At 35.2% G+C, this 54,896-nt stretch overlaps 3 protein-coding genes across 9 annotated transcripts; 2 read left to right on the forward strand and 1 right to left on the reverse strand.

Moving 5' to 3' along the window:
- Positions 1-895: 895 nt before the first annotated feature.
- LOC128242168 (rotatin-like) lies at positions 896-45,143 on the reverse strand. 5 transcript variants are annotated; one of them, XM_052959237.1, is made up of 24 exons: positions 45,054-45,143; positions 43,964-44,144; positions 43,250-43,462; positions 38,876-39,063; positions 38,166-38,355; positions 37,284-37,508; positions 36,812-36,896; positions 36,087-36,201; positions 35,619-35,763; positions 35,022-35,178; positions 34,191-34,353; positions 33,460-33,567; positions 32,589-32,777; positions 31,822-32,034; positions 31,193-31,305; positions 24,277-24,403; positions 23,762-23,887; positions 23,234-23,350; positions 22,708-22,847; positions 21,841-22,009; positions 13,868-13,967; positions 12,134-12,203; positions 3,424-3,593; positions 896-1,497 (listed from the first exon to the last, which is right to left on the reverse strand). In XM_052959237.1, exons 3-24 carry the CDS (start codon positions 43,302-43,304, stop codon positions 1,400-1,402), a joined length of 3,063 nt encoding a protein of 1,020 aa, XP_052815197.1. In that variant the 5' UTR covers positions 43,305-43,462; positions 43,964-44,144; positions 45,054-45,143; the 3' UTR covers positions 896-1,399. The 5 variants fall into 5 exon arrangements, 3 of the variants coding, with proteins under 3 accessions (XP_052815197.1, XP_052815196.1, XP_052815198.1); XM_052959236.1 differs by lacking the exon at positions 43,250-43,462 and having other exon boundaries at positions 43,964-44,104; positions 45,054-45,128; XR_008262549.1 differs by lacking the exons at positions 12,134-12,203; positions 43,250-43,462 and having other exon boundaries at positions 896-1,470; positions 43,936-44,144.
- On the forward strand, positions 17,647-21,137 carry LOC128242176 (uncharacterized). Its single transcript, XM_052959248.1, has 2 exons — positions 17,647-18,117; positions 18,414-21,137. The coding sequence occupies exons 1-2, from the start codon at positions 17,816-17,818 to the stop codon at positions 19,825-19,827; spliced, it is 1,716 nt and encodes a 571-aa protein (XP_052815208.1). The 5' UTR covers positions 17,647-17,815; the 3' UTR covers positions 19,828-21,137.
- LOC128242179 (uncharacterized) lies at positions 45,088-51,602 on the forward strand. Of its 3 annotated transcripts, none has more exons than XM_052959252.1 (6): positions 45,088-45,141; positions 47,300-47,385; positions 47,726-47,794; positions 48,199-48,310; positions 48,543-48,661; positions 49,130-51,598. In XM_052959252.1, exons 1-6 carry the CDS (start codon positions 45,108-45,110, stop codon positions 49,556-49,558), a joined length of 849 nt encoding a protein of 282 aa, XP_052815212.1. In that variant the 5' UTR covers positions 45,088-45,107; the 3' UTR covers positions 49,559-51,598. The 3 variants fall into 3 exon arrangements, with proteins under 3 accessions (XP_052815212.1, XP_052815210.1, XP_052815211.1); XM_052959250.1 differs by lacking the exon at positions 45,088-45,141 and adding an exon at positions 45,335-45,603 and having other exon boundaries at positions 49,130-51,602; XM_052959251.1 differs by lacking the exon at positions 45,088-45,141 and adding an exon at positions 46,194-46,868 and having other exon boundaries at positions 49,130-51,602.
- Positions 51,603-54,896: the final 3,294 nt, after the last annotated feature.

A 54,896-nucleotide genomic window follows, 5' to 3' on the forward strand; every position in this document is an offset into this window, starting at 1 on the left:
GAAATTCACGGCAACTGTCACACGATGTTCAGTTGATTTCTGCTGTTTGAAACCTAGCCCACAAACATCATTGGCTAAGGGTGAATACGCTAAACACGCCCCAATCCCATAAGTGGTTCTCAATACTGTTTCTGCTTTTTTTTTTACTTTTTCATTTTGTTATACAACTTGTGGAACATGTGTAATTTGTAAAAGTGTATATTTGGTATATACCTGTTACAGTTTAGTTAGAAACATGTTGTTTGCCAATAATAGGTATAATCAAGGTTTGGCAAGATTGGATAACCAAGAAAATGGATTGGATAAGCCAGTGAAAAATGCAGGTTTTTTTTAAAATAAAGAGGCCTCTCAAGTTTAACAAAGCGATCAGGATTGTAATTCATTTTTATGGGGATATTATGGCAATTAACAGTACCAAGATTCATAAGGTATACAGGGTTTCCACCAGGATTTGCCGAACGCTTGTCGGGAGTGACTAATGGGGTGGGTTTGGTAGGGGTGTGTCCTCCCTACGTCGTGATTTGTTTATAACTGTAGTGCAAATGGTGCATGTTTTCCTGCATTTTACGCTGAACAAACCTGCTACATGTATATAGTTCACCTATAAAATTTCTGTTTTTCATGTTTTTCTACTCCTTTTTTACTTAATTTTATATTAAAACCGTTGACGTACCCAGTGAAATGTGTAAAATGCGGACTTAAGTCTGCTGTGCTTGTACATAAAGAGCGGAAATCACGGGAGTTATGGGATCGTACCCAAATAATTATAAAATACAATAAAGGAATATAGCGAACGCTCATTCATTCAGATAGGAGACTATTACGCTGGCTGACGTAATCCGCACGTGCATGTATTTATAGCTGCAAACGACAAGGAAAACATATAAGTTGGCGCTAGTTTCTTCACGTTTTAATCACCTTCATTATTCAATACTTAAAAAATGTACGATATGAATATATACGAAATAAAATAATGGCAAAAACTAAGAATAGAAAGAGGGAATGTTACAGCATTAATGACGATGAACTGACTGTTGACGACGCGACTACACACAGAATGTCAGACAACATGTAAAACTTTCAAACTAGACAAGGAACCTGTGCTTGTCCTTGCCCCACTCTGTCACAATTTGCTCGAGCCAATTCTCCATGAAGTTGGCAACGGTGGGGCCCTCCATAGACACCCGTCAGATTGCATTCAACGCTTCATTCTGTAGTCGGTTTCTTTGCGCCGTTTTAAAACGACATTTGTTACGTTGTGCCGTTTTAACACGTTTCATGGTCGAGAACCCTCGCTCGACGACGGAACAAGCAGGCCTACAGTAGCAAATAAAATTAGGTTATATATGGCACCCCGCAACGGTCCGGCCACCTTCTACATCAGAACTGCTGTAGTTGCCTAGCGATGTGTCGTGTCCTGCGTGATGGTGTTTTTCAGTACTCGATACTCAGAGGCGGCTTCGCTGGCATCTGGAAGAAACATCGGTCTACCATTATCTGTAAATAACAATGACAGATATGATTCAAAACAGAAATTTATAAAAGAGAATGGTTTTACATATGTTGAATATTAGTAAAAAAAATATATTGGCATTTCCGAAACACATGTATTGTTGAAACTATGCAAAACACAAACTGCAAAAGTGATGCAGCCAGTGGCATGTGGGAACGTTGTATATATATTCGAAAATCAACCATGTACACGAGCAATAGTTTTATATGCACGCCAATTTGGGCATATCTGATTTTTTAATTGAGTTGACTTAAAACTCAAAATAATCTTTCTTTTGTTCAGTTGAAGTCAATATCTCAAAAACATGTAAAGTTATGGAGGGAAAATATGGCACCAAAATTATTGTTCTTGTGCACTGCACTTCTCCTAGTGAGTTCAATCTGTATATGAAGTATGAAGTATACACCTTTAATACTTTTCATAATAAGGCTGGATAATAAATAAGTATGACAATCATCAAAGGGAAATAGCTAAAAAATCATCTGCACCCAGAGTTATGGTCCATTACTCACAAAATGTAATAATTTTATGTATATGATACTGTGTTTTTGATACTAAAAATCAGTACGTTATACCGGATTTTAAACTTAAAGTGGAAATCGAAATTATTAGAGAATCGCCTTATTTGTGGGTTGGTCACTTAGATATTCATTCAGCAGAAAATAAAGTACCATATATTTCATATGTTTATCCGTTGTTGTACAATCATCATTTCCAAGTGACTGTCCCCATTTCTACCACCAGCTTAGAAAATCCCCACTAGGTAGTCATAGACTGCATCTGATACTTTTAAAAAATGAAGAAAACAACACAATCATGAACCCAAACAAATGAAAATAATATTGGGCATGCGTTTTACATTCAAAAGTCTTCGTCTCAGTTTCTGATGTTGCTTCATTCAACAAAAACAATTACCAATTCTTACCTATTATTACTAGAGCAATCTATGAACTCTACCAGAAGTTTAATTTCTCACGAACAAGTGAACATAAAAATTACAATCCAAATATTAAAACCAGAACTGTGTCAAGTTGACACCAGGTCTTGTGTTGCTTGCTAAATTGCATATGGGAATGAATATAGATAACAAAACCACAGGGATGTCTCATATTATGATAAAGCTTGGTGAACATTAGTAACCCGTACAATCTCCCTATCTGGGCTGCATGTCTTTCAGACTAGGCAGCATCATTTGAAAATATGGGCCATGTATATCATCTGGGTTTTATCTATAATGGACCATATTGTCCACTATCCCATGTAAGCAAATGAGTTATGGAAATAATTATCATATAAACATTTGTATATTTGTGTCTTCTTCAGTATTATATAATCAAATATCTACATTATTTTTTAATAATAATTAGGTTTATAAGTTACTTTACAGTACACATACATTCATATGTAGATAAATGTATTTACATTGTTTCAGTTACATATAAAGAACTAACTTAACTAATCATTGGCATGCTGCTTATCATCATGTACCAATTTCAAAACATTTAGCATCTTATAAATTTAAAGTCCAAACATCTACAAAAAAGGAACTTAAACAATAAACTAAAAAAACATGGTTTAAAGAACACCCATCTTGTAACAATCTTAATATTACCATAGACTTGATGATCACACTGTCGGAACACTAACATGGCGCTATATCCAACTGAGCTACATGTAATTGGGTGACTGGTTACAATAATCTTTTTACTAGTTTTAGGCCGACAGAGGCACTCCTTCCATTTATCTTTGCCACCAATTAAGAAATCCTGGAATGAAAAGTTCGCCCAATGTGGGGCTCAAACCCACAACCGCAGGAACTCTAGCACAATACTCTAACTAATTGAGCTAACCGGGCGACTGGTTCTTACCCACACGATTCACATGTATCTACTTGTATATAAAACACTTACTCCAGATCCGAATCCTAAGCATTGGCCATGGTTCCCGACAAGTATATATTCCCTCATGCCATGCTACATTCCATGTGACTCCCATCAGTTTAAGGTTCAGCGGCCGGCAGCATTTTAAGTGGACTTTTCTAATAGTGGATAGTGGGCCGGGCCGGAATGGTAGGTTGTATCTGTAAGATAATTATAGGTTATTGTACTATACCTCATTGATATGTCCAATCTTAAACTCTCATTTTCAACAAGTGACGGTACAATATGTTTCCGTAACACCAGATGTGGACGCACACACTTACAAACAAAACGTCAAAATGAAATCAACGTTTATTATAGAGTCCAGGGAAAATAGAAAAAAGAAAACAAAACCACATTCTTACAAGTAAACATACATAAACAAAACCTTTAGTTGAAAGGTGTTATTCATATTTCATATACCAAGCTTATTTGCTAAATACTGAGGCCAAGTATTTCTGTGGAAACTGCTCAAAGAAATACTGTGAAAAATGCCTGGCACTTCAATCCTCTAACAGCATACTGTGTTGGGCAGTAAGGATGTGGACAAGTGGGTGGGGCAGGGCAACACCCTTAATCATGTGACTTTCACCCACAAGAGGTCATACAACTTCTATGTGATGACCATTCTGAGATGTGCTGCCACCTCTGCCTGTCCTTGAATCACAGGTTAGAGCGTAAATTACTTATTTATTAAATGCAGCTGTTAATGTGACCTTCACCCACAAAAGGTAATTGAACATTAGTATTGGGCGAACTTGTATGAACTTACACATAAAACTGTTTCTGAATCTAAATACTAAAATAATCCAGTCACTTATCCATTATTCATAATTTCTTAAAATCAGAATGTGCAGAAGCATCAGCTTGATCTCAGACCTGGTTAAGGGCATATACAAGATGACCAATTTCACACAGCTTCCATCTAAGGCTGCTTAGGTAACAAGTCTCAACCAGGTAAGAGAAGTCAGAAAGTAGAACCAAGGCTCCTTGAATACCTCTGGCAAGTTCATGCTGACAAAATTCAAGGACTTGAAAAAGAAACTGAATCTGGATGAGCTTGAGAAGAGGACAGTAGAACAGATGGACAGTGTCAGGCTTCTGGAAGCGCGAAGAGAAGATGGCAGAAGCCAACAGCCTGCTCTAGGAGATGTTGACTAAACCTGACCTGACTGGCACTTTCCAGCCTGATACCAGGCTTACACAACTGCTGTCTGATATTCAATCAGAATTTCCATCAGGAGAGATTATTCTGGTAGATAACAGCAATAACAGGGTGAAGATATTGAACAGGGAATATAAGGTAATAGCCATGTGTGATGTTTCTCCCCCTGCCCTGTGACTGAAAATCAGGTGACTGTAGCAGTAAACTGTGCTAATCCTGTCAGGCATGAGGTCCACTTTCTCACTGTGTCAGTTGGCACTATCAAGATGACCAGGAAGTTCTCAGTTGACCATGAATGCAAGTCCATCAGACACCATGGGGACCAGTTGTATGTGGGGTCTGGCACAGCCCTGTACCTCTACACTACAGACGGCAAGCAAGTCAAGAACATATGTAGACAAATCAGGAGGTTGGAACATTTCGCTTTGAACCAAGCTGGCAAATGTGAGTGAGTATGAGCATGTGTTTGTGTGTTCATGGGCCTGCAACACAGTGGTGCAGGTTGAACCGGAATGCGGTTAGAAGCTGGCCACAATGGTGGTGAGTAGAGAGGGCATCAACTGTCCTAGGGTAGTTTGGTACAGCTGCAACACTGGCAGACTGATTTTTGGTGGAGCTCAAAATGACACACTGCTGATGGAACTCTAGTAGAGAGACAGTCCAAAAGTCAACAAAAGCTGGGAATAGTTGATGAAGTTATAGAAGGGAAACAATGAGAGGGACAGAAATCAGATGCAAAACAGTAATATTATATATTATAACTGTAACTGCTTGAGTGTGTAAATCATATTTTAAATATAATTTAATTTAATTCAAATCAATTCATTGTAATCAGCATGCTAATTAGATTTTACTTATATAACCAGTGTGCGAAATTAACCTTTTTTAACTTGGAAGCAAATGGGGCTAAGACTTTGAGATTTCTGCAGCACGAGCCAAATTTCAGTAGCCAACAATTTAAAAGAAAACATGGGGTACTTTACATATTTGAAAATAAGGAATGGTATTAAAACTGTACACTATCTTTTTTATTTAGTGTCAGATGCAAATATGGTGATTGAGTGGTCCTGTGTTGCCAGGGGGTTGGGAGGTAGTTGTTGGTTCGATGGAGGGGGTGCTGGCTCTGTCAACCTGTGTTTCACGGGGGTGGGATAGTTGGTGTAGGGGGTATGAAGGTCCTGTCAACATTAGTCCATACAAATAGCCGCTTCAGAGTCTTTGACAGTTTTTTGTTTTGGCAAAGGCTAAAAGAGTTCCCTAAACGCACATTATTGTGGCTATTTCAATATATGCTGTTTGTAGTGCTAGTGACAGGATTACTAACATCTATTTAATATTTTCTGGTAACTCTATAATCAAAGTTTGTTTGAAAGGCAACAACAATAATAGCATCCAATCTTCAGTATTGACAGTCTGAAATAAGATTTTTGTCAAAATAAGTTGGTAACCGGTGTCGAGGTTAACATTGACCCGTCATTTTTTCAAATAACAAGCCTGTGAATTGTATGTTTAATGTGTAACTTTAAATATTTCATTATTAATATTTATAATTGAAAAAACTTTTTTAAATTTACTTCTGCATCATATTATATCTCATGAGATGTATATATCAAGAAATACCAGATGGCGTTCAAGATGACCGCCATAGATATCTTCTTTTTTATCTCTAAATATTGCACACATTTATATATATAAGCTTGTTTATTTTAATGTATATTGTTCTTGTTCCCAGTGTACCTAAAATGTACATGCAGCATTGTTGACCTCAAGTTCAAGTCAAGATCCTTTCACGTTCAATGAATTAAATGGCCACAAAATTTGATACTAATTCAATTTGTGTGTATCTGGGATAACATATTAAATGTTATTTGATTTTTTTTTCAGTTACATCAGCTATCTTTTTATAGAGTCGTTAACATAATTTAGTAATCTACTAGTGTTATGGAAAGGTAAAGGACCCTCTCAGATTATATCCAATATGTTCACCAAATCCAATATGCCCACCACTGGCATTGATTACTTGTCTCAACTATAGAGCTGAACATAAGTTTGGTTGGCTTTGAATGCGCTTTATGGTTGCCAAAATGTGAAGTTATTTGGCACTGAAAAGGCCTAATATGAAAAACACATGGCTCTAAATGAGCTAAATTTCTGACAACATGGTTGTGGTCTAATAGGGACTGACAATGCGAAATGAAAGCTGCACCTTTTTGTTTGTTTGGTTTTGAAGGGCTTTATGACTGCCAAAATCTGCACTGAATAGGCTAAGGAGAGCTACACATAGGTTTGTTTTGCACTGAATGGGGCCCAAATGATGCAATCTTTAGGTTTTAATTAGATTTGCATACATGTTCTATGGATCTTAAAAGCATTATAGTTGCCAAAATAGGTCTCTTTGGCACTGAATATGCTTAATTAGAGATGCCCATCTGTTTGGTTTGTTCTAAATGGTCTTAATGGTCAGTGACAAGAGTTGGTCTATTTGGCATTCGTTTGATTTAATAAGAACTGCATATTGGTTTGGCCGATATTGTTGCCAAACTTTAATATTTGGCACTGATCATGCTCAATAAAAGTTTAATTTCTGTCAAATTGTGGCGCGTTTGGAACTGAGTAGGCTTTATTACATTTAATCACTTCACTGCAGACAACTAGGTATTATTAATCTGCTGTAAGATTTGCTTCCCTTGACTTGAAACAGTATGTAACAAGTTGAGTATACATATTTGTTGTTGTCTGTAATGCAGCAATTGATACAATGGCAGTTGGTTATGAATTCGTTGATTTTTAGACAAAATTTGAAATACTTAAGCAAAACGATGAAAATAATGATGTAAACAACAACTTGAAAACGCAAGAGAAAAAACATCTAACTGAAAATAAATAACAACAGAAACAAAATATAATAGAGCAAGTAAGGTATAAAACCGTAGACGTGGACAAAATTATATCTGAAAACATTTACAATTTACATTCATTTAAAAGAACAAACAGCGATATAAAAGTTAATGATTTTACTCTTAAAATGAGATTCAAGAAATATTCAATTCATTCCTTCGACTGAGCTTAATGAATTCTTGTGTCATATTTATATTTCTAATAGAAATCAAAATTGTGACAAGAATGTGCCAACAAGCCTTTAAAGCTTTGAGCTATGTCGAGAGACATCTTAGATACGTTAACACAAAGATATCCGTCATTCATGATGTTGAATTTACTAAAGTGAGACACGTCTTGAAAAGCAAACAGAAACAACTGATGATGATGGCAACAAGCCATGAGCAGCCAAGACTCTTACTGACACACATCTAGAGCAGATGTTTCAGGCCCACACTCATGGTGATACCAGTGCACGAGCCCTCATCCATACCATTTGGTACACATGCGCTACATTTTTTGGTATGGGTACTGGAGCTGAAAAACGTACCACGTTCACCTGGGGTTGGACACTGGAACTGGGCTTGAGTTCATTAACCTCAAAACTGAGCGACAAACAAAAACAAAGACTGGTGAAAACACTCAAAATGTTAAGTAAGAAGAGTTTTTATTACAATAAAACTGCGATCAATAACTGAGGACGCTGGGGACAATTATCGGTAAGTCGTAAACGGTGAAAATTATGACCTCGAGGTATCATAATGTTTTGTGCATGATCTGTGTATTTGGAAGTGACAATGGTGCTCGATTCAGTTTGCTTGAATGTAATATAAAAAGATGAAATGTAATAAAAATGTTAAGTGATTTCATTAATGCCGTGACTTTTTATATAAAATGAAGGAATACGTAAAAGCAAATTCAAATGAACTTGATTTTGAAATGCTTAAGTGCATCATAAAATAGTTATATCATATATACACAAAGATTCATGTTTTATTGCGACGTGGACAAATTTGCACCTGGGGTATTATTTAGACACGTTGATATGGTAATTCAGAACATTTAATTTATTCAATAAAATGCAAATAGTTTGTGTTGAAAAGAACTTTGACAATGATGAAGCTAATATTACCAAGGTAAAATATCAATTTCTGCATAAAGTAAAATTCTTATTCACAGAGTGACGTTATGTTGCAGTAATTAAAGATGGGAAAAAACGATATCTGTCTACCAAAAATGCAAATGTCATATTGTCGGAAAATATTTAACTGCATGAAGTCACGTTAATTTTATTAAAAAAGAAAATGAAAAAAGAGTGTTAAGTCAATAACATATTAAGAATAAGTTGAAATAGGAGTGTGATAGCATTTATAAATAAATGTATTTAACAGTTGAGCATATCATTTTGATAGCATATGATTCTCCAAGGGAGACCAAATAGCTTAACTAAAAAAATAATTTCTAAATAAACAAGAGCTGTCATAGAGACTCGACTATTCCGCCGCTTTTCACTGTAAGGATTGAAAAGTTTTGGCAAAACATGCATGGATCACTATTAGATTAGATTTCAATGCAATACATGATGTGCTGAGATATTAAAATAAATGTGGTAACATGCAAAATTTTAACCAGAATTGTTAAGTCTAATAATAAAGGGCCATTATTTGCAACATACAGTTATCTAACTTGGTTATTCAATTAGGTTGGGTGGTTGAATACCATTGTATAAAGTCTCAATGCAATACATCAATGGACTTTGAAAATTTGAGGTGATACGTAAACTTTAACATACATTTTAAGTCGAAAAAGGGCCATAATTTTGTCAAAATGCTTGATAGAGTTACTTCATCCTGTGTACAGGTTGGGGGCATGATGGTGAACAATCTTGCAATGTTTCAAAGCCAGATGTAAATGGACTTTGAAAATATTTGAGGTAGTACGCAAACTTTAACGTAATTTTAAGTAGAAAAGGGGGCATAATTGTGTTAAAATGCTTAATAGAGTTACCTCCTCCTGTGTACAGGTTGGGGGCTTGATTGTGAACAAGTGTGCAAAGTCTCCAAGGAAGACCAAATAGCTAAACTAAAAAACAAACCCCAATAAAAAATAGACATGATCTTTCAGTCCTTTGTAGACTTAGTCTTCTAAGAAATTAAAAAAAGGTTTACTTAGTAAACAAAATTGTATTATTATAAATTTTCTTTCTTTACTATTACACGGTTAAGCCATTCAAAATTAACAAATACTAAAATATAGATTGTTGCGTTATCTGATATGAAATACCACTGGTCAATTTCACACTAAATCAATATTTATATGAAAAACTACAGAAACCTGAAGACCTTGGGGCAAGTTTGTACCTATGTGTAAATTTACCCCATGGGTATTTACATTCATATGCACCTATTTTTACCTGGGGTTCATTGGCCCACAGGGGTGTATTTGCCCCTGAGGGTAATTTTACAAGTTTTTACAAGTTTATTGATACACTTAGCACATACATACATGTGATAAAAGGTTATACAACAGTATATTAATAACTACAATAACCAGGCTGTGGGTTGTTACTATCAGAAGGAGGAAATAATGCGGAAAAGTGGCTACACATTTATAAAAATAATATTGTTATATAATCCAATTAATATAAATACTGTAAAATATTTAAATCTCTTGGAAACAACACTACTCATCTTTTATTGAGACAACCCTCAAGAAACCCAAGTGTGTATTGCCACTGGTAATGTTTGTAGAAAGTTTCATGTCAATATCAATGTGTTCTAGTTATTGCCAAGTTGTTGTAGAGTTGATGATTAGCCGCAGTAGATGACAACTGAATGACTATCATACTACTGTGACTTTTTATTCTTTACGAAAAACAGACAAGAGAAAAAATAGAATATCATGGAAATAAGAATCTCACCCTACCCTAAAGCCATGTTGTCTAATTTATTGTGTTCGACATGGCTTTGGCATATAACGACAAAAAGTCAAGTAAAGAGTGCCTTATCAGACCTTCATGGCTCAGACTATATGATTGTATATTACTTAGCAATTTTTTTTAACTTTGAGAAGGTTACAGACAACAGAATAATTTTCCTATAAATTCTATAGTCAATTGACCAATTTGAATACATGATAACACTGATTGCTATCGCTCCACGACCCCGAACACCATTTATTGGGGAAAAGCTCCACTTGTGTACTAAACATTAAACAACATTGGAAAAAGGTTACATTTTCCCTCAGAAAAAAATGTATTGGTTGAACGTAACCACTGTGTATTCGGTAAAATGACAATATCTGGTGTACGAGGACAAACAATGCGGTGAAAATTTTAACAAGAGGGCCAAGATGGCCCTATATCTCTCACCTCAGTAAAACTATGGGCTAAAGACAAATTGATAATTAAAGGGCAATAACAGGGATTTGGCTTCTCTGCTGTATTATGCCCATTCACATTATCACCAAATTTGTTATAATAGGACAAATGCTTAAAAAGTTATTGATAGGACAGGATAAATTTTAGGTAATTTTTTTGATAGGAGCACAATAACTCTCGGGTAATTACAGCAATTTTGCTAATTATCAAACACGTTCATACACATTCAGACCAAATTTAGTCATAATTGGACAAAGGGTTAAAAAGTAATCGATCGGACTACATACTGGAGGGTTCCTGTCTGCCCTTCCATACACCATAGGTGGAACTATTATACGTCCGGTTTTCAAACACATGACAAATATGTATTTGTTTTAAAAGATACAAAGGGCAACAACTCATACAATATTTTGGTTGAATGTTATGTAACTCGTCAATAAAACTCCCAATATACTGTGAATAAGCTGATGAAGTTGGAACCGTCAATGATTTTAAAACAATAAATAACAATAAAAAAAACCAGATGACCCATATTCAAACTTGTCTGAACAAGGTTTTTCTGTATTTGGGCTCTGTGACCTAGTTTTTGGCCCCAAATGACCCATATTCGAACTTCAGCAAGAAATCATCAAAACAGCCTTACAAATTTTCGGGATATTTGGGCTGAAAATGTTACCTCTAGGGTGCAACGTTTTTCCGTGTTTGGGCTTTGTGACTTAGTTTTTGACTCCAGATGACCCATATTCGATTATGAGCTAGAAATAATCAAAACAACATTCTGACATATCTCCAGGATATTTGGGCTGAAAAGGTTACCCCTAAAGTGTTAACAAGGTCTTTCCATATTTGGTCTCTGTGACCTAGTGTTTGGCCCCAGATGACCCATATTTGAACTTGAGCTAAAAATCAACGAATCAACCTTTCTGAGAAATTTCCAGGATATTTGGACTGAAAATGTTACCTCGAGAGTGTTTATAAGGTATTTTCACATTTGGGATCTGTGACCTAGTTTTTGACACCATGACTCATATTCGAACTTGAGCTAGAAATCATTGAAACAACCTTTCTGACAAATTTCCAGGTTATTTGGGCTGAAAATGTTTCATCTAAAGTGTTAACAAGGTGTTTCCATATTTGAGCTCTGTGACCTAGTTTTTGAACGCAGATGACCCATATTCGAACTTGAGCTAGAAATCATTAAAACAACCTTTCTGACAAATTTCCAGAATATTAGTTTTTTACCCCAGATGACCCATATTCGAAATCGTCCAAGTAATTACTGGGACTGGATGTGTTCTAATATCTTTTCCACCCAACAATCTTTTTTGAAGGCTGCATGCAAGGAAGGATCTGAAACATATCAAGATTGTCGGAAAACAGCTCATTGAGCTAATGTTTCTTGTTAGCATATTCCTGACTAAAATAAAGATTCTTTATTTTATCTTGTATCTTGAGGTTAAATGAGTTTCACAAAATTATACAAGTGTAATAAATTAAAAGGCCCATCATATCTTGTCCTTTTTTCTTTTAAAAACTGCCATAAACTTTAAGGCAGCTTCATATAAATGAAAATCAATAAAAAAATACTAAAGTGACCACAAATTATTTGAAAACATATGTTCATATTTTCAAAACTGCAATAAAATTATGAAAAAAAGAACAGTAGTGAAAAAATAGTTGTGAATTAAACAACAATTAAATGATAACATGAGTTGTATAATCTTTAATATGACATTAAATATCCTTCCAGGCACTTAAGCTCATTTCCTAACAAGGGGCAAACTTGTAAACAAGGGTTTAATTCCCACTTTTTATATTTGCCTTCATCTACAAGGGTCAATCTTGTTATATAAGCGTAACTGTTGCTATTATCAACAAGGGCCAATCTTGTCATATTATATGACTATTGCCCTTACCTACAAGGGTCAATCTTGTTGTACAATGTTACTATTGCTATTATCTACAAGGGTCAATCTTGTCATATAATGTGACTATTGCTATTATCTACCAGGGTCTATCTCTTCATATAATGTTCCTATTGCTATTATCTACAAAGGTCAATCTCATCATACAATGTTCCTATTGCTATTATCTACAAGGGTCAATCTTGTCGTACAATGTTCCTATTGCTATTATCTACAAGGGTCAATCTTGTCATATAATGTGACTATTGCTTTTATCTACCAGGGTCTATCTCTTCATATAATGTTCCTATTGCTATTATCTACAAAGGTCAATCTCATCATACAATGTTCCTATTGCTATTATCTACAAAGGTCAATCTCATCATATAATGTTCCTATTGCTATTATCTACAAGGGTCAATCTCGTCATACAATGTGACTATTGCTATTATCTACAAGGGTCAATCTTGTCATTTAATGTGACTATTGCTATTACCTACAAGGGTCAATCTCGTCATGCAATGTTCCTATTGCTATTATCTGCAAGGGTCAATCTCAGCATATAATTTGACTATTGCTATTATCTACAAGGGTCAATCTTGTCATATATTTTGACTATTGCTATTATCTACAAGGGTCAATCTCATCACATAATGTGACTATTGCTATTATAAACAAGGGTCAATCTCGTCATATAATGTAACTATTGCTAGTATCTACAAGGGTCAATCTTGGCACATAATGTGACCATTACTATTATCTACAAGGGTCAATCTTGGCATATAATGTTCCTATTGCTATTATCTACAAGGGTCAATCTTGGCATATAATGATACTATTACTATTATCTACAAGGGTCAATCTTGGCACATAATGTGACCATTACTATTATCTACAAGGGTCAATCTTGGCATATAATGTTCCTATTGCTATAATCTACAAGGGTCAATCTCGTCATATAATGATACTATTACTATTATCTACAAGGGTCAATCTTGGCATATAATGTTCCTATTGCTATTATCTACAAGGGTCAATCTCGTCATATAATGATACTATTGCTATTATCTACAAGGGTAGAGCATGACTACTGCTATGTTCAATACCAACCTTGGTATATAATGGCCAGTTGGTCCACGGCAGATTTTTTCATCCCAGGATCAACTGAGAGAGATGTAAATATCGCATACACCTTCCACAACCCATCCACCTGTAAAACATAACAAGACACTTAAAAGGATATTGATGATGAATGTAAAACATTAAACAACCCCTTTTTTAGAGACTAATGTGACAGTCAACCTAAGGAGTCTGTGTGAAAAACTTTGCTGTAACTCATTGTTAATATTGTAACCACATAACCCTGATAAGGTGTTGACCTGAAAACTTTTGATGCTGATCTTTGAAAATTTTCGATGTAACCGCGTAACTCGATATTTCAGATAGAAAAAAACAACACTTTTTCAAACTTTCCAAAAACTTTGGTGTATCTCATTGTAACTAATTTAACGACAAAACTCTGATCAGATGTCGACCTAAAAACTCGACGTTTACGGTTAAACTTTGATTTTGTTTTCATTGTATATAATATGCGTCAGGAAATAGATGCTTTAAAGCTGCACTCTCACAGATATACTATTTTTACAACTTTTTCATTTTTTGTCTTTGAAAGAGCAGATATTTTAATAAACTGCAAACCAATGGTTTAAAATTGCTGACGAAAAAATCACATCATAGGTTTTCATATTTCCGTTTGAAAATTAATATTTTATGGCTTAAACCATTACCATTACTAACGGTTTAAGAAAAAATGCATCATAGTTTGAACTTAAGTATAAAAATCTGCCATCTAATATTTTATCAGAAGTCTTGGATAACTGGTGACCATGGATTTTCGCAAAAATTGGCTCGTTCCAAGACAAAAAATAAAAAAAAAGTTGTCAAAACGTTCAATCTGTGAGAGTGCAGCTTTAAAGGCACTCGCTCATGTTTTGGCACCATTTCTTCCAGGAAAGTATCTGAGAATTTTAATATTATAACTAATTTATTCATTGATACCGAAATTGAAAAAAAACATACACTTAAAATTTTACTTTAACATTTAACATATTCTTGTCAGTTTCATTATTCTTGGAAGGGTGATTTTCTACCTTTATAATGTTACTTCAATCAAGAAATGAAATTATCCACAAAAATCCTGATCACAGGTGGCATGACGCTTGAGCATTTGTTTTAAAGTTCATGATTCTATTATATTTGAAGAAAAACTTGAAAATACTTGTTCAACAATGTAATTCAGACATTTTTGACTTGAATAAAATTAAATTGAAAACATTAATAATTTTCATCAAACATGTTTTAGAGGAGAAGAGCTGTAAGCATTCGTTGTATAAATTTTGGTCACTACCGTACCTAATACTTAAATCTGAAATGTATTCCTACAATTAAAATTTGTTTAAAGAATATCAATTTACAAAGTGTACTAGCCGAATGAAGTAATAGACTTTGATACAGGTAAAAGAATGCTTCTTTATAAGCACAAGTTGAGACACCTTATAATGACAATAAGTACATTTTGAACGTTTTCTTTTTCTCCTTAAGTTATGCATTGAAATATCATTTGCACAAACAGAATCACATGTGTCCTTTGGTTTATATAAGACAGATTTCGTATCATTCTGCCTTTTTACTAAAATTATGCTCGCTATGATTTTTTTCAGAACAGACTTTACTTTTACAAAATAATGGAACCGTTACATTAACAATATCTTCGGTAAATTTACTTGAATTTGAATTGAAAGCATCTTTACTATTTAACACATTATCATGGATCATAGAGTGTAATACAAGACACAGGAACAGAGATGTAGGCAAAAGGTTTATTATTATATTAATTAATTAATTCAATAACAAACAAAAAAATATTCGAATACAGATTTTGACATTCTAATACCAAATGTTTGATCGAATATTCAAATGTATATTCAAATGTTCATTTGCATCCCTATTTAAGATCCATGATTCTATTACATTTAGAGATGTCCTTAAAAATACTTCTTTAACTATTGCATTCAGACAACTTGACTCAAATAAAATTAAAATAAAAACATGAATTATTTTTATCAAACATGCATTAATTAATGAACAAGAGCTGTAAGCATTCTTTACATTGTTCATTTAAATCTCGGTCACTACCTAAGACTCTGTATTTGTATATGGATATCAATTTACAAGGTATAAAAAGCTGAATGAAGTTATTGACTGTGCTACAGATAAAATACTGCTTCTTTTGCCCAGGATCATTCAACTTATAATGACAATACATACAAATTTAAGTTTTTCTTCATTAGATTTGCATTGAAATATCAAGTGTACAAGCAAAATCACATGTGTCCTTTAAATAAGGCCAAAAAAAAAAATACCTGTGTTTCCGGTAACATGGCTAAAAAAAGGGGTTGGTAGGTCAGGATTTTTTTTTTTTTTTTTTTTATTTGTTTACACTTTCCATATCATGCAATTTTCTGTTGCATCAGATCAATTATGTTATATCTACGCATTTCCTTATTTACAAAAAGTCTGATAAAACAGCATTGTTTACTGTCTGAAATCATTTCCTTACCTTCGACTACCGTATTTTCCCGCAAATTTTGCCCATGAAATCTGGTGTTTTTTGGTATACAATACTCGTTTGTAAGTCGTGATCGGTTTAATGGGAAAAATCCAGCACTTCAATTTCAACAAATCTGCGATAATGTCCTAGTCAAACAGTCAATTATCAACTAAGTTTTTAATTTGCTTGAAGAAAATCCACGAATTTCTTGTCAACTGTGAGCTCCTTAAACTAGGCCTTCAAGTGGAGGTAGGTTAATAAAAAAACAAGTAAAGGCGGATATGGATTTATTTTACTATCATATTTTCGTACATTACTACAATCAAAGTTTCATTCATATTTATAGTGAATTCAAACATTTCGGTCATTGTTTTAAGATTCCCAGATGACGATTATTGATTATTGTTTTTTCGATCGTATGGTATTTTCGCACCAGCCTAGGCGAAATCCTGGCAATCAAATGGGATCATACGGTATCCGACTGACCGAAAAAGATACAAACCATACCCACAATCCTTTGATCTTATCACCGCTCATGCTCTGACGTCACAAATTGTACTGTTTGATCTGCAGCCGACACATTCCAATAAATGTGTTGTTAACTTTCGCAGGTTTTTGTTTGGATTTCAGTTGATGGGACTTAAATAAGGCGAATAAATAACCATTGATAATTGCGGATAAATAATATAACAATTAATGAAATGTGTATTTGAACCTGGCAGTTAGCCTGCATGAATTCGCAAAGCCTAATAAGAAGCCTGCATGATATACGCAAAGCCTAATCGTAAAAAAAAGTAAGTTTTATTTTGGACATGGGTATGGATAAATAACACCGCGCACTATAATTCAAAATATTTTCATTAAAAAGACAGCAAAATATGTCTCCGGTGATCAACCACGTGTTTGGACCGTAAACATGCGTTTGCCAATTTTAAGATATTGGACAGGGTTCGCCGCCCTCCGCCATTTTGTTTTCCCGCCTTGGTATTACATAATGAATGAAAGTATATTCTCCGGGGACATTGAAAGACAAACAACAAAAATAATAACGATATATTTAAAAAAAAATATTTTTTTACGATAAAGTTTATTTTTTTTTATTTTTTTTACTTTTATGTCTAACAAAAGATTAGGGTCGGCGAGGAAAAAAAGGGTCGGTCGGGTCACCGGAAACACAGGTATTTTTTTTGGGGGCCTAAGACAGGTTTCGTATTATGCTAAGTTTCTTTTTCCAGTACTGTATCATTAAACTTCCTGGTTGAGAATTGATCATGCAAAGCACTATGGGATATGTTTACAGAAGTCTAGGGGATAACATGGCTTGAGATATTGACATGAAAATTTAAATCTTGTTGGAAATTGTGACATTTAACATACATTTTGCATGGAATACTTAAACTTACTGATTAAAAATAGCTTCAAAGCACACAAAGTCCTTCAAAGACTCAATGTCAATGGCATCTGATTTGATCCATGACTTTGTCTGCTCTCCGTGTCATGAGGACAAGCTTAATAGTGAGGCCAAACATTTCTGTAGGGACTGCTCCAAATACTACTGTGACAAATGCCTGACTTTTCACTCCAAAATCCACAAACAGCACACTGTGTTGGGCCAAAAGGATGTGGACAAGTGGGTGGGGCAGGGCGACAGCCTCATTTCATGTGACCTTCACCCACAAGAGGTCATTAAACTTCTGTGTGAGGACCATGCTGAGATGTGCTGCCACCTCTGTGTGTCCTTGAATCACAGGTAAGTGATTATTATCTCTTCTTTAAAAAGCGGCTATTTTATTAACATCAATATATCTAAGGATGAGTAAGTTAATCACTCACTGCTGATTTTTCTTATGATTTGAGTGCAAACTAGAGCTCCTGCTTATATGAATGATTTAAATTCATACATATTACAGGATGTAGGTCATATTTCTAAGCTCTTATCTCAAGTTGTCTTGTCCCAAATATCTTGGTGAAATATGATATGCTATAATAAATAACAAAAGAACAGTGGAGAAAACCTGATTTAAGTCTGAAAGCTCCTTTTAACAGGATGTGCAGAAGCATTAGCTTGATCTCAGACCTAGCTAAGGGTGTATACAAGATTGCCAATTTCAAGCAGCTTCCATGCAAGGTTGCTAAGGTAACAACAAGTCTAAACCAGGTCAGAGAGGTCAAAAAGAAGAACCAAGGCTCCTTGAAGACCTCTGGCAAATCCATGCTGACAAAGATCAAGGACTTAAGGAAGTCACTGAACCAGCTGCTGGATGAGCTGGAGAAGAGGACAGTCAAACAGATGGACAGCGTCCTGGCTGACCTGGATGTCACACTTCAGAAGGACATTGACTCCTGCACACTCATACATGACCAGCTCAAGGCCTTGATGGACACCATCCAATCCCAGGGCAAGGACGATGAGTCAAGCTCCTACATTGGCTTCAGGAAGTGTGAAGAGAAGATGGCAGAAGCCAACAGCCTGCTCCAGGAGATGTCCACAAAACCTGAATTGACCGCCACTTTCAAGCCTGATACCAGAGTTACACAACTGCTGTCTGATATGCATTCATTAGGCAAGCTCCAGTGTAATCAGGAAACACTGACAGGCCATCAAATGTCTGACATGAAGTCTTCTGAACAGGTCAGGCCATTGCATGATATATCAAGGGTTTACACAGTTAAAAACAAATCAACCTTCAATGTGAACATCAAGCAAGATACAGCTACATGTTATATTGTGGGAATTACAGAACTTCCATCAGGTGAGATTATTCTTGTAGATAACAGAAATAACAGAGTGAAAATATTGAACAGGGAGTATAAGGTAATAGCCCAATATGATGTCCTTCAAAAGCCCCAGGACATCTGTCATGTGACTGGTAATCAGGTGGCTGTAGCAGTAGACTGTGTTAATCCTGTCAGGCATGAGGTCCACTTTCTCACTGTGACAGCTGACACCATCAAGATGACCAGGAAGTTCTCAGTTGATCATCACTGCATGTCCATCAGGCACCATGGGGACCAGCTGTATGTGGGCTCCTATACAGCCCTGTACCTAGACACCACAGACGGCAAGCAAGTCAAGAAAATGTATAAAGACACATCAGGAGGGTGGGCAGTGGCTCAATTTGCTTTAAACCAAGATGGCAAGAGGATATACATCTGTGACAGGGCCAAGAGCAAAATCATTACAATTGACAACACTGGCAGCATTCTAGCCACACTGAAGGATCCAGACATTGTAATGCCACATGGTGTACATGTGAGTGAGGGTGGACATGTGTTTGTGTGTTCATGGGGCTCCAACACAGTGGTGCAGGTTGACCAGGAAGGCAGGAAAAAGCTGACCACACTGGTCAGGTGGGGAGAGGGCATCAAATATCCATGGGCAGTTTGGTACAGCACCCACACTGGCAGACTGATTGTGGGTGGAGAGGAAAATGACATTCTGGTAATGGAACTCCAGTAGAGAGACAGTTAGAAAGTCAACAATAGTTGGAAATAGTTGATGAAGTGATGGAAGGAAAACATTGAGAGAGACAGAACATCAGATGCAAACCAGTAATATTACATATTGTAACTGTAACTACTTGAATGTGTTAATCATATTTTAACTATGTGTAATTTAATTCATAATACTCTGTATGCTATTCTAGATTTTACTTATTAGACTTTCAAAATACATTGATAAACCAGAAAAAAATAATCTGCACAAGGGCAAATCCTTTTCAAAAATTAGATCGGATAAGATATTTTTTAAGTATTGTTGGGAAATAAAGGGCCCTAACTCCTAAATGATTAAAGCGATTTCCATGGCTATCGAACTTGATCAAGGTATTATGGTCACAAACATGTGTTAAAAGTTTGGTGAGGATTGGACAAACAGTTTTCAAGAATTATATCGGAAACAATCTTCGGGACGTATTTTTCAAGTCTTTTTTTGCAAATAAAGGGCCGTAACTCCTAAATGACAAAAGCGATTTCCATGGCTATCGAACTTGATCAAGATATTATGGTCACAATCATGTATGTAAAGTTTGGTGAGGATTGGACACATACTTTTCAAGAATTAGATTGGAAACATATATTTTTGAAGTATTTTTGGCAAAAAAGGGCCGTAACTCCTAAATGACTAAAGCGATCTTGATCAAGATATTATGGTCACAAACATGTGTTTAAAGTTTGGTGAGGATTGGACAAACGGTTTTCAAGAATTAGATCGGAAACAATCTTCGGGACGTACGTACGTACAGACAGACAGACGTACGTACGGACAAGGGCAACCCTATATGCCGCCACTTTGTGGGGGCATAAAAACAGAAATAGTGTAAATTTAACAAGTATGTGTGTTTGTTTATATTTGATAATTGATATCTGTAATTGTTAAAACCTTTTTAAATTTACATTTGTATCATGCAATACCTCATGAAATGATTCAATATTATTATAAATCAAACAGCACAATTTAGTATCACCAAAATCAAATATCCTAATTTAGTATCATCAAAATCAAATATTCTTATTTAGTATCATCAAAATCAAATATTCTAATTTAGTATAATCAAAAGTTATGTTAGTTGATGTATATATTATTATCATTTAAATTTCATAACTGTTGAAATACAGTACATTGTAAGAACTTTTTTAATTTACATCTGTATATTGCACTATATATCTCATGAAATGATTTAATATTATCAAAAACAAATAAAGTGATTAACCGTAGTATCACCAAAAGAAATATCCTGATCTAGTATCCTAATAAACAAATTGAGTTGGTTTCTGGTTATTAATTTCTTTACTGTTATACAATACAAGTACACCTGTCTTGGTATAGTGATCTGATTATGATACTCTCACAAGCATTTGTGCCATGGATTGGCAGTGTCTTTTTTACCATTTTGGGAAGAGGCTCAAGGCTTTTTTCATTGAAAAAATGTGCCATTTTGACTAAATTTAGGAATGCCAGTTAATTGCTTTAAAGTTAGACATTATAAGATTGTTTTCTTTGAGAATACATCAACTTTTCCATAAAAAAACATACGGGGGAACATAAACTTATGATTTTAACATTTTGGGAAAAGTATATGTTTTAACTTTGGAAATGTGGCAGAAATTATTGGTCAGAATTTGTTTCACTTGCTTGGTTATTTCTGGTTTCAGGCAAGGTATTCACTATACCAAGTAAACCTAACATCTACATGAGTCTATACTAAAACAAACTAGAGCTATCACAGAATTGATGAATGCCCCCACAGACAGGGCGAGGTTGGAACATGATGACACAAATGCAACTCAATTTTAGCCTGAGCATATACCAAACTTACGGTTGAATGAAAGTTTACTATGTTATAAGAAAATGTTTGTTTCATGTCAATATCATGAACAGTTTTTCTCCACCAACGACGACAGTGATAACACCAGTGCTTTGACATTATATCCCCCCCCCTCCGACCAACAAACAAAAAACAAACGTTCCTACCTGAAACACAGATCGCCCTAAATCGTTGTCCAACGATCGTGGTGTATCAACTATCAGAAGATTTGCAAGGTCTGTAACATTCAGCTCCGAAAATATGGGTAACCGACGCACACCGCCTTCCTCGTTAGATAGGTACCAGAATAAGCGCTTCAGTGCCTCTGATCGTACCCTGTATGCGGATGATGAAATCAGTTTAATATATTTTTGCTATTTTATTCCACAATACTTTCTTGTTATTTTAGTTTCAAACTTCTTTATATTTTACCTTTGAGAAACAACTAACTACAATATTATACTTTTCACTCTCTTTGGCATAATGTTATGGCCTGGTGGTGTGTAAGCTCATTTAAACTCGCACTTGGGCTTTGCTCATTCACAAAAATTGAAATGATTTAGATATTCAATAAAAAAATTATGGTAGCAATGTTTTGGCACTAATTTTAACTTGAGATTTGTGGCTTTGTAGCTATTAACCCCAGAATTCGTCCAAGAAAAACTAATCAATGAAGGTCACAATGACCTCAAATCAATAGGGATCATCTTTTGAACTCTGGAACATGACATTCAATGGATATTGATCATAAACAAACATGTGACAGACAAGTCATTCCTTTGTGTGTGCCATGCTCACCAGGCCACACAAAAGCAGACGAGCTGCAACTATTGTGCGAATCTAATGACTCACTACAATTTTAGACTCATTTAAACACAGAGGCGCAACTCGAAAATTTGAAGCTAAATATAAGAGATTCAGAAGAGTATGGAGCCAACTGAGCTACAAGCCAAGATGATAAACACTCACCGCCCTGTAAAAAACATCACTACAACATTAACCCCCTTTGCGTCTGAATACGTCCCTGTACTTACTTTAGGTCTGTAGACAGCATACATCGCAGTGTTCCCCAGAGTTTCTCCCCTTGAGTGATCTCACTTGGGGAAGTGGAGGGTTTGGTTTCCAGCATTGCTAGAATACTGGTTCCCAGCACTGTGTAAACACTGGCATAGGACTGAAAAAAACATGCAAATAAATCAGCGCTTAAGTAGGGGAAATAAAGATTGCTTTTTCTATCACTTCTATGTTAAGAATATTTTTTTTTATATATTTCTTATTTTCATATTCTTGAAACATTATCTTTCATGATTTGAGTGAAATATCATGCTTTTTTAACCTTCTGTTATTTTCACTTAAAAGAAAATATTAATTTTTATTAAATTCATTGATTCCTGTTATCATATGATGAAATATAATTTTATCTCACACAAAAATTCAGCATTTTCCCTTTATTAATTAATTATTTGCTTGATACTTGTTTTTATACATACTATAACTTACCAGTGAAACTTGAAACGTCTTATGAAAAAAAAAATGTAATCATCAATAATTTGATTATACCTGCAAAATCGGAAGAGCCCTGGCGAGTTCTTTCAACATTAACTGCCATAGGGCTGGGCTCATCAGTAACTGACTCTTTAACAAATGAGTCACTAGCTCACTGGCTGCATTGGCCACCTGGGATAAAAACAACAACAAGAAATATTATTAAGTTTCACAGCTTTAATAAACATAGTGCCATGGCTGGGCTCATCAGTAACTGACTCTAAAGAAGTAAGTCACCAACCCGCTGGCTGTGATGACGACCTCAGGGATAAAACAACAAGTTAGATGGACACGTGGACACTAACACGGCCAAGATCTTTATTGAAACAACCCCCTGGCTCTTAACTTACTGGCTAAAAACCCTACTATTGTATTTTAAATTTGTATGTTTTTCGAAGAAAATAATTTGAGAGTTTGACATAGCCTTGATAACATTATCAGTTTTGTCACGAATTTGAACATAGCCAATGACCCTAAAAAGGTCAAGGTTTTCAAATGAAAATTAGTACAAATGTTGCCTTTGACAAAACCCTACTACTATACCTTTGTATCCTTATCAGCGAGTCCAAAGACAATGATCTCATACAAGATGTCAGCATCAATGATGAATCTGACCTTCTCACAGCTTGTTGAGCCAGGTTCGCTGGCTTTTAGCACACTGAGGTTCGTCTGGAAATGTAGAATGTATAACCATTGTTGTTTTCCATCCACCATTATGCTCATGTGTTAATGGTAAACCACTAATCATAAAGAAACGTCTCTTCAAAAACAAATTTGGACATAGCAAAGTGCTTAAAGTTTAAACTCTGAAAATAGTCAGAAACCAGATGACAAAAAATGGCTGTTTTTCAGGGAAATCAATCCACCATAACCCTAGGTTGTTTAAACATCAGGCACTACCGGTATGTTTAATAAAAGTAACTTCAAGGACAAGAATCAGTGTAAATAATGAGCTTTTTCAGAATTGCATGGAAGTTATTTTTTAAAATTAATATAATCAACAGATTTCTGTAACAATGAGTGGCTCAAAACAACAGTAAGCAATATTGATTACCTACCTTAACACATTGTAGTACAGCAGTAAATACGCCCAGTCGCAGCTTTCCTATTGGATGGGCTAGAAGCTGTAACAGCAACTTCTTGTAACGGGCCTTGTGATCTTCATAGTGCTGAGAACGACTACCACTGTGAAATGTATGCAGTGAATAATTTTAATGATGTATAATTCTAATAATCTTAAACAAGAAATTCAAATGGCACAAATCTGCTCGTTCTAGTTTTAAGACACTAAGCCGAAAGTGGTTATATGTTAAGTCAAATTTAGGGAGCAGATACTGTTAATACAGTTTTTGCCAATTCAAGGGTCATAACTCTAGAGTGACTGGGGCGAAATAGCTGGTTATCAAACCTGACAAAGATTCTGACTTAATTTTGTGATGATTGGATAAAGGTTCTAAATAATTGATCAGATCAAACGATGTGAGGTAATTTCTATAATTAAAAGGCGATTACTTTTTGAGTGACTCTAGCGATATTGCTGGTTATCAAACTTTTCAGAGATGTTATGCCTATACACTTTCTGATAAAAATGTTATTGAAAGGACAATAATTTTGTAATTTTCTTAAATGCAAGGGAATTAACTCTCAAATGACTCAAGCAATATGGCTTGTTATATTACTTGTTCAATATTTAATGTTCATTAACACTCTGATCAAGTTTGGGGATGATTGGGCAAAGGCTTCTAGAGTAAGAAGACAAATTCCAGGTAATTTCTCTTAGTAAAGTGCAATAACTCTCGAGTGACTCAATAATATGGCTGGTTATAAAAATAATATATATATTATGCCAAAACACAATCTGATTATTTCCATGATGATTAGACGCAGGCTTCAAAAGTTATGGAGGGGACAATAACAATTTAGGGTAATTTCTATATGTAAAGGCCCAGGCAGAACTCTTGAGTGACTAGCTGGTTATCAAACTTGTCTGAATTAAAGTGCCCATACACATTCGGACTAAATTTGGTGATGATTTGATAAAGGCTTCAAAAGTTATTGATCAGGCAATACAGCTTTGAGATATAATCTATATTCTATAACGAAAGGGTGATAATTCTCAAGTGACTAAAGCAATACGGTTGGTTTTAAAAGTTGTCCAAGATCCAATGCAAAATACACATTCTGACCAAATTGGAGATGATTGGCAAAGGGCTTCTAAAGTTATTGAGCAGAAAATGTTTTTTTTTAAATTGAGGCTTGAAAATTTGAAAGAATCCCCTTATACATAACTCATCAATTTTATTTTTGTTACTATGAGTATACTTTTATTACATTGATTTTGATTTCAAAATCAAACATATGATTAAGCCACGAAGCCAGAAGAAATATTATATTTATAGATCTTCATTTTTGTAAAACCAAAGTATATATGCTTATAAAAAATATGTTTGGATGCAATACATTCAATTCAAAAATGGATCAACAGAAAAGTTGATAAGAAATTGGCTAAAGGCCAGAGGCTGGAAAAACCTCTTCCAGTAAGTACAGTAGTATATGCCTGCCCAGCTAGAACTTCCAGTATAAAACAGTGAGGAAGACCACCATATGCCACCAAGATTCAAGAATGGTAAAACAGTATAGTTTGGAAAAAAATCATCATATAACATGTGCTGTGTGCAATTTTGTGGGCATCAGATCAGGACATGAAAAGCACAACTCTTATAAAGTCCATTTAGACAGAACTACCTGGAAGCTAATTATTCAAGATTCCTAGAAGCTGAGTTTCATTCTTAGAAAGTATTTTCACTAACAGTACTCTACTGAAGGAAAAAATCTTTCCTACATACAAAATGGCTCATAGATACAAAACTGCTTCTTGATATGAAATCGCTCTTGAATTCTTAATTTAAGACTTTACTAATTTATTCTTGGCTTCATAAAAACTTAAAGCTTATATTATCCTTCTTGAGTCTGTTTCCTATTTAGAAATCAGTTCTTGTGTCCATTTTGACAGGGCATGAAAAAGAGTCCCTGCTGGGTTTAAACCCACAACCACTCAGGTGAGAGGCAAACAACTAAACCACTAGTCAACTCCAACTGTGGTGGGGTTGAACCAACAACCTCTCAGGTGAGAGGCAGACAACTTAGCCACTAGACAACTCTAACCCTGGTGAGGCTCGAACCCACAACCACTCAGATGACAGGCAAACACTTTAACCACTAGACCACTCTCACCCTGGTGGGGCTCAAATCATAACCTCTCAGGTGAGAGGGGGACACCTTAATCACTAGACCACTCCCACCCTGATGGGGATCGAACCCACAACCACTCAGGTGATAGGCAGACACTTGAACCACTAGACAACTCCAACCCTGGCGAGGCTGGAACCCACAACCTCTCAGGTGACAGGCAGACACCTTTACCACTAGACAACTCCAACCCTGGTGAGGCTGGAACCCACAACCTCTCAGGTGACAGGCGGATACCTTTACCACTAGACAACCCCAACCCTGGTGAGGCTGGAACCCACAACCTCTCAGGTGACAGGCAGACACCTTTACCACTAGACAACTCCAAACCTGGTGAGGCTGGAACCCACAACCTCTCAGGTGACAGGCAGACACCTTTACCACTAGACAACTCCAACCCTGGTGGACTTGAACCCACAACCTCTCAGGTGACAGGCAGACACCTTTACCACTAGAAAACTCCAACCCTGGCAAGGCTGGGACCCACAACCTCTCAGGTGACAGGCAGACACCTTTACCACTAGACAACTCCAACCCTGGCGAGGCTGGAACCCACAACCTCTCAGGTGACAGGCAGACACCTTTACCACTTGACAACTCCAACCCTGGCGAGGCTGGAACCCACAACCACTCCACTTTCACACTTATGTTCTTGATGTAATTGGTCCTATTTAACTACAGCTAATTTAAACAGAACATTTTTACAAACACAAACTATTTTCCATTCTACCTTAAACACAACATTTGTTCAGTATTACATTCTGTACATTAATATTACATACAAGTACACCAGTACTAAGAGATAGAACACTTCAGACAGTCTTATAACTTGACCAATAAAAGTAACAACCATTCCGTCACATGTAAAACACATGAAACTATACCCTTTGAAATAGGTATTAGTGAGAGAGCTATGTTAAAATACAAATACCTGACATCAGCATTCTCATGTCTTTAAAAAAACAAAAACAATTTCAATGTAAAAAAAGAAAAGAAAAGTATATTTCAGTGACTGTTTTGACCAAAATAGTGAATTACCAATGCATACTTTTAAAGCTGCACTCTCACTGATATACCATCTTTACAACTTTTTTAATTTTTGTCTTGGTGATGCCAATGATATAAGGTTTCTGACAATAAATCAGATTGTAGATTTTCATATTTCCGTTTAAAAATTAATGTTTTATGGCTTAAACCGTTCCTAACAGTTTAAGAAAAATGCATAAAACATCACTTTTTTAACTTAAATATAAAAATCTGTGATCTTATTTTTTGCCAGCAGTCTTATATAACTTGTTTCCATGGGTTTTCACAAAAAATGGCTTGTTCCAAGACAAAAATAAACTAGAAGCGCCGCAATGCGACGAAACCAGGTTTTTGTTATGGGCAATCAGAAATTATAGCCAATTAATTTGTTGTATGAGCAAGTTCAATCTGCAGCTTCATATAAGCTATATTCACACTAAGATTCATCACTATCCATCAATTCTAACTAAGTTATTGGGCAGAAACCATTTTTCTATTTTTAGTAACAGTGATCTTGACCCCACCCCCCTCAAAAGAAATTCCAAGCTTGCTCTTCACATAAGCTACTAGTACCTACACACAAAATTTCGTCAATATCTATCAATCCTAACTAAAGTTATTGGGCAGAAACCATTTTTCCAGTTTTAGTAACAGTGACCTTGACCTTAGCTCCACCCCCCTCAAAAGCAATCCCAAGCTAGCTCTGTACATAAGCTACCTACACACCAAGTTTTATCAATATCTATCAATGCTAACTAAAGTTATTGGGCGGACACCATTTTGAAATTTTTAGTAACAGTGACCTTGACCATAGCCCCACTCCCCTCAAAAGCAATCCAAAGCTAGCTCTTTACATAAGCTACCAACACACCAAGTTTAATCAATATCTATCAATGCTATCAAAAGTTATTTGGCAAAAAACATTTTTCTTTTTCAAGTAACAGTGACATTGACCGTAGCCCCTCCTCACTCAAAAGCAATTGAAGCTAGCTCTTCACATAAGCTACCTACACACTAAGTTTCATCAATATCTATCAATGCTAACTTATGTTATTGGGCAGAAACCATTTTTCTATTTTTAGTAACAGGCGACCTTGACCTTAGCCCCAAACCCCTCAAAAGCAATCCCAAGCTAGCTCTGTACATAAGCTACCTACACACCAATAAGCTACCTACACACCAAGTTTCATCAATATTGGTCAATGCTAACTAAAGTTATTGGGCAGAAACCATTTTTCTATTTTAAGTAACAGTGACCTTGACCATTTTTCTTTTTTAAGTAATAGTGACCTTGACCTTAGACCCTCCCCACTCAAAAGCAATCCCAAGCTAGCTCTTCACATAAGCAACTTACACACCAAGTTTCATCAATATCGGTCAATGCTAACTAAAGTTATTGGGCAGAAATCATTTTTCTATTTTAAGTAACAGTGACCTTGACCTTAGCCCTCCCCCCTCACTGCCAATCCCAAGCTAGCTCTTCACATAAGCTACCTACACACCAACTTTTGTCAATATCTATCAATCCTAACTAAAGTAATTGGGCAGAAACCATTTTTCTATTTTTAGTACCCCCACCCCCCTCAAAAGCAATCCCAAGCTCGCTCTTCACATAAGCTACCTACACACCAAGTTTCATCAATATCTGTCAATGCTAACTAAAGTTATTGGGCAGAAACCATTTTTCTATTTTATGTAACAGTGACCTTGACCATTTTTCTATTTTAAGTAACAGTGACCTTGACCTTAGCCCCTCCCCACTCAAAAGCAATCCCAAGCTAGCTCTTCACATAATCAACTTACACACCAAGTTTCGTCAATATCTATCAATGCTAACTAAAGTTATTGGGCAGAAACCATTTTTCTATATTTAGTAACAGTGACCTTAACCTTAGCCCCACCCCCCTCAAAAGCAATCCCAAGCTAGCTCTTCCCATAAGCTACCTACACACCAAGTTTCATCAATATCTATCAATGCTAACTAAAGTTATTGAACAGAAACCAATGTTTGACGCCCGCCCGCCGCCTGTTCAACGACAACCTCATTCTAATAACCCGGTTTTCGTTGAAAACCTGGTTAAAAAAGCTGTCAAAACATTTAAATCTGTGAGAGTGCAGCTTTAAAGGGACTAGACACCAGATGAAACAATTGTAAGAAAATAGAAAATTGTCAAAAATTTACATTAAAATTATTTGTTGTGTTAAACGCATTGAATATAACATACACGTACTGATGTATCACATCACTTATGACAAATGTATCTATTGCAGTTTTTGTGTATTTTTCCAATTTAAAATTTACTTGGTTTGTCTTCCACATAAAAATACCATTGAAATTTAAAAATAGCAATTTTCTTTTGATCATGTAACTTGATGTATTATCGGCCTCATACTAGCTTGTATGAACAAGGCTCATTTGAGGAAACACTACATTTGCCGATTTTGGGACCATCTGAGGTCTTGTCCCTTTAAATGCTCCTTTACATTAATGAAACAAGACCCCAATGCGGCAACGCCGCATTAAAGCCGATTCTTTTATTTAACAATGCAATTTTGAAACCTAGGATTAGAGCTAGTGACCTAGTATTTATAACCAAAAAGACCCATTTTTAAACTTATCGGAGATATCGTTCATACAAATAACCTGATCAACAGAATCTATCCCCTTTGTGTGAGGAAAAATGAACATTTTATAAATACATCAGCTTTTCCAATAAGATCTGTCCCAGAGATCTAGTTTTTGACCCTAGATGACACACTTTATCATCTAAGACTTCTTGTACACATTTTTTTTTAAAGTTAATCAAAATTTTTTTGAAAAATATGGGTAGATATGAAATTCATGTTTGGGATGTTTGTTTATAAAATAGCAATTCAATTTAGTTGTTGATTGAAATTGATATGTTCGGTAAGCATAGAATTTTTCTATGACATCAGGAAAATATTTCCGAAGATTTGACCTAGATAACTAGTTTTTGATCTGAGGTGACCCATTTTCACAAATGTTTAAGACAACATGTAGACAAATATTCTGAACAAATTTAATAAAGATTTGACAGAAATTAATGAATTTTTATGACCGTGGAATTCTTTCTCCTAAGATTTGACCTTGTGTCCCAGATTTTGACCGGGGATAACCCATATAAAAGAATTTTCAAGATATTATGGAGACAAATATTCTGACCAAGTTTCATAAAGATTTGACAAAAATTGTTGAATTTATGACGTGGAAAGATTTTCCTAAGATTTGACCTATTGACCTAGATTTTGACCCGGGTTGACCCATATAAAGAAATATGCAAGATATAATGCATACCAGCATTCTGACCATGTTTCATCCAGATTTGATAAAAATTGTTGAATTTATTACTGTGAAATATTTCTTCTGAAGATTTACCCTTGTGATCTAGTCTTTGACCCGAGATGACCCATATTCATATACATTCAAGATTACATGCCGACAAATAGTCTGACCAAGTTTGGATAAACCATTGGATTACATAAAATGAAAACTTTAACGCAGAATTGTTAACGCCCGACCGATCGCCCGCCTGGTTTTCGCCATTCTATAACCTTTAAATTTTCCATGAAAAATCCGGCTAAAAATGATGCACAAGAGAGAATCATTTTTCTTTTCGTCATATTCAAAACAAAAAAGAAGTCACTAACACAAAACCTGTGAAGGAAACATGTACTCACATATCTGAGCACAGTCTAACAGTCTCTGTGATGTAGTTCATGTGACGGTGGTACGGTAGGCTGTCAAAGGCTCCCTCACACAGGGAAAGTGTCTCCTTTGATAGTCGAGATGCCTGGAAAAAAAGAGAGAATTGAGCTTACTTCACTCTGGAAAGGTCTAGGCATGATAAATATTATCAACATATGTCAGTATTCTTAACTCCTCGCAATTAGGATTTGGTAAGTGATAAATGTGTCAAGTGGTAATGACCTTCATAAATATGCTCAGTTTAACTAAAGTTTTGCCAACATTTTCTCAGCAATCAAACCAAGACCCCTGGTTAGACTTTCTATGTAGCCGTATACAGAGCTATATACAATTCATTTGACCTTAATTAAACTGATGTTTCTCTTTGCATATGAATAGGATTAATATAATAAAGGACTTCCACATATTTTAAGTTCACCTTTTGTGGGTACTATAGTATACTTTGTAATGCAACAGTAGGTGCTTTACCTGAAAACCTTAAAAGCAATGGGGTTTCACCTACAGTGGTTGCTTTAACTTAAACACAATGGTGTCACCACACAAGGGTGGCAATTATTAGGATGCTCCACCTTAAGATGCAATGATTTAATAATGTACAAACCTCTTCCTGGGCCAGATTCATAAACTTGCAAGTCCTCTGCAACGATTGGCAAATGGTTGCCGTAGCAACATACACAGAGTACCTTCCGTCGTCAAGGTACTGTAGGTAACCTAGCAACTGAAGCTGAAGGTCAGGAAGTGTGTTGCTAAGGGCTTCATCATATACAAGTGTGTTCATGATGGAAAGGAGATTCTCTGATATGACCCCTCGACACTGAAAAGGAAAACAGAAGTAATGCAGATCTGCTTGATATTTTAAGGGTCTAAATTTTGAAATAGATCACATTCGATCAGGTAAACATATTTAAACCTGAAGAAACATTAAACAACTGATGTGTTCTGATCACTAAATAATAGAAAAAGAGAATACTGGCATTGTGAATAAAAATAAAACTTGCCAAAATTTGTTTGAAAAAAATAACATGAAATTTACATTTACAAAATTTAAAGCATAAAAATGACTTTTTTTCATCTTTTAACTGTACATTTTGTGAGCTTACAGAACTAAAAACGACAGGCTCAAAAATGATTTTAAGTCTATAGACATTGCTCAACCAAATGCAATGCAATTTTTATATTTCCTTTTTATTTACAGTTCTATTTTATTTTTGTCTAATTACTCAGGTGCAATGCAATAATCACTAACCTTCTTAACCTGAACACGAGGGTCAAGGGTCCAAAAACACATGATATATACATTGCCCTATGAAATGCAAACCAATTTTTATATTTTCAGTTTTATTTCCTTTTTTCCCAATAATCACAAACCTTGTCAAGTGGAACCAGAGGGTCAAGGATCCTAGCCAGAAGCACATGTAGACCAACCAAGCACTGCCTCTGCTGTACAAGGTCACCAGGGTCATTATTAGTGTCATCAGGGTCAGACTTCAAGTTGCTATGGTGATGAAATTTCAATAGATCGGCCATGACATCTAGGCTTTCAATAAGCTTTTCACTCTGGAAATACATACATAACAAATAAAATTCATCAGGGTTATGACAGGTTGTTTTGCCACTTCGTCGTTTTTCTGAGGTTAATTATTAATCTGAATTGTGTTACTATTTCTAAGTTGTGCAAAAACATTTTCAACTTTCTATTATCTTAATGACATTACTAATGATTAAGTGTACACAATGGGTTTGTTGGCTACTTGAAAATAATTTTGGAATAAAACATATACCTTTCTTAGGTTCTATACACAGATTTTGAATAAAGGCCAAGAGTTACAATGACAACCATTATATCGAAGGTCATAGGTCAAAGGTTGCGTTCATGGTAATAACCAACATACCATAAGCCTCTCTTACACTGAAAATATCTGTCTTAAGACACACTTATACTTTCCCAAAAAGCCCTAGGCTGGCCCTGGCATAAGTGTTATCATGGTAACCACAATATCAAAAATACCACAATGTTACCATGGTAATGACCTTTGTAATCCAATCCACATTTGTACATGATTCATCTACCGGACTACACTTACAATTGAGCTGCCATGGACAGATCATGCCGAAGGCCTTAGGTAACCATGGAAACCACAATTACCAAGGTCAAGTCTACAAAATTAAATATTTCCATGGTAACAACCTACATACCAAAAGCCTATTAAATACATAACTTATCTACATATGCACTTACACATTCCCTAGCTGCCATAGACTGATCCTGCCATAGGCCTGGTGTTACCATGGCAATCACTATATCCAAGGTCAAGTGGAGAAGGTGAAGGACTTCCATGGTGATGACCTTGAAAAAAAAATGTTCTGACTTAAAACACAAAAAACTGGCCCTGTTTTGATAAAGATTTTAAAACTTATGTTCATAAACTTTCAGACATATCTCCATTTTTAGGGTAAACTGTGTTTCAAAACAATGGCATTTATTGCACAGATTCCGCCCATAACTCTAAGGGTATCCCCCAGCACTTTAAAGCAGCTTCAGGTTTAAGACTAAATTATCTTACTGCAATGGGCCAAGAATGATTAGTATTATTATACACTTAAAATCCATACTTTCCTTGCTTGTCCTGTATTTCATGTTATAGTTTATATATATAAGACATTTCAGATGGTAGAATTGAAGTAATACCCTTATTTTCAAACAAAAACAGCCATAAACAACGAACACAAATGCTCATGTTTGTTTTTCTAGTAAAAGAAGGGGCATAACTCAACAATAAGTAAAGCTAGAGCCATGAACATAGGGACACATATGCCAAGGTTAAAGCTTTGGCATGATGCCAACAATGACTGAGCCACCAAGGCTACGACAATACCCGATTCTATGAAAAACAGACAAGCTGAAAAGATCATGGCAATACTATTCAGTTCATTAACAAAGAACCGAAATGTATATCTTATTTTTCTAACCTGATCAGTAGAGCGTAGAAGTGGCAGTGCTCTCTCCAGAACCTGGGTACAAAACTGTGGAAGGGTTAACTGCAAGTATTGAAGGGCAGGGACATCCTCAAGGTCAATGGGTTCTCCTCTCCTGCCTTCCGGGCTTAAGCCCACACTGGAAGCCCGAGATGTCCTGTCATATAAATATAAAGTTATTTGCTGAGGTCATGACAAGTTATATGGGAAATGTAAAGGAGAGACCTCTTCAAAGGTCAGTGGAATCCAATTGAGTATCAGTGAGCCAAGAATCATGAAAAAAAGATTATTAAAGGGGCTAGACACCAGATGGTCCCAAAATCTGAAATACATTATGTCCACAAGACAAGCCTAGAATTGTCATTACAAACTAGTATGAGGCCTAAAACACATCATTTCACATGATAAAAATATTATTTTGTCGCTGCCTCAGCTCAGTTTACTTGTTTAAAATAATGCATAATGGTTTCCCAGTTTATCATGTGTATGTGAAAGCAACATGATTAGTACAGATCTATACAGATATGCTGTTTTTAAATCAACTTGAATTTATGTACAAACCCAGTAAATTTTGAATTGAAAAAAATACGCAAAAACTGCGAAATATACATGTGTCATAAGAGATGAGTCCATGTTAAAGTAAGGAATATGTATACAGCATAAACAGTGTATACATGTGTATAGACTGCTTACAAGTGTGTATATACAGAGTATACATGTGTATATACAGAATATATATGTGTATATACAGTGTTTACAATTTAAAAAAATGTGTTTATACAGTGTATATATTTGTGTTTACAGCGTATATATGTGTCAACATACCCAGTGGAAGAACCAGACGTATCTCCATCCCGGCCATCCCCCCGGGGGCGGGAATCTGTCCAACCAATCACCGATGGTCTTCCATCTCCTCCTCCATTCTGATTGGCTGATGAAGAACTGGAGGGTGTAGAGAATGGAGTTGGTGTGGTGCTGAAGTCTGAAATAACCAATGAAAAGGACTGTTTTATATTTCCTTTGAAGTATTCAACGCTCGGCCAATCACAGGTCCTTATTTCCTTACTTTGATTGGCAATCAGAATTGAAACAAATGAAATGGAGTGGGCCTGTCACAAAAGGCATAAAAAACAATAAACAATGCATTACTGAATTATCATTACTTTAGTATTGTAATCCAAACAAGGACAACCTTCTGTATCCACCTTTATATTGATTTGGTCAATCTTTTAGCATTAACCATGAGTTATAAGGCCATAAAGCATTTGACTACATATATTTTATTTGTTTATACACATGTTGTTTGTTCCCTGCTACATATGATCGAAACTCAAAATTTGAATGTTGCTCAATAATACAAAGACCTTTTTTAAACCAATTTTATCCTTTCTAGCAATGATAAATCACAAAGTACCAGCTAACCTTGTTTTGCTGTGTAAAAGTTGGGATCCTGGTGACATCGTATTCTACTACGCAGACATGTGACATAGTCAGCCAATGTCCTTACAGCCTGAAGCCTGGCCACACCCCCTTCTTTGATTGGTCCACTCAGGAGTGAAAGCAGGTTCTAAAAATAAACCAGGTTCAAAATTGTAACGTTTGCAGTAAAATTGAGTTCTAATCCATTTATACAAACAAACATCACATAGTAAACTCATAAAAGATGGCCACCTACCCTAGTAGTTTTCAATGATATGAAGCATTCAATAGAAAAAATCTGAGAGAATAAACCCCACAATAAGAGCACCTTGCATCACACATTTAAGGCTTTTTGAGTCTATAAGGAAATTGTCAAATATTTAGTAATTTTCAGTCGTAAAATGTTGATATGGTCTAATTGCTTCTAATTTCACAGAAGATTTGTTTGATTTATGAACTTTAAGCAGTTACCTTGACAATATTAGGCCTCTGCAGGAAAATTTCAGCAGGAAAATCTTGGAAGACAACGTCACTTAGAAACTCGCACGTGCTGACAAGCATCGAGGCCTCCCGACTCTGGAGAGAACTGAAACAAGAATTTTCACAACACTATGATCAGATGAATAAATGATAAAAAGACACAATATGAAAATCATCCAGTCTTTGTAAAAAGACCATGTTTTATATGATACTGCACCAAACATGATGTCTATCAAAAGAGGCAAACCTGAAGCCTTTTGAACCATATATTGAGCAAGGCATCGACAGGAAAAGGTCTTATGTTCGATTTAAATAAGTTGGAAATTGCTTGAGTTTCCAATCCCTTAGTTAGATTTTAAAGAATACACTAACAAATGAACAATTTTCAAGCATTTCCTAGATTCTAAACGCCAACATAAGAGTGAAATTACGACAAACATCCTTAGCCTTCATTTGTTATTTCTGATTTCGAGATTCAAGCACTTGCCATTTTGTGGGAAACAATATTAAATTATACGCCCATGCATACTCATTTTTACTGGAGTATGCGTAGGTAGCCACTGTTCGCCAAAGAGCAGACTTGACTATTTTCTGCCCAAAACACATGAGCTAAAAATGAAACGCTGAATTACTGAATTCCACTCATGCCATTGGGTCTGATTTTCCCATCAAGGCCACATACGTATGAACACTATTTATATTACTGTAGAACAAACCTGTTGGTGGAGGAGATAACATGTCTGTCTGTGGGTGTGAGTGATAACCATGGAAATATGGTCATTCTAAAACAGCTACTGCCCTCTAAAAAATCAACGAATGTTTGTCATTAAAAACATCTAGCCAATAACAGTTTCTATTTAACCTTATAAGCATGCATGATATAAAGCAGCCTTCCCGTAGCAGAAATTTCATAAAAATCGTGCAATTTTCCCCAAAATTATTTTCATTATCATTCAACTGTTTCACAATCACAGCAAAAAAACCCCAATCCCCCACACAGAGACACACATCCCAAGATGATTGGCACCCCTCTCTTTTACCGTAAAAAGCTTTTGAGACAGTGCTCGATATATTTTATATAAACTTAATTATATTAAACTTCAACATTGTTTTGAAGGAAAAAACATGCATTTTAATCAAACAAAGTGTGTTTATGGTTATATTTGCTAACAGCAGGCTCTTACATACCAAGCCCCAGATCAGCTGCTGTGGGGTGACTCCCGGACCCTGGAGTCATAGGCTGTTGCCCCAGATCTCCCTGACACCCCTCAAAGAACCCCAAAGGTGGTTCCCTGTAATCTGGTAGTCTGGCTCCATGCTCAGAAGGGGCATTGGTGCTAGGGGCGAGGGAATAATCCTGGGTATGACGGGTTGCTATGGTATCCACTGTGGTTTCTGCACCCGCTGTCATTCCTGAAAAATAAATACAAGACTTTATATTTCATTCCTGTTTGCGGATTTGGTCTCATCAAATATACAAACTTTACACTTGAAAACCATTATGCACTATATTTAAGCAGGTAAACTCACAGAAGACAGCTACAAAATATTATTTTAATCATGAAAAATAATGCATAATTGGCATCATACTATCCATTGACAATTCTAGGCTTGTTTTGAGAAAATACTGTATTTGCATATTTTGAGACAGTATGCTGTCAAGTCCTTTTATGGCACTTTCACACCTTATTCCATGAGAAATGAATAACACAATTCCTTGTTACAATAGGGATATTTGCCTTTGATGCACTGGATAACACTGAAATGTTTACTCATTGATATCAGGCTTTCATATCAACTAGAATTCTATAACAAATGTACTATAGAAATTGTAACAAGACTGGTGATACCAAACCACTGCAGGGCAAGCTGGCTTGGACTTCTTTAGAAAACTGTAAACTTTACTGCTGCAGGGCTAGCGGGCTTGGGCTTCAATTAACAACTGTATACTTTACCACTGTAGACAGGGCTACCGGGCTTGGGCTTCTATCAACAACTATAAACTTTACCAATGTAGGGCTAGCAGGCTTGGGCTTCTTTCAACAATAATAGACTTTTGCCATCACATACCTGTATGGTTGTGTCTCTGATAGATACACTCTGGAGCATGGTCCAATCCAATATCAACGTCAGGCAGGCGCATGCAGTTCTCAAGCACCTGATCGACAACTGGTTGCAGGGCCGATGTCACATCTTTTCGCAGACTGGTAAGAAACTCAATAGCACCAATGTCTTGTAAGGTTTCTGCACCAGATGTGTGCTATATAAATAGAAAATAAATTACCAATAAGTTTGAAAATCTCTAGGGATTAGCAATTAAAAGAGTTATGGAAGGGTGCTGCACTCTGTCCTTTTTTAGAAGCGACCTCTTGTAACAATGGTGAAAAGGATGAAAAACCTTTTTGAATTTATTGAAATTTGCTAAAGACTGAAGAAAAATAGTTTTGTTTCGAAAAAGAAAACTTACAATAAGTTCATCAATTCATACAAACTTTACATATTTGGTTGTTGTAACCTAATTTTACTTCAATAAAGCACACTTCCTAACATTTTAGGACAAATTTATAATGTTAAGGCCTAAAAAATCATTTGGTTCGGGTCAGCTGACCCTACCTATGAAAATAAGAGCTGACCATTTTTATAGTCAGTTGGTATAAAAAAATATTCTTTTTAAGAGTGTGTTTTAATATTTAGTTTAAAACCTTTAAAGCTTTATACAGAATAATCTGTTTAAATTGTTTTTCTGGAATTTCAACTTTAACTTCTCACATATACTGTACCTCTGAAAGCCTGCAGAGTAGATTGAGGACATCTGAATGCCGGGAAGATTTCGGGTAGTTGAACCATTCAAGGAGGCGAATAAACAAGTGGCGTTCTTGGACAAGATCAGAGTCACATATAAGCTTGTGCTCTAACTTGGAAAGAATATTCTCCAAGGCTCGAACACGAATCTCATCCAGATGGTGACCTGCAAACACATTATGATTTAAAAATAAAATCTGTCTTGGTCAAGATATTAGAGACTATATAAGAATCCAGATAAAGTTTTACACCAAAATTTGGATCTAATATCTGAGGTGGGAGAAAAAGTTCTCCGCCACACGATAGAACAGGGAGAACTACATTAAAAATTATATTTCAAGTTATTGATATTCAAAACTACAATTATAAGAACCGTACAGCATTGATTTTACATTTCTTGTCTGTAACGACGTAAATCTGCAAACGAAAAGAAGGGGTTTCAAGTTGACTGTACTGTTAATATATTAGGATTGCAAACTACTATTTGAATATTCGACATTTAGATTGAAAAGTTATGACAAGATAAATTTGCATAAAGTGCATAAATAAATAACTTTTCGTGACTATGATAAATTTTGGGTTTTGAATTAGATAGATTCAATTTCCCTATATTACTTATAGATAGCAGTCATTGAAATTAGACTTTTGGATGAACAAACCCAAATTCTTATACTTTTGCTTGGCATCAAAATTTTGAACAAGCCCTGCTATATAAAATTCAGAATTTGAGCAAGCCCGAAACATATTTTACCAGTGCAGGGCTAGTGTGCTTGTGTTAATTTCGACCACTGAGATAGTTCATTCGGGAGCAGGACTTTTCAACTCCAAGACTTTTCAACCCCTTCTCAAAACGAGGACTTTTCAACCCTTAGACTTTTCAACCCCTATTTTAAAGACTTTTCAACCCCTACCTGTTTGGACTTTTCAACCCCTAAATCAAAGACTTTTCAACCCCTAGTTGAAATATTTTGATAGCCATATTGAAGACTTTTCAACCCCTATATCAAAGACTTTTCAACCCCTATTATAAAATAATATTCCGAACATTAACAATGGTACGGTAAAGTAAGATTTTGGTGCCTAATTACTCCGAACATGCAATTGTTGTATTATTCTGAAGGATATTACATATCTCAGCAAATTCACATATATTATGTACAATGTTATTACCATAATTGTGTTCTTTAAATAACAAATTTGAATAATTACAAAAGAAGATGAATGCAAAGAAGAATTTACCGAACATTCTCCTTTTTGCGCCTGTATTATATATAAAAATGCCAATAAAAACCTGAATTTGAACATTTATAAAACTTTCATTGCTTTTAAAAAAGGTCAACAGTGGAAAGTTTTTTTGTAGTACCAAATTGCTATTTCAGTACAGTTTGATTTTAATTCTTGATAATGTATTATCTAAAAATTCAGAGTTTGCGGGAATAAATAAATAAAATATATTTTTTGTTTGATTTTCAATCCTGAAAATTATACACAAAATGTATCAAGCTGGCCATAGTTTGGAATGATGGCCATGATATATGAACCTTAATTAACTGTCACTTTCAAGTTACTATAACCTCAATTAAAGGTGTTATGAAGCCCCTTAATCCCTTAGGAATTTATGACCATGTCACACATGTTGCCCATTAATGAATGTGCGACCTTCATTCCATTCTTTAATTGCATATATGAAAAGACAATACAATGCTTATAGCATTTTTTTACATATATACCACATTATAATAGAATGTCCTTATATTTTTTTAAACTGAGAAATAAAAAATGTTAATAAAATCTTATGTTACACTTATGTAATTTGAAAGCATTTGGAACTCAATCTATAATACATTTATAACATCTTTGAACTCAATGTATACTTTTGTATTTCTTAAACATTGTCTGCTAAATCATGATATTTTGAAGAATTTTATTCAAAGTTCAACTCATTTTATTGTCTTTTTTATTGATGACAAAATGTTTTAAAAAAAGTTTTTAAAAAAACTAAAAGAAAAACAAACGCTGTTTCAATTAATTGATGGAGCAGTACCATGCACATAATATATTATGTGAGGATTTCCTCAGGGAGATAAGGAAGATTTATGGCTAAATGACTAAATAGCTAAATGGACAGTCCAGCATTTTTTTACTTATTTCAAAGTAAATATTTAATGAATTATTGTATTATCATGTGTTTTAAGTATGTATATTTTGTATGTACATTGCATATTTTTTGTTTGTTATATTTTTAGTCTTAATATATTCTTGATTTTTAAAAGAAATTTCAAAATAAATTGTTTACTGTTGTAGTTATTTTCTTAAAAAGGTGAGAAATTAAGGGGTTGAAAAGTCTTCATTTATTAGGGGTTGAAAAGTCTTTGTTTAAAGTGGGGTTGAAAAGTCTTGGCACTTTTAGGGGTTGAAATGACAAAGGGGTTGAAAAGTCTTTGATTCCACAAATGACAAAGGGGTTGAAAAGTCTTGGGGTTGAAAAGTCTGACAGCCGTTCATTCTGTCCAACAACATGCAATTGGTTTACTGCGACCTGGTTTCTTTGGCAATTGTTCATTACATACAAAATTTAGCCACAATAATGCGCGTTTAGGGGACTTTTGTAACATTTGGATGTTCATTTTGTTCCCTAAAGTCGACTATTCCATATCAATGTAAAATATATTCTTTAACTGTTACTCCACAATTGTAAACATCTCGCTGTTAAATAAAAACACAAAAATTACACTATAATTATTTTAGCCAATACCTTTCACTTATTACACATAAATTATAATGAAACACAAATAATAAGTTTAATTTACAGGGTTCTCAAAATGGTTGTAGAAACCATAAGGTCACATTCTTTTCTGACATATTTAATACTGATGATCTATTCTTACTTCGGCATATATATAGGAGTCCTTCAGGTTCGAAATCGTATTGGTAAGAATTATCTGTAATTCGCGCATGCGCAGTTACGGTTACCTCTTAAAAGAAAACATTGCCGATGTCAAAAACATAGACACCCCAATAAAGTGGCAAAATTACAACATCAGATTAACGTGACCATCTGCTAAAAAAAGATGTTTCGCTACGATGAACACTCGATATCTTCTAATTGGCCGTGATTGCAGATGGGTGTAATCGGTCCAAACACTTGGTAGATCATAGGAGACACATTTTGCTGACTGTATAATGCAAATATTTTTGATATTGTTCACCGAGTTAATTTTTTTCCACGTCCCAAATAAAACTTACTTTTTACTTATGTATTAATGATAAGGCTTTGCGTATACACAGGCTAAATTGCAGGTTTTATTAACATTTCATTAATCGTTACAATAATTAATCCGCAATAATCAATTGTTATTTATTTCGCCTAATCCAAGTCCCATCCCATCACAAACAGCTGCGAAAGGATAACTAATTAACACATGTATTGCAATGTGTCGTGTATGTCAGCTGCAGATCAAACGATTCACTTTGTGATGTCAGAGCACGAGCACACAACATTTTTCCATTTGATATGCAGCCGACATATACAACACATTTCAATACATGGTTAATAAGTTAAACTTGAGATTAAAGTCGCGTGGCAATGTATTGTATTTAAATTGGTCACTCGAATACCGTATGATCCCATTTTTCTCTAGGCTAGCCATGTACCGTGTTTACCGCATCTGGGTCTAAATTGTAAAATTATCAGAAAAAATATAGTCAATAATCGTCCTGTGAGAAACTTCAAATCACGGCTAAAATGTTTGAATTCACTGCAAATATGAATGAACTTTTATGATTCGCAAAATATGTATGTATGTCCGAATTATAAGTGTTTTTGTTTTTTTTTCACTTCAAAACTCCTAGAAAAACAGTACCCAAATGGCTCAGAATGCAGGAAATTGAATTCTTGTTTTCAATTTGGCCTGTTCAACTCGAACATTTTGAGAACCCTGATTTAGATCGACTTCTGTCAATAAAGCATCGCCATTTCGAAACCATCTAGCAGGTGCCCGTTATCTTTCCGCTCAATATACTTAGCGCTGGGATCTGTCATTCTGTGATAGGAAAACAACAAGTGGGATATGGACGCGTAAATCCCAAATAAAAAATCGTCAAAGACTCTGAAGCGGCTGTTTATATGGACTAGTCTAGTCCGACATTCATTGAAAAACCCTTCACCCTTCTTATAAAAAAACTTAACTAAAAGGTTGAAATCAGTCAATCTAACAAGCAAGTTAAACATTAACTGATATCCACCAATCCGATTTTGTTTTTTGTGCTCGGCAGAAAATCAAAAGACAAGCCCGTTATTAATAATAAACATCTTAAGATTAACAAATAGTAATCAACGAAACAAAATTTACCCAGCTTCTTGAACAGAGCATTGAAGTCAACATCTTGTCTTAACGTTGACCCCATTTAGTACTGCAAATGGAGACTGTCAGAGGTAGAAATCCCTATTTTATGTAATGTTTCGTTTTTGTCCGAACTTGTTTTGAAACATCCGCCATTGATTAAAGACTACTCAGGGGAAGTCACTCAGATTGAGTTGGACATATCGGTAAAACCTGAAACGGCTAAAAAAAAAAAAGCCGATACGTCAAATGGGGATCTCATGTTTTTTATTATAAGACATTCAATATCAATTTGGATATTATCTGTCTCAAAAATGTTAATGTTCTATTGATTTAGTTGAAATAAAAAACTTTCTGGAAGTATGAAATTTATTAACTTATTAACATGCAAATTAGCACCGTTCTGGCACAAGTTAAGTACTAGAATCTTTATCTGGTCTTTCGGGTATACATGTGACAACATTTTTTAGAAGTTAAATAGGGCTAGCTGTTCAAAATGATAACATCAACTAGTTTGTGTCCAATATTACGACATAGGTCTTCTGCAATTATTTATGCATTTTGTTGCCCCGCTCACGTTTACATAACGTTGCTAGGGTGAACATTACTAGCCTCTTATTTTGAATTTTGTAATTTTGCATCTGAAAATGAATGAAAGATATATAGAGCTATGAATGCGTAAGAACATTGAGTACAAAGATTAAAATAAGAATGTAACGGCACTTGTCCCGAAACTTTCCGAACACCCCTCGTAGGCTCCGGCCTCTCCTTCATGAAGCATGTAGCATGTCTGTGCTGCCAGCGTCCCCCAGACCAGGCGATTAATTGCCGCAGATGTCACCGACCAGCAACGAGCTCGAGCACCTGGTGTGGTTCAAGTAACAATAGCTATTCACGACTTTTCCTGGAAGCGATTAAAAGTTTAAGTGTACCCATGTATGACTAAATTACTTAAAACGACATCGAGGCAGTCATTCATTTTGTTCACACTTGACAAAATCGACGAACATTTGATAAAGGTACTCGATGTACAACTATACCCGGACTTCCTTAACAACTGTGCTAAATTATGCAATGTTTTCTTTAAAATGCTGCTCGACAACATAAGACAATCCTAAAACAGTAATTTATATTTCGTCTTCGAAGAAATATTGTTTAAATTAATAGGAAACAACTGTCTATTGATTTTAGCCGATGCATTTTCAATGTTCTTAATCGTTTGTAAGATCTGACTGGTATGCATCCTTAATTATAAATGTGACCAACGTAATGTGTATAAAATAAACGTGTTATAATTACTGTTTCTGTGACTTCCTATAATCTCGTTTCATTATTATGTACAGTCGAACCCCGTTGGTTCGAACTCGCTTGGCTCGAAGTCCTCGTTGGCTCGAACTAGGTAATCATTCCCGGTTGGCTCGAACTTTTCGAGACGAAAGGTATTTTCGCTGGTCCATGGGAGTTCGAGCCGTCGGGGTTTGACTGTACTATCAAATTTGTATTGTGTTTGTAAATATTTATTCTTATGTATGTATTCCCACACACCATGTACATCTCCAGAAAATGGAGGAAAAAGCTATATCATATATATGTGACGTCGTCAGCGAAAATGAGTCCTGTTGAGGTAATCACGTTACCGAGATAAAGCGAGATTAAAAAACACAACACGTTTTCTGAGCAATTATCGTTTTGTCAATTAACTAATTTGGCATTATTTTGCAAAGTATTTACATAATCGAAGTGTATAAACAATATAAAGGCACATCACTCTGTTATCAGTTGATTATTGTCGATAATATTCATGCTGCCTGACCTTAAATCATGATTAATCGCCCTTGATCTGAAGGTGTCGCTCTCCGCCATTTTGATGGAAACATGTCGAAACCCTAGTCCAAATAATTGTACGTTGACGGATTTTTTTTAGATTTTTGATATGGCAAATCCTTCACGTACAAATTGTTTAGTATCAAAAGTGGGTAGTTGTTCCGATCAGGATTCCGGGTTAAAGCATATAGCGTCTATAAAATATCATAAAAACAAGAAATATTACCAGATATTATTATTTTATATTAGTTCCGTAGACAAAAAAATAAATATCCAACTTATAATTATGAGTTTGACGGCTTTTTTTCATTTCATTCTGTCAAAACATAACGATATAATACATGAAGGGCACCTGCAAGGCTTTAGGGCACAGTTTTAAATCGCTCGGAACATTTCGGCCATGGCCGAGTTGTTACGATTGTATAACGAGGTCTATCTCGAAGCTTTGTCGGAGGAGGCCGAGCTATTACGATTGTATCGAGTTGTTCCCCTTCGCATAATTGTTGTCTGTGTCAGTCAACTTTCGTTTTATTGGAAAGGTAAACAACTTGTTTTAATGCATTAAATGCTTGTTTAGTGCAAAATAACATTTCACTTACATGGTAAAATATGAATATAACTCTTTATGATCAATTTCAACCATAAAATACTTCACTTAAAACAATTTCAATATTTTTAAAACACCCCCGTTTTTTGCACATTCCCGTTTAGACGTTAGGGATTGGAAGAATCCCGTATAACACGTCTATTATTTTAGACTAGTCGAAACCCGTACTGAAGATATGACGGTTTTGCCGGTTTATCCACACGGCATTAGAATGCTTTTCGGATTAATTACACGGAAACAATTATTTGGAAGGTAATGTATGCAGTTATCTATGTTGTCATCCTTTATTTAAATTGTCATTTGATGTTTATTTTAAATAACCTTTTGACAGGTTGACCCGGAAGTATTTTTCCGTAACAAAATACGGTTTACTAATAGCAACAGATATTATGGCGGAAAATTTGAATAACACTTGAACATTTTATGAAAATGTCCCAGTTGAGTGAAGCAAGCACCACCCCTTACGAATTAAGCCAAGACCATTTATTTCGCGAAGAGTTATTAGAAGTTGATAGACTTTATTTTCATGTTTTGTGTCCAGAGAGTTCTGGTGCAAGTGATTTAGTCAGTCTGATTCAGAAAATGATTCTAGCCATGAAAGTAATGCTGTCAATGATGAATCAGATGATGATATATGTAATGCAGAGACTGTTCAGTGTGAAAGTTTTGACCATGATTTAGAACCTTCTGCAGAGTATTTAAGACAGAGAAAGAAAACTGATGATTTCTTTGCTCAGACCTGCAAGTGTGAAAAACTTTAGGCAAACCATGCAGTCAAGTTGTCGATGGTAATGATATAACTGACTTACGTATGTATTCAGCCGGTATGCAGACAGATGAACTTGATCTTGTTATTAAATCAGCCATGTTGTGCCACAGAAAAAATGGCCAACAAACTGACAGTTGTAAACATAAACGGCAGGAGAGGGTTAGGCCCAGTCAGTAGTTTTATATTAAGGGAGTTGAAGTTTGCCGTGAGGTATTCTGTTTCGCATACAACATCGGAAAGGAGAAACTAAAAAGAATTGGTCGCTCTCTTGACAATGATGGATTGATTGCTAGGACTCATGGTAATACCAAAAGACTACCTCATAATGCAATCACATTTGAGGAGAGAACACATAAGAAAATTCCTCATCTGCTATGCATCTGACAATGCAATGCCCGTTCCCGGAAGACTTCCAAACCACCGCAATAGTAAAGTGTTGTTGTTGCCATCTGATAAATCACAAGCAGACATTCATGTTGAATATGAAAAAAATAGAGGGTGCTAGAAGCTATGGCATGAGTTGTGCCCACATATAGTCTTAGCTAAACCAAAAACAGACTTGTGTTTTAGATGCCAAACCTTTTCTTTTAATATGTCACAAAGTGGTGCCCTTTCTGAAGATGATAAAATGACACTTTTTGATGAATATGAAAGTCATGTTGAAAGTGCTAGACATCAGAGGGAGCAATATAGAATGCAGTGTGATTACTCTAAAGTTACATGTAGTGAAAACATGAAGTTGAAGGTGTGCTTTGGTTAATAAATTTCTATGCGCTATAGTTTTAGCTGTCTTATGTCATGCTTCAATATTTTCTAGTCTAAAAATTAAAATATATGTTAAATTCTATTTATATTTTAGGTTCAGAGTCATGTTCCTTAGATGCAACCGTCCACTACAGCTGGGACTTTGCACAGCAGGTTCATATTCCACACCATAGCCAACAGGTTAGTTGATTTTTTTCTATCAAGTACAAGCAAATAATCAAATGTTGTTTTTTTTTACTGAATTTATCAACTTATTGCAAGAGATTATTTTTTTAAAGGATTTATTGTGCAGTAATTTGCATGTGTATCATACTTGTGAGTGCCTAAGGTTTACTGCAGTAAATGTATGCTTCTACTTAAATGGTTACATACCTGGTAGTGTATTCATTGAATGTAAAGTGTTTATGTTAGAATTCTTTTTACATGATTTAGAAATTGAATCTTTCAATATTTAGAATAAAATGCTGGTTCTAATTACCAGATACTGTTGTCAAATTTAATGCAAGCTTTTATCTACTAGGTTGGACCCCTGTATTTCAAAACTGCCGGAGGAGATGTGAGGTATTTGGAGTTTGCTGTGAAGGATCTGGTAAGCTTATTCATTTTGACTGAGACTCACTACTCATATATAAATCTGAATTCACTTTTTTACAGTTTTAAATTGCAATCTGTTCTGTGTCATTATAAGATGTCCTGATGTCAAATGTTAATAATTGAGAATTGAAGGGGCACTTCTTAGCAATAAATGTTTTACTTCATTAAAACAAACTGATTAAGAATGTAACAGTTCCATTGGTCAATAGCCATCATGCACATCTCACAATCTGGAATTGGATGTGTATCTGAACATTTATTTGGTATATGTTAGTTATGAGAAATGTTTTAAATGTTTTGTTGTATTAATGTTAAATACTGGTGCTGTTAAATTTTTGCTTCTGTTGCTGATGATGGTGATGACTAAGAATAGTGATAAGAAGGATAAATATTTTTCAGAGAAACAGGTGTTTTGCCTGGGTGAGGCACATGCTCAGTTCCACTTTGACAATTGCCAAGGACAACAAAAATAATGCCGTTCTTGGTTATGCTGTGTGGAGAACATTGACAGGTGAGAGTTGTTGTGTTTTAGTGGAAAAAAATATGTTTCATGATGTAAACTAAATTATGTTATTGCTTTTTAAATATCTCACAAGGTTTTCAGTAACTCTTTAGATGAGTGAAACAGATGTGTAGCTTTAAAAGATTTTGATTTGTTGTACTTATAAAATAAACAACATATATATTTCAGAGTTTAATTTGAAATAAAGAGATCTTATTAACAATTAACTATTCTATTCCAGGAGGGCATAAGACAATCCAATACTCACTGATGCTAGCCGGCCACACCAAATTTTCATGCGACTGGCATTTTGGAGTTTGGAAAAACAGAATGAGATACATGGATGCAGAGACAGTTGAGGTATTCAGGGAGTTAGATTTTTACCACACAAATAGTTTAAAACAATTATAGACATAAATTACTTACACATGTTTCAAGATTGATTAATTTCCTTCTTTTTAATACAGTTATAAACTAATAAGAAGTGGCATGAAGAAAATGGGATTTTTTATAGTTAAGATTGAAAATAATCATATATGACTAATGTTATATTAAATTGATTATTATATAAAATAAGTTCATTTATTATCATGTATATTTAGATATAATAGGTAATTAATAAATTCACTGATGTTATATACTTCATGTAGGCATTACATAGTGCAAGGGTACTGCTCAGTATAATCACAATAGTGAAATAAGACGATAACTGCATATAGAAATTGAAGCAGATATTGAGTTCTTGCACTAAGGTGACAATATAATATGTCATATTGGATCGTTTCTGTCTGAAATTCATTCATCATGTAATGCTTTTCTTCAATACAGGAGGTGGCTTCCACAGAAGCCATGTCATCCCGTAATGGCCACAACATTCCACATATTGTTGATGGCAACAGCAAACAAGTGTCGTTCTATGACTGGAGCACCTTCTTCAAAGGCATTTTCAAACCATTGAAGAACATTTCGAAATACCATTCATTTGAGGTGTCTTCTAACGAGCCTGGGGTTTTAAGAGTAAGGAAGTTTGTTGATGCCCCTGGGGAGAAAATTAACATACTGAAAAACTGCCAAGTGGATATTGGTGTTCTGCCAGAGCAGATCTTTGGTGAGGGAATAAGTGCAGAAAGGCAATGGTACTTGCATGATGTAAAAAGAGACTTTTGCGGATCAGATAATGCAAAAAACACAACATACCCATTGCCATTAGTTGCAAAAGAAGGCTATTCAAAGGCCAAAAAACAAAAGTTGAAATAGGCAACTTTATTGAGAACACTTTCTGTGTGTGTTTCAGCAAAAGTTATAGTTTGTTTCTTGCTATAAATATATTGGCATGTGTAAGTGGAAGTTTTATGTTTTCATTTACATTCAAAGAATATATTTCTTTGTGTTACATTGATAAAATATTCATGATCTTAGGAATGTATGGTTTCCTTGGCAACCAAAAGTAACACACTTGATTGATCATTAAATACTTATGTATAAACATGTATTTCAAATATGGGAATATCATTGAACAGTCGGCCATCTATAAGTAAAGTATGATGGCATTCATATTTTCCATACACGACTCCAGTATAATGTGAAAGTGTACATTTATAAGTCTATATGTTAATAGTTATACATTAATATAGTTTCAATAATCCTTGCATGCATATGTTTGTTGTCAATTTTGTCAAATAAGGCATGTGTCAATGCTTTCCTTGTAAATACATTTCATTCTGTGTCATCTTACAACTCCAAAAGAATGAAATGAGCAAAAAAAAAGAATTATTCTAGGTATAAGTCAGTTGCTATGGCAACCAAGTATAACATTCTTATTGATTTTAAAAATAATTGATTTCACCAGACAAGTTACATCTTTTAAATAATTGCTTGTTTTAAAATAATATGTTTTTTGTTTTGATTAATACAAGGATAAGCTGCACTACTTTTGAACAATTAACCTTGTTTTAGAAAAGTTGCAGATTTTCTTTACAGGGTCTATGTAAAATTGCTGTTAACATTCTATTTTACTACATAGCTGGCTGAAATTTTAATGCTGTACTAAAATATTTCCTGCAAACATAATCTATCAAATTCAAATGTGATTTTGTCTATTTGAGCTGCTTTTGCGTTTATTTGGATAAATTTCTCGTGAAAAAATTGTAGTCATGGCAACCGTTTCTATGAAATGTACATGTAGTGTTACATTTTCCATAAATGATGTTATTGATGTTATGATAATGTTTCCACAGAAATAAAAAATGCTGGATTCAATTTTAATGGAATACAGACTCTTAAAATCAAGGACGTTGTATTTACTTATGTTTCCATTTCCTTCATTTTTTTCGCCATTTTATAACAAATAGTGGTATTGCGAAATTTGTCCTCAATCCGTCAATTTTAAAGATATCAGCTTTAAACTTCAGGACTTTATTTCTGAAACATAGCACATTCAGAAAATGTAAAAACCTGAAAATGTCATTTTTCCTCATTAGGACCCATTTTCGCAGACTTGGTCACATATAATTGTAATCATATTCTATAACATATACTATATAATTATCTATTATTCAACATCTAGATAAAAACATATAATTATGCAGTATATGCCATACATATTATGAAATCAATAACCAAGAGTATAAAATATCCCCTTACAAATTCAATGCTAATGGATTAACGTATTTCATTTGTTTTACGTGACTACAGTTTGTTTTATTGACACTCTTTATCAATTTATACAACCATTACTCAAGGAACGTGTCAGGGAAAACATGTTCAGCATGTAAACCGTGATGATAGAGGTGGAAAGTTATATGTGTTCTCTGTTTTAAGGGCCGGTCACAATACAGAAGTGGGTGGGGAAGGTCAAAAAAGGTCAAAAACTAAAACGTTTAAAAAGTTCATGTCTTATTTAGTTTTGAGGAACGATCTTTTTGGGGAATGAAACATATAATCTTGGTGACACGTTTTAAGGGGGTCCAACGTGTTTTGTGTTTTCCGAAATTTAAGTGAGCGAAATGTGTGATGCGGAATAAAATGGCGGAGTTCGAAGATATTCGTGGTGTTTTGGGAGGATATGTTCACCTGGTAAGCAAGTTTTATCACTTTTCTCGCAATATAAATACGCCTACCCGGAGGCCACACGTGTAAGCTTCTAACAGTTTTAACCCATGTTTCTAGAGGCATTAACAACAGTGATTGAATGTATAAGCTAAACGATTGCTTGTTTGCAAAGTGAAAATAGAAAATTGCGTGACTTAAAACTGTGTTTTTGTCAAAGTGCACCATTCTTTTCTCTTTTCGACGGTTATATACATGTGTTGCTTTCAATTAAATTTGTTATTTTATTGTATAAGGTGTTTATCACAAATTGTTATCTATTGTGATTTTTCTAATAAAGAAGTTATTCTGGTTATCTTACAGTTTTGTCTTCTGGTCGTGTTTCGGATTGAGAGACATAACCTGGTACCTCTCAATGAAAATTGAAGAATGAATATGAGCTTCACTTCCCCAGTTGGTACGGACACCAACATCAATAAAGAAAACAATCCGTAACAAGACTATCAATAGTGGTAAACGCCGTATACAACACAGTCGGTAGGCTGGTCATGGTTTCTATCACAAAGGTCCGTTCCATGATGGAGCACCCTGTATTTTTTTCTCCACCGGGCGTGAGGGTGCATTTTCAGTGTTCAGTGTCAGTGCGTTAATAGTTGAACGGATTATCTGCATTTGCTTTAAAGCAAAACAAACACTGTGATCAGGCCGGTTTATGGATGCTTTAAATCCAGATGTTCTTCACATACAACACCTAAACCTGACAAACTGATTGGATTTTGATATTTTTGTACAAACGAACCCATGCTCAAGCTTTCCAAATAAAAGAGTGTATGTTCTAAGTCATTGCGCCTATAATTTATTTATCAATTTTATTTTGGAGCTTAAATTAAATTTCAGCATTATTTTTTTCACAGACAATATGCGAAACTTATATTGATTGCCATTTTAAAGCTGAACTCTCACAGACTGAACGTTTTACAACTTTTTTTATTTTTTGTCTAAGAACGAGCCAATTTATTCGAAAATGCATGGAAACCAGTGATATAAGACTCCTTACAAAAATTCAGATCGCAGACTTTCATATTTAATTTAAAAAAATGATGTTTTATGAATTTTTCGTAAACCGTTAGTAACGGTTTAAGACATGAAAATTTATTTTTCAAACAGAAATATGAAAATCTGCGATCTGATCTTTTGTCAGCAGTCATATACCACTAGTTTGCAGATATTTACACAAAAATTGGTTCAATCCAAGACAAACAAGACGGCCCTGAAGGACCTGTATCGCTCACCTGATCCAATTCAAGTGTGAAATGTGGCCACTAGAGTGTTAACATGCTTTTCCTTTTATTTGACCTGTTGACCTAGTTTTTGACCACACATGACCCAGATTCAAACTTGGCTTAGAGATAATTAATATAAACATTCTGACCAACTTTCATGAAGATACAGTTATAAATGTGACCTCTAAAGTGTTAACAAGCTTTTCCTTAAATTTGACCTGGTGACCTACTTTTTGACCGCACATGACCCAGATTCGAACAGTTAGCACCAGTCTGTAAACAATAAGGATATGCACTGAAGGTTTGAAAAGTGAAAACTTTTATCAAATCTAAATTGTTCGTGCACTATCAATTTTGTTTTGCTCATTTTCCCCTCTGAAATACCTATTAGAAATAAAACCATTGCTTTTGTATCCTACACAATGCATGAAATTTACTGAAATATGATTTTCGTATGATTGAATTATGGCTTAAACAATTTTTAGTAACATAATTTGTCAGGAGCCATGTACTTTGCCGAAAATTTCAACTCCGAGAAATCAGTTGGTGAAGATTTTCAGAAAAAGTTTAGGATTTTTAAGACAGTCCTATATAACCGTGGAAAGTGCTGTTTATAGAGTGGTTTATGGTTTTTATATGACAAAAATTCTCCCAATATTAAGAAAGTTAATAGCTTATCTTTAAAAAAACCTACATGAATCGAAACCTTTTGTTTCTTCACATATGTTGCCTTGTAATTATACCTGCACACGACGACAATAATGACAAATAAATAAACAATAATGACAAATAAATATAAGTTCAGCGCTATTTTCCTTTCACTTTTTTATGTCTTTATTATTAATGTAAATGTGATGATAATTTATTAAATAATATAATGACAAAAACACAGAATAGAACAAATGAATGCTACAACATTAATGATGATGATGATGACGCGACGGTACGCACTGCGACTACACACATGTCAGACAACATATAAAACTTTTAATCTAAACAAGGAGCCTGTGCCTGTCCTTGCCCCACTCTGTCACCATCTGCTCGACCCAAGTCTCCATAAAATTGGCAACGGTGGGGTCCTTCATAGACATCCGTAAGATGGCGTTCAACTTTTGATTTTGTAGTATGTTTTGTAGTACGTCGGGCCGTTTTAACACACAGCAAGGTCGAGAACCCTCATTCGCAGTTGGCTGTTGACGACGGAAGAAACAGGCATGCAGAAGCTAATAAACTTAGGTTAGGCATGGCACCCTGCAACGATCCGGACACCTTCAGCATTTGGACTGTTGTAGTTGCCTGGCGGAGTGTCGTATCCTGCGTGATAGTGTTTTTCAGCACTCGGTTTTTAGGGGCGGCTTCACTGGCATCTGGTCTGCCAGCATTGTAAATAACAATGTCATATATGAATCTTATATTTGCATATTGAACTACACACGTCATGTTTCAAAACAGTAATTTTAAAAGAGAATGTTTTTATATATGTTGAATATTAGTAAAAAATAGCATTTTTGAAACACATGTGCTGTTGTGTATTTTCAGATCATTTCCGTTGTGAATATCACTTCCGCTGTGAATAACAGTCTACTTAATTACCTAAGAATGCCTGTACAATGGTCGTTTTACTCTGCTTGGTCGCCGGCCGGTAGGGTGGTAGGGTTGAATGCACAGAACGCTTCCAACAAGGGGATGTGTGGAAATCGCTGCTCAAGGTTGCTAACCACGTCGTCAATGAACGAAATGTCGTACACTTGCTCCTTGAAGTCAATGTCGTCTCACGGCTTTGGGCGGGTAAATCGGAACGAGTGCTCGGTGAGATGGTCAATGGCCTGTGGAAGATGCTGGAAGTTCTGCCCAGGGTGCTCCTTTATGGAACGGGCCGTTGTGATAGCACCCATCACGAGCGTACCGACTGCGTTGTATACCGCGTCCCTCATCTGAAATGATGCAAAACACAAAATGCAAAAGCGATGTAACCAGTGGCATGTGGTCACGTTGTATATATATGCACGAGCAATCGTTTTATATGCACACCAATTTGTGTCATTCAAGAAAAAAAATGTTGAAGCTGTGTCAGTTTCATAAAATGTTCAAAAAATATGGAGTTGTCTATATTTATGCCACTGCTATTTCTTGAACATACCTGCAGGGCAAGTGAAAGATTTGCCAAGACCGGCAACAAGTCGGACATCACCAGGAGAAGCGCCACGAATCTGTACTGCTGTATAAACACGGCCAACTACTACGGCACGGCGTCACATCTTTCT

Source organism: Mya arenaria, chromosome 8 (genome assembly GCF_026914265.1).
Source record: "Mya arenaria isolate MELC-2E11 chromosome 8, ASM2691426v1".
Lineage (NCBI taxonomy): Eukaryota > Metazoa > Mollusca > Bivalvia > Myida > Myidae > Mya > Mya arenaria.

What these genes read in the sequence shown, in the direction of transcription:
- LOC128242176 (XM_052959248.1), top strand. Translation starts at nt 17,816, where the DNA reads ATGTCAATGGCATCTGATTTGATCCATGACTTTGTCTGCTCTCCGTGT. An exon ending in TGTGTGTCCTTGAATCACAG is followed by an intron (nt 18,118 to 18,413) that starts GTAAGTGATTAT and finishes TCCTTTTAACAG; the next exon opens with GATGTGCAGAAGCATTAGCT.
- LOC128242168 (XM_052959236.1), bottom strand. Translation starts at nt 44,021, where the DNA reads ATGCTTCATGAAGGAGAGGCCGGAGCCTACGAGGGGTGTTCGGAAAGT. An exon ending in TACTCTGCAGGCTTTCAGAG is followed by an intron (nt 38,356 to 38,875) that starts GTACAGTATATG and finishes CTATTTATATAG; the next exon opens with CACACATCTGGTGCAGAAAC. An exon ending in CTTTTACACAGCAAAACAAG is followed by an intron (nt 35,179 to 35,618) that starts GTTAGCTGGTAC and finishes TGGTTATTTCAG; the next exon opens with ACTTCAGCACCACACCAACT.
- LOC128242179 (XM_052959250.1), top strand. Translation starts at nt 45,465, where the DNA reads ATGGCCGAGTTGTTACGATTGTATAACGAGGTCTATCTCGAAGCTTTG. An exon ending in ACTTTCGTTTTATTGGAAAG is followed by an intron (nt 45,604 to 47,299) that starts GTAAACAACTTG and finishes TTTATATTTTAG; the next exon opens with GTTCAGAGTCATGTTCCTTA. An exon ending in TGTGTGGAGAACATTGACAG is followed by an intron (nt 48,311 to 48,542) that starts GTGAGAGTTGTT and finishes ATTCTATTCCAG; the next exon opens with GAGGGCATAAGACAATCCAA.